General features: G+C 41.5%; 1 protein-coding gene and 1 pseudogene across 1 annotated transcript; both read right to left on the reverse strand.

The window, feature by feature from the left end:
- Positions 1-27,280: 27,280 nt before the first annotated feature.
- On the reverse strand, positions 27,281-27,984 carry LOC115628650. The gene is made up of 2 exons (XM_030524819.1): positions 27,927-27,984; positions 27,281-27,792 (listed from the first exon to the last, which is right to left on the reverse strand). Exons 1-2 carry the CDS (start codon positions 27,982-27,984, stop codon positions 27,281-27,283), a joined length of 570 nt encoding a protein of 189 aa, XP_030380679.1.
- Positions 27,985-29,568: 1,584 nt separating this feature from the next.
- LOC115628651 lies at positions 29,569-30,087 on the reverse strand (annotated as a pseudogene).
- Positions 30,088-72,089: the final 42,002 nt, after the last annotated feature.

Raw genomic sequence — 72,089 nt, forward strand, 5'->3', positions numbered from 1 at the left:
GACGGTCCGTGAAGAAACGAAGGCAACGATCATGGTGGGCGACAGTCGCGTAGTACTGCCGCTGCTCACACTCCCCGGATGCATAGATAAGCTCACATTGGGATTAGATTACGTCCAAATGGCCAACGGGGCGGTGACTGTGGGCGGCCAAACTGTAGAAATGCGAACGGACGATCAACTGCCACGCAGGCGGCGGAGGCGAAATCGCAGAGCCCGACATGCAGCCTTGGTGACAAGCGAGCAGGCGGCGCTCACTATAACTAACGGAGCAGCAGACCCAGACGGCAGCCAGGTTCCTCGAGGGGGAACTGGCAAGCTTCGAGAGCATCACAGGAGTCTCGTCGGCAGCGGTGCACACAATCCGGATGAAGGACGAGCGTCCCATCAAACAGCGGTACTACCCCCGGAATCCGGCCATGCAAGCAGTGATCAATCAAGAAGTCGACGAATTGCTGGCAAAGGGCTGCATCGAGCGCTCCGACAGTGCATACAGCGCGCCCATCGTGTTGGTGCGCAAGAAGACAGGCGCCTGGAGGATGTGCATCGACTATCGACAGCTGAACGAACGCTCAGAACCAGATGCGTACCCAATTCCGCGGATCCAGCACATTTTGGAGCAGCTGCGCCAGGCTAAATACATAAGCAGCATCGATTTGCGGAATGGGTACTGGCAGATTCCGATGGAGCGCGAAAGCCAGCGATATACAGCGTTCACGGTGCCAGGACGCGGGCTGTTCCAGTGGCGTGTGATGCCGTTTGGCCTGCACTCTGCGCCCGCGACATTCCAGAGGGCGTTGGACAGCGGCATCGGCCCGGACATGGCACGCGTTTGCATACCTCGACGAAATAGTGGTGGTCGGCAGGACTTTCGAGGAACACTTGAGCAACTTGCGCGAGGTGTTCCGGCGACTGCGGCCGGCCAATCTGCGAATAAATCGAGCTAAGTGCGAATTCTTTCGTAAATCCATTAGGTACCTGGGGCATCTGGTGACGGAGGCGGGCATCCAAACGGATCCGGAGAAGGTAGCAGCCATCCACGAGCTGAAGCCGCCATCAAATCTAAAGCAATTGCGGCAGTACATTGGAATGGCCTCGTGGTATCCACAACGGTTGGGCCCCTCACCGAACTGTTGAAGAAAGGCCACAAGTGGAGTTGGGGAATGCCGCAGCAGGAGACATTCGAGTGTATCCAGAGACAGTTGATGGAAGCTCCGGTGTTGGCGTGCCCCGATTTCTCTCGACGCTTCTGCCTACAGACGGACGCCAGCGAGTGTGGGCAACTACAGCGCCACGGAGAAGGAGTGCCTCGCAATTGTTTGGGGAATCCGAAAGCTGCGGTGTTGGAGAGTCCCAGCAAGTACCCAGATTACGCCATGCAGAACGACGGCCACGCCTCTACGACAGGAGGTGTTGAAAGAATGCCACGACGACGCAACGGCGGGCCATATGGGAGTACGCCGAACCTGTGCGCGCGTTGCAGACCGATACCACTGGCCTGGTCTGTATCACGACGTAGCGAAGTATGTGCACCAGTGCCTGGTGTGCCAACGCTATAAAGCCCAACAGCAACTGACGGCAGGCAAGATGCATTTTAAACCAGCGGAGGCAGCGTGGGACGTCGTATGCGCCGATTTTGTGGGGCCGCTGCCGAGGTCCAAACGGGGCAACGTGTATCTACTGGTCCTGGTGGATAAGTTCAGCAAATGGGCAGAATTGGTCCCCATCCGCAAGGCGACGGCAGCGGCAGTGAAGCTGGCCTTACGAGAACGGATTCTGGCGCGTTTTGGTACACCAAAAAAGCTCATTACGGACAACGGAGCCCAGTTTACGAGTCGCGCGTTGAAGCAGTTCCTCGCCGAAGCGGGCATACAACAACAGTTGACGGCACCATATACGCCGCAGGAGAATCCCACGGAGCGGACCAATAGAACCTTCACAACGCTGATCGCGTAGCTGGCAAACGGGCAACACAACATGTAGGACGAGCAGCTGCCGGAAGCACAATTGGCCATTAATACAGCACGGTCAGACGCGACAGGCTACTCACCTGCTTTCGTCCTATTTGGGAGAGAACCAAGGCGGCCACGCACACTGTACGGCGAACACCCGGACGGCCCCGAGGCAACACCAGGTTGCCCAGATTCACACGCGACGCTGCTACAGTTCGTTGTCCGAGTCGCAAAAAGGAACCAAGCGATGGCCAGCGAGGATCAGGCACGCCAGTACAACCTGCGAAGACGCGAGTGGCGACCCAAACTGGGCGACGAAGTGCTCGTGCGGCAACACCACCTGTCCAACGCAGCCGAGCAGATTGCGGCCAAGCTGGCGCCTCGCTTCGATGGACCATTCACGGTGCGAGCATTCATATCCCCAGTCATAGTGCGTGTGCGACCAGTAGCGGGTGGCAGAGGTAGAACAGCACACGTGCGGGGCTTGAAAGCGGTGAATGCAGAGGACAGCGAGGCCGACGAAGGCAGCAACGACGGAAGCCACGTTAGTATGGCCACCAGGGCCATGCCACCGACAACTGCACAGCGGCCACACAATGCCACTCCTCAGAGACAACAAAAGCAGCCACAGCGGCAGTCCGGGCAACAAAATCGGCCATATCAACGAGCACGACGACAGCAGCCACGTTCGCAGCAGCCGCACGACAGCCACGACAGCAGCAACAGCAACCAGGGCCCTAGCGGCCACACCGACAGCAGCAACAGCAATCCAACCGGCGTCCACCCAAGCGGGAACAGCAAAGCTGCCGTTCTGGCCGAAGAAGATGCCCATGTAAGCCTACAAACATAATTAGACGAAGTTTGTTGTTACGTTTCAGGCCTGATAAAGCGACGTAAATTACCACACCAGCCGAGATACACAAACAGCGCCAAATATGCCAGGGGCGCAGCGGATGGGCAAGTGCCGGGCGGGCAGCTGGACGAACACAACAAGAAGGAGGTTGGGCACAACGCGGGAAAATAGCCCAGGACCGGAAGCCAATCACAACATAAACATGTGGGCGGTGATGACGAGTTGCCAGAGCGGCGGGCGGCCGTCGATAGTGTGTTATCGAGGGGATTCGATAAATGGCAACACCGGCCACTATCGCATAAGTATGCGAGTGGTAACACCTACCATAGATCGCCAGGCATGGGTAGCACTGGCGGACCGCGAAAGTAAGATGTGGCAGCGCTACCAAAACAGCTGGCACAACATTAGTACACGTGGCGGGGAAACGGCGCGTCGCAAGAGGATTTTCAATAAATTAAAAGTGAGAAACATGGACGCGGATAGGGGCTATGTTGACCTGGAGGAGTGGCGCCGGACACAAAGGCAGATCGAGTTCGATCGTGACCCCCGGAACTGCCAGATCCGGGCGCCTGCCCGAGTAAGGTCACCGACGCCGGCAGGCAACCGACGTCGCCGCCGTGGGCACCGCGGGGGGCGTCGAGCGCAACAGGAGCGGCTGGAGGAGCAGCAGCGATGCGAGAGGCTGCGGCCACAGGAGCAGCGGCAACACGAGCGGCAGGAGAAGGATTGGGAGCGGGGCGAAAGGCGGCAGCGGCTGAGTGGGGCCCTCCGGAGCGCGGAGGCGCGCCTGGCGTACGCCAGATGCCTACAGGAGCTGCAGGCGCGGCATAGGAGGCCGCAAGTGGCACAGCCGCGAGTCCCCTGGCCGGTGTTTGTGGCGTGGGGCAGAGAGCCTGATGGCATGGCTAGTGAGCAGCCGATGGTCATGCTGGAGAGGTGCGGCGGCCCCACAAAGCCCCTCTCCTGGACGATGTTCTCACAGGCGGAGGCGCATGGCTTGCGGCAGATGGCGGACGAGGGAAGGCTCCCGATGGTGGCGTTGGCGGACACCCCCGCCAACCGAATCGTGCTCCGCTCAGGGAGGGGGGACGTGTAACGACGCGTTAGCGGGCAGCCGTGCGTCGTCACGATGCCGAGAGTAGTTAAGTAGTAATAAGTATTTGTAAGTAGTTGTAACCCATGAAGGCAAAGTAGTTTTTAAGTTCTTTGAATATTGAGTAGTGTTAGTTCTTTCTTTGGTTTTGCCCAACGCGCACTGAAGCGCGGGTTGTACATTTTTAGTTTAATAATAAAAAACGTGGAACAGATTTCGGCATACCGCCCTCTTTTATTTCAGCGGACGCCTCGGCACTTTGGGGTGCCTAATATTTATTAAATTTAACGAACTCTGGCCGGCGAGCATACCCGCGGCAGAGTAAGAACATTACAACATTCACTCGCATTACTGAAGTCACTCACGCCAAAGAAAATACATATATGTATGTATGTACATACACACAAACCAAACTTACCGAACCTTAATTAGTGGAAAGGTACAGCTGTTAGCCCCGCGGCGAAAGACTTTAGGAAGAAGGGGAGAGACTAGGAGCCCAACGATGGATTGTGACGCGCAAGAAGATAAAAGCCAGAGCGGAAAAAATAGGAGATACCAACCCGAAAGAAAAATGATAAATTAGTCAACCTCCCAGAGCGAATAACTGCGCTGCCAACAAGAAAAGGAAAGACAATATATGCAAATTCTTCAGGCAAATCTACACAGGTGCCGAACAACAGATACCCTTCTTTCCCATATAGTGTCAAAACAGCAAGCCGATCTGGTGATTATCAGCAAACGGTACCGGAGGAATTAAACGGTTTCTGGATTGAAGGAACATCTACACTATGGATCCCAGACACAAGCTCCGTCAGTCATTCAAGCCATGGGGATGGCAACGGCTTTGTTTTTGCAAGAGTCAAGGACTGCAATATATTTAGCTGCTATTTAACACCAAGCGATGACATCCAAGCCTTCCAGGACAAACTTGGTAGCATAGAGGACAAAGCCCGCCAAATATATGGAGGTATTATAGTGGCGGGGGACTTAAACTAGAGAGCTGTCGTGTGGGGCATCCCAACCACTAATTCTAGAGGCAGGGTCCTGGACATGGTCGCAAGGTAAGGACTTGTGGCTGCAAACATCAAATTAGCTAGGTCATTCAGTAGAATAGCACTACACCGGATAGAACCCTAGTAACGGAGAACTTGGTACACAGGATAGCAGATTGAAAAGCCTTGAACACATATAAGGGGAGCGAATATATAACTTCCGGGATAAAAGAGAACAGGTCGAATGGTGCTGCAGATAACACATCACGGGACAAACGCAGATGGAACGTGAAACAGGACCCTCCTAATCAACACAATTGACGAGGACGACCGACACACAGGACAAGAGGAGCACCGAGGCCAACGTCGACAACAACATGTCACTCTTAAAAAAGGCCTGCGATGCGGCAATGCCAAAGACGGGCCACGAACACAGATTTGGTAAAGAAATCTTGAAGTAAAACGTAAACCTTTGCAAGCTGTCCCACCACAGCGCATATCGCACGGGTCCTGTGAGCCGCTGCCGTCAGCAGCAAAAAGTCGTACGAGCCGGCCTGCAGAAACCGAGCGCTCGTTCGTTCCAGGCAGGCATATGTACATATGTGTGCAATTTTTATGCTGGTATGCTTGTGTGTATATATTCCAAGGCGAAATGTGCGCGATCCCTTTCACTCTGTACTTTCTGCCTACTCCGTTTTAGCACGTGACCTATTCAGAATTCTTCGCCGGTCCGAATGAGTCGTGCCCATAGGAATACAATAGGAAAAAGCACAGAAGCTATCTTTCTATACGAGGGCGCCGACATGGATAACGTGGAGCACGCAATATTCCAATGTGAACAATTTACTGGTTAACGAAGCCGCGTAATAAAAGAAATTGGAAACGTCACACTGGAGAACATAATTGGACAATTTGTCACCAGCGAAGCGAACTAGAGATTAGTAGCTGCCTTTGTAGGTGACCTTCTTCGATATTGCATCGGGCTGGACACAAAAAAAAACATCCATTTGGCAAAATTTCTAAAAAGTTGTAGCAGCGCCACCTGGCGGTACCACGCAGGGGGCCGGGGTGACAGCTGCGGCTTCACAGGCGCAGAATTGGGGTCCCATATCCCCCAAAACAGGGAAATGTCAAGACCGCGACAAACGGATGCAAAAGGTCACAAAAAGAGCGCAGGCGCATGGCATCTGGCATATAAATTATAAGAAGAGTGTATTTGCTAGGAGATATATTCATTTTATTTAATTCTCTTTGTTTCCTCCTTTTACATCTCTTTATTATTTAATTAGTTACTATTATTCACTATTATTATTTGATCACTTCAGGAACTGGCACTTGAGTGCCCTTGTTAGGATAGCTTAAACGAACTGTGAATTACTATGCAATTCTATTGTAAATTCGGGTCGCTGCCGCGCCGGTGTAACGCCGCTGCAGCGCCAGTGGCAGAAGCCGTGTCAGCGCCGATGTGACGTCAATGCAGTGCCGGTGTGACGTCACTGCAACGCCAGTAGTAGCGCCGATGCCTCGCTCACAGCAGAGGCAGCGGTACGCCGTTCTAGACGTTTCTTTGCTGGTGATAACTTCTCCTCTGGCTAAGTGAAGGCCGTCCTCGGTCTTCGTTAAGGCCGTTTCTGCATCTGCTATCTGCTTGGTGTGGTCCTCCACAGAAGTACTACCTTCACTACCATGTCACATTCACTAATGGCAGAGATTCTTGTGCCACAGTCGGCTACCATGTTACTGTTTTTTTTTCTTACAGACTAGTTTTGTTTTGGATTTAATTAAGAGGTCCTTATGGACCACCCTCCCTTTAATAATAACTGTCGTGCCCAAATCCGCTTCTACAATACCCTCTATGCATAACGGTGTTAACTTATTACCCAGGCGCTTATTTTAGCTAACCCATACTCTATCTCTGACTTGATATTTTTTGTCTTTTCGATTTTTATTTTCTTGTTCCAACTTCCTGTTTTGCGTTTTCTCAATTCTTTCCTTAATTTCTAATTCTATGTCTGTCGTAGTTGAATGAATTACCTCAATTGGTTTTTTATTCGTTATTGAATGAATTGTCCTATTATACTTTATTGTTGCTTCTAGGATAAGGTCGATAGTTTCGCTAAGTTGTCTTTCGAGTTTCATGCAACGCGCTATTTCTATTAAAGTGCTATGGAACCGCTCCACCTGCCCGTTGGAGAGACTATGCAAAGGGGGTGCGTTTGAAATTTGGATGTTGAAATTATTAGACAGAATGGATCTAATTGTTTCGGAATTTACCGACTCTTCATTGTCGCAATAAATATTCTTAATGCCAGGAAACAAGTTCACAATCTGCAGTATTGGGGCTTTTATGTCAACAATAGCACGCGAGCAGATCGGTTGAACAACTGCAAACTTGGAGAATTTATTAATACACGTCAGAAAGTATTTTCGATCCGTGGACATCGACATGTAGAATCTCTCCCGCATAAGACGGAGTGGGAGTTTCGCCCAATATTTGTTTCTTTGGATGACGGTCATATTTTGCCATTGATTAGACCCTACAGTTCGCAACAATTTCTGTTGCCAATCTACTCATATTTGGAAAAAAATAGTCACGCAAAATTTGTTTAACATTTTCCTGCGCTGCTCGGTGAGCCCTATTGTGCTCCGCTGTCACTATTTCTCTTTGTTCGGTTTTATCCGGAACATCCATTATGAGATATTTAGAATACCTGAATGTCGTTGTGGGAAATCGTTTGATCAAGTCATGTTGGATGAAGGCAAGAATGGGCAGCTCGCAATGTATCGCGTTGACGACTCCCACATTCACCACATCTTGCAATGTCTGTAAAAGCATATTCACCACATCCTGCAATGTCTGTAAAAGCATATTCCGATCTGAGATCCGAATAATATGCCTTGTTTTGCTCTAAAAGAGCATGAATGTTTTAACGGAGGGAAAATCATCCTGCAATGTCTGTAAAAGCATATTCCGATCTGAGATCCGAATAATATGCCTTGTTTTGCTCTAAAAGAGCATGAATGTTTTAACGGAGGGAAAATCTGCCTCTTCAATCACGATTTGGTTACGAAAACAGTTGATCGGTTTGTCAGTGGTGTCAATAGTGTATGTTAGAGATTCCTCGCTATGAATTGTAGCAAGGTCTGAACTTGGGGAATTATGAAAGGCGTTTATATTCTGGCGTGACAAAGCATCGACCACATAATTCTCCCTGCCGGGCTTGTAAATTAAGTTGGCGTTATGCTCATCAATAAAGATCTTCCAGCGCTTTATTTTAGCATTTGGATTTCGGTCAGAGACCGCAAAAGTTAATGGTTGGTGGTGGGTGAAAATATTCAGGTCCCTGACTCCGTACAGGTCGTTCCGGAGGCTTTTTAGGGCCCAAACTATTGCCAAGACTTCTCGCTCGTTTGTAGCGAAATTGGCCTCCCTGTCCCGTAATGTTCTAGAGATCATTGTAACAGGACGACCACTCTGAGATAATACCGCCCCAGACCATGTGCTGACGCGTATGTCATCAAGTCGAAAGGTTTCGTAAAGTCAGGGTATCTCAACATCACATCCTCGGACGCTAATATATTTTTTAGCCTTTCGAATGCTTCTAGCTGTTTAGCTGTAAGCTCGATCTGGACTTTCCTCGACTGGTTGGCACTAACTTTGCCATTGTCACCTTTCAGTATCTCTGTTAGGGGCTGTGCAATAGCGGCATAACTTTTTATGAAGCATCTATAATAGCTGGACAATCACAGAAACGACCTTAAGCCGAACAGGGTTGCAGGTGGCTTAAAATCTTGTATAGCCTGCACCTTTTCGCGAGAAGTTTTTATTCCCCCTCTGGTCATGACAAATCACAAATACTCTACGCTTTCTTTAAAAAACATGGATTTTTCTTGGGACACTCTCATGCCAGCGTCCCAAAGGCTCTTTAGAACCCAGTCAATGTGTTTGACATGATCTTCCTTTGTTTCGGAAAAAATGATCACGTCATCAACATAGACGTAACATGTTTTCCCAAGTTGTTCCCTGAGAACGTCAGCTATTGCTCTCTGAAATATGTGTATGGGCATTTCATGCCTTTATACTTAAGTATAGATTTAAGTTTGTTGAAATAATCTGAATTGTAGATATAAGTTGTTTGAATTATCATTGAATTGTAGACTTAAGCCGTTTGTAAGTAATTAGTTGTAAGCCCTCATAAATGTTAATTTGTAATAACAGCTGTTTATGTTAGTCTCTTGGTCGCTGTTAAGTTAATGTCCACATTATGTTATGCGTATGCTAAGCCTTGCATGGCTAGCAATAAAGCACTTGAAAATTGGAAGTCGACTTGTGCAGTTTGTTTATTTTTTCATTCGCTTGTTTTGCTGCACTGTAGTGCAAGTTAACGCGTTCGCTGTATATAAGTACATAGGGTACACGTACCAATCACGCCGGAACTAACGAAGAAAGAAGAGTTCAACAGAATCCAAGAGAACATTCTATGAGCGAAGCGGGTGTTACAACTTTGTACAGGATGCGCCATCTTTTATGTCGGTATGTAAATATTGAACAATGCGGGAGTTAGAGAAAATCTCGATTTGCATGGGAGAGGGGGGAGGGAAGGAAATTGCAAAATACACATTCACATAAGGCATCTGGGACTTTAATTTGGTGTCCCTAGCTTAAGAGCTATAAGTAGTGTCAGAGAGTCTCTATCTCTTATAGTCTCTGAGATCCAGGTGTTCATACGGACGGACAGACGGACAGACAGGGCTAGATCGACTCGTCTCGTCATGCTGATCAAGAATATATATACTTTGTGGGGTCTGCCACGCCTCCTTCTGCCTGTTACATTTTTCAGCTTCCGCAAACCTTGTACATATCATGTACAGAGTATAAATAGTATTTCCACCATAATTTTATTGCATATAACAAGAAAGGAATGCTAAAGTCGAACGGGCTCAACTCTTAAATACCCTGTACCCACCCAAAAAAAAATGAATGTAATTAAATATAAAATATTTAACACATGCATACAGACATGTTGTATGGGCATTTCATGCCTATATACTTAAGTATAGATTTAAGTTTGTTGAAATAATCTGAATTGTAGATATAAGTTGTTTGAATTATCATTGAATTGTAGACTTAAGCCGTTTGTAAGTAATTAGTTGTAAGCGCTCATAAATGTTAATTTGTAATAACAGCTGTTTATGTTAGTCTCTTGGTCGCTGTTAAGTTAATGTCCACATTATGTTATGCGTATGCTAAGCCTTGCATGGCTAGCAATAAGGCACTTGAAAATTGGAAGTCGATTTGTGCAGTTTACTTTCTTTCGTTTCGGTGCTCTTCAGTGCATACAGAAGCCAGTGCGTTCGTGCATATAAGTACAAGGGTACTTATATACATACATCTTTGATTGGATCGTCGCGACGAGAGACCCCTTCACTTTGGCAACTTTGGATGATCTGAGCGATCAATATGCTTGGGGCATTTTTTAAACCAAACGGAAGCCTACAAAATTCGTACTTTCCATAGTTAATGGAGAACGCGGTCTTTTCCCTATCTTTCTCTGCTAGCTCAATCTGATGAAATCCTGATTTTAAATCCAGTGGTGTATAGAATTGGGCTTTCCCCATATTTGACAATATTGTGGAAATAGAAGGTATGGGGTATTTATCGCATATGGTTTTTTGATTTAATTTTCTAAAATCTATAACCATTCTTTTTTTTATGGCCAAGCTCATCGACACCTTTCTTATCAACAACCCAGATGGGATTGTTGTACGGTGACTTCGACGGCCGAATAATGTTATTTTCAAGAAGTTGTTTAACCTCAAAGTTGACAAAATCTGCTACTCCCATTAGGTATGGGTACAGCTTTGAGTACACGGGCTCACCATCAGTGCGAATGGTAGCGACCGTATTTATATTATACGGAAGGGACTTGTTAGGGTCCGCAAACGCTTTTGATCTTTTTTTGATCATGCGATTGAATGATTCTTTTATAAAAGGTGGTACATCCGAGTCATTAATTTTAATAAAATTGACATTGGTGCATCCTTGAAATTGAATCTGCTCTGAGCCACCGTTATACCTAATATTATCGATTGTAAAATTGATACCTGCGTTAATTTGTTTTAAAAGATCGAGGCCAACTATGCCATCAAAATCGCTTAAAGTTGGCAAAATGAAAAAGAAAAGAAAGATACATTAACAAAATGTATTAAACATTTATGGCTAATTGTTGTACTGCCATGGATAGACTCAACATTAAATGGTTTTTCAATCGGCACTACATGTGTTAATTCGGACAATGGTTTTATGTAGCTTTTAGAGGCGCCTGTATCTAACAGTAACCTAATAGTACGTCCCGCTATTTCTCGTGTGATATACGGGAGCAGGGACTTACTCCTAAAAAATTGCAAGTGTCGTCAACTAGTAAATCATCCTCTAATGCAGCAACCCCCTCTTCTGCCGCGGACCGATAGTTTTGATTGTCCGTGTTTTGCCCCTGAACGGTGTAATTCACTTTTTGACGGTTTTGTGCCGAATAATAATTTTGCTTCCTATTCGATTGAAAACCCGTCTGCTGCCTGAAGCCTGAAGTTGATGGATCGACATCCATTGGCTCAAGTCCCCGGGTCGGCTGTTTTTTTTTACTCGCTCAACACAGTGGTGGAGTTTTACTGTTAATTGTTCGTGGAAAAATTGTTTCCAATTTTCTCCTTTTTGTCAGAAATCTTGCACTTTTTTATTTTTACAAATTTTCACTTTTTTTATTTTTTTAATATTTTTTTTTTTTTACAAATCTTTCACAATTTTTTTTGTAGTCGCGGCACAAACTAAGACGATCTGTCAGCTTATGTTGCCAGTTGGGCGCCAATTATAAGAAGAGTGTATTTGGTAAGAGATATATTCGGTGACATGACATAACGCCCGAGGACTTATCGCCCGAAAATAATTTGGGCGTTATGTCCGTTTTTTTTTTCGGACATAAAGCCCGAAAATATTGAGGAGTTAGGTTGTGTGGCTCTGGTCTCTGATCTTAGCTGGATACCAACAACGCACGGGACAGACTGTAGTTCCATTTCCAGTCGGCACCCTCTTGGATGGTTCAGCTAAAGGATTTTTGCCAACCCCGAAAGTGGTAAAATCGATCCAGAATTTGTTTAATATTTTTTAAGTTTTTAATTTTCTGTAGTTATTTTACGCATGACGTCACATCCGCGCTGGCACGGCTTCTGCCACGAATTTACAATAGAATTGCATAGTAATTCACAACTGGTTTAAGCTATCCTAATTAGACTAGAACACTCAAGTGCTTGGTTAAACCAGTTCCTGAAGTGATCAAATAATAATAGTGAATAATAGTAACTAATTAAATAATAAAGAGATGTAAAAGGAGGAAACAAAGAGAATTAAATAAAATGAATATATGGTGACATGACATAACGCCCGAGGACTTATCGCCCAAAAATAATTTGGGCGTTATGTCCGTTTTTTTTTTCGGACATAACGCCCGAACTATTTTGGGCGTTATGTTCGAAAATAATTTCGGACATAACGCCCAAATTTGTTTTCGGTCTTAAGGCCCAAATTTTACTTGAACAAGTGTAAATATCATGAAATCCATTAATTATTATATTTATAATAATAGTAACAATATCAATAAGTTATTACCCATAATTTATGAAGTTGTGTTTAAGTTTTAATTTAATATGAGATCAAACATGTGACGCAGTACATATTCTCGCCTTGGAGGTCTGTAACAACTATTATGCCTTGAGCCAAAATTTTAATACCATTTAAAATACCATTTAACCTCTAGTTAAAAGGGGATTTTATATATTAGCAATAAATGACCTTAAACATTACAAAACAAAAAATACCGCATATTTTTATGTCACTGCTTATTTTATGCAGTCATTTTTATTTGATATAGTACTTCAATGTTGCGTTAATTATATGTACTTTATAATTTTATGCCTTTGATCTGCTTTTACAAGCATTTCATTTTGATTTGGTAACTTTGAAGGTCCATTTTTAATTTTTTTTTTTTTTAAATGGGACCAGAGCAGCAATCAAGCCAGGAGAATTTGTTAATAAACCACATTTAAAACGGCCACCCGCTAAGAAAAATTTCAGTGGTGAAGATTAAACGATAAACAAATATTCACACATTGTATGGAAAAAAGGGCCAGACCTCGACTATCATTGAAAGTGACCAGCGGTAGAACTATGGCAAAACCGTACTTTTTAGCTTCGAAACTTGCATCTCAGGAAGCCCTAGCGAAGCAATGTGGGGCAATACTTTAACTACTCAGTTTAAAATATATAAATTAACATAACATAGTATTGGTTACTCCTACTTATTTTCCTTTTAGTTTAGTGTTGAAATCATATGTATTTGTAGCTGCAACAGAATAAATTCAAAACATTTTTTGTGTATAATATTGTATGATATATTACACATTTTCAAATACAATACGCTCTATTAGCACAATATTGTTTCCATTCTGAATTGATCATTTTTGGATTTTCTGTTTATCGCGAAAACACAAGGACAACAAGCGCGCTTGAGGGATTCAATAGCTATTTATCGAAGCTTATTCCAAAAAATGGTTCTTTTTGGGAGTTCCTAAAAATAGTTAAACAGGACGAGTTTCAAAAGCTCAACGAATTAAAAAAAGTTTTCGGAAGCGATATTTATGGAGTCTACAAGCAACGAAATGCACAACAAAATAGAACTGCTTTAATCAATCGGTTGATAAGTGACCTGGACAGCAAAAAAATCACACTTGCAGAGTTCCTGAAGACAGTTTCCTGCAAAGACAACAAAATTCAAGAAGACAATCTGTTCATTAACTTAGAAAATGTGAATGAGTCGGAATCAGATGACGAACCAAATGATGAAGCCACAAAAACGTCGATTGATATAAAATGTGAGCTTTGCGTACAAAATATTAAAAATAAACTTCTCCAGCCATGCAACCACGCCAAGCTCTGCCAACACTGTTTGGAAAATTTAAAAGCGTTCCATGATCAAGCAGGGACCTCTATGTTATGTCCTTTTTGTAGGTGTACTGTTGAAAAAACACATAAAATATATATATAATATGTATAACTTTCTATTTAAATACAAAAAAAATCTATAAATTATAATTCAAAAACAATAAAACAAACTTGCGCAGCGTGCACACATAAGGCATGTACAGAGTATAATAAAAAAACGGACTTAAGGCCCGAACAACTTTTTGGGCGTTATGTCCGTTTTTTTTTTCGGACATAAAGCCCGAAAATATTTTTGGGCGTTAAGTCCAAAAGTTTTTTCAACAGTACACCTACAAAAAGGACATAACATAGAGGTCCCTGCTTGATCATGGAACGCTTTTAAATTTTCCAAACAGTGTTGGCAGAGCTTGGCGTGGTTGCATGGCTGGAGAAGTTTATTTTTAATATTTTGTACGCAAAGCTCACATTTTATATCAATCGACGTTTTTGTGGCTTCATCATTTGGTTCGTCATCTGATTCCGACTCATTCACATTTTCTAAGTTAATGAACAGATTGTCTTCTTGAATTTTGTTGTCTTTGCAGGAAACTGTCTTCAGGAACTCTGCAAGTGTGATTTTTTTGCTGTCCAGGTCACTTATCAACCGATTGATTAAAGCAGTTCTATTTTGTTGTGCATTTCGTTGCTTGTAGACTCCATAAATATCGCTTCCGAAAACTTTTTTTAATTCGTTGAGCTTTTGAAACTCGTCCTGTTTAACTATTTTTAGGAACTCCCAAAAAGAACCATTTTTTGGAATAAGCTTCGATAAATAGCTATTGAATCCCTCAAGCGCGCTTGTTGTCCTTGTGTTTTCGCGATAAACAGAAAATCCAAAAATGATCAATTCAGAATGGAAACAATATTGTGCTAATAGAGCGTATTGTATTTGAAAATGTGTAATATATCATACAATATTATACACAAAAAATGTTTTGAATTTATTCTGTTGCAGCTACAAATACATATGATTTCAACACTAAACTAAAAGGAAAATAAGTAGGAGTAACCAATACTATGTTATGTTAATTTATATATTTTAAACTGAGTAGTTAAAGTATTGCCCCACATTGCTTCGCTAGGGCTTCCTGAGATGCAAGTTTCGAAGCTAAAAAGTACGGTTTTGCCATAGTTCTACCGCTGGTCACTTTCAATGATAGTCGAGGTCTGGCCCTTTTTTCCATACAATGTGTGAATATTTGTTTATCGTTTAATCTTCACCACTGAAATTTTTCTTAGCGGGTGGCCGTTTTAAATGTGGTTTATTAACAAATTCTCCTGGCTTGATTGCTGCTCTGGTCCCATTTAAAAAAAAAAAAAATTAAAAATGGACCTTCAAAGTTACCAAATCAAAATGAAATGCTTGTAAAAGCAGATCAAAGGCATAAAATTATAAAGTACATATAATTAACGCAACATTGAAGTACTATATCAAATAAAAATGACTGCATAAAATAAGCAGTGACATAAAAATATGCGGTATTTTTTGTTTTGTAATGTTTAAGGTCATTTATTGCTAATATATAAAATCCCCTTTTAACTAGAGGTTAAATGGTATTTTAAATGGTATTAAAATTTTGGCTCAAGGCATAATAGTTGTTACAGACCTCCAAGGCGAGAATATGTACTGCGTCACATGTTTGATCTCATATTAAATTAAAACTTAAACACAACTTCATAAATTATGGGTAATAACTTATTGATATTGTTACTATTATTATAAATATAATAATTAATGGATTTCATGATATTTACACTTGTTCAAGTAAAATTTGGGCCTTAAGACCGAAAACAAATTTGGGCGTTATGTCCGAAATTATTTTCGAACATAACGCCCAAAATAGTTCGGGCGTTATGTCCGAAAAAAAAAACGGACATAACGCCCAAATTATTTTTGGGCGATAAGTCCTCGGGCGTTATGTCATGTCACCATATATTCATTTTATTTAATTCTCTTTGTTTCCTCCTTTTACATCTCTTTATTATTTAATTAGTTACTATTATTCACTATTATTATTTGATCACTTCAGGAACTGGTTTAACCAAGCACTTGAGTGTTCTAGTCTAATTAGGATAGCTTAAACCAGTTGTGAATTACTATGCAATTCTATTGTAAATTCGTGGCAGAAGCCGTGCCAGCGCGGATGTGACGTCATGCGTAAAATAACTACAGAAAATTAAAAACTTAAAAAATATTAAACAAATTCTGGATCGATTTTACCACTTTCGGGGTTGGCAAAAATCCTTTAGCTGAACCATCCAAGAGGGTGCCGACTGGAAATGGAACTACAGTCTGTCCCGTGCGTTGTTGGTATCCAGCTAAGATCAGAGACCAGAGCCACACAACCTAACTCCTCAATAGTTACGTTGTCTGGCTATGGTTCCCGATCATGGCTTCGAAGTGAGGGCTGTCATGCGACCCGTGCCGAAGATCAGCCTGGCTGGGGGCCCTCTTAAAGACCGGTCACTCACGGAGCATCCGGGGTAACTGGCGACACGGATCTCTGCAAGGGTGGTCGAACCCTTTCCCCCTCACTCGTGGGGATCACAATTGAATTTTTTATAATGAACACCTCAACGCCAAAACAGCAACAACAACAGAGAAGCAAAAGCTGGAGACCGTCCCTCCACAAAGTCCGGAAGGAACTGAAAGTTCCGCAACGAGAGGAGCCGTGTCTCAACCACGCTCTGATGTTACAAAGACGAAGTAGAGCCAAAACGGCAAGCCCAGTCACCGTGCTTAAACCTCCACCGCCAACCCGAAGGCCGTTCCGAGCATATGATCTACCATTGAACCCTCGGCTGCCGGTGCGCTTGCAACGGACGTATCCGAGGGGAAAGCGAGCAGCAAAGATGCCAAAAGTAGATCCGGAGAAGGCTGATACAGCGTGTGACGCGCACAGCTCGGATCCTTTGTCGTCAAGCCGACGTACCAATCACGCCGGAACTAACGAAGAAAGAAGAGTTCAACAGAATCCAAGAGAACATTCTATGAGCGAAGCGGGTGTTACAACTTTGTACAGGATGCGCCATCTTTTATGTCGGTATGTAAATATTGAACAATGCGGGAGTTAGAGAAAATCTCGATTTGCATGGGAGAGGGGGGAGGGAAGGAAATTGCAAAATACACATTCACATAAGGCATCTGGGACTTTAATTTGGTGTCCCTAGCTTAAGAGCTATAAGTAGTGTCAGAGATATGGGCGATTATACGAATGGAAAATCGGAAAAATAAAACAAACTTGCACAGCGTACACACATAACGCATCTTTGTGTCTTGGTGTCTCTATCTCTTATAGTCTCTGAGATCCAGGTGTTCATACGGACGGACAGACAGGGCTAGATCGACTCGTCTCGTCATGCTGATCAAGAATATATATACTTTGTGGGGTCTGCCACGCCTCCTTCTGCCTGTTACATTTTTCAGCTCCCGATAACTTAATATACTCTTGTACTGTTTATGTACAGAGTATAATTATTTTATTTAATTATTTTATTTAATTAAATACAAAGAATGCAATACATTCATAGAAAAGTGGAGACATGTTCATGTACAGTTTCAACAGCATATATTTACATCAGAATCGTCTCTCCGTGTTTATATGCGTGTATGTATGCAGCACAAAGTTGAACCAAAGCAACAGCTGCGGGCAGATCTGCAGGCAGAGCATGGACAGCGATTTTATTTATGGTTATAGCTCTTCTCAGAAGTGATCTATCATGATGAAACTTGGCTCGGGATGGTGCAATATGCATTTTATGTTGTTTATTCTGCCTGCATTTGTAAAGCAAAACCCGTATTTACATATTTTGAAAATCCTTGAATGCAACGTTGCAGATTTAGTTACGTTACGTTTTCTCCTACTTGGAGCTTAGACAATTTACCAAAATCCCTTCTTAGTCCTCACCTACACTATGATAGGATACTCGAGCTAAAATTTTAGCTTCCTAGCTCTTACCTTTTGGGCTGTAGGGTGTTGATTGTCTTTCAATTTTTCCACGGAAAAACCCCCTTTTTCCCCTTTGGCGTTCGAATTTTCCAAAATTTCTTCTTAATGTTCACCTACACCATAAAAGACAACTTTTGTCAAAATGTCAGCTTCTTAGCTCTTACCGTTTGGGCTGTACATTGATTGTACAGAGCTTTTCGTGTCGCGATGTTTCCACCGGAAAATCCCTATAATTCTGGCTTCAGGACTAACTAACTAACTAAGGCCTGTAAATGCTCACATCGAGCCGCCCAAAAAATCAGCTGCCCTAGAAGTGCGACATTGTCGAACGGGCCGCTGCATCTGTTGTTGGTGCGGTCGGCACAGCTGACCCGGTCACAGAAACCACCGCTGGTGTAGCGAGGGTCGTCACCACCGCCGTGGACAGTGCAGTGTGGGTGGTGGCAACGGTACTGGCGCAGCCCCGGCTGATGCTGTCGTAACACCGTTTGTGTTGAGGCCACCGTTTGGGTTGGCCTCTTTACCGCCGCGGGGGAGGTTGCACCCACCAGCCCGGTCGCGGCCATGACATGTACTGCCGCCGCTGGTTCTATTTCCAGCGGTGCGCCTGTGTGCTCCGGCGACGCTGTTTCCTCTGGTGATGACTGCGGATCTGCTAAATCTCATAGTGTGCCGCCAGCTTCTCCAGGTGGGCCTGCTGCTGCGGGCCTGTGGTCTTCACTAACGTGGTGCAGCGCATCATCATCAGTTCCACAGTGCCATTGGTGTCGAGCTCGCACCATCCCGAGCCGCGTGGTCGCGGTCGTGTTTAACGTCATTTTGTCTGGAGGTCCCTTTTTGTATTCTTTCTTCTCTCTTATTTATTCTGCCGTCCTTCTCTAGTAACGACACCCTGTGACGCCAGGTCGTCGTTACAAGGTTGATGGCTTGCCATCTTTTTGACCCATTCCTAAGTAGTATTTTTTTTTTTTTTGTTTTTTTTTTTTGTTTTAAAGCATTTGAACAGTCAAATAGGGGTTTTAGTTTGTTATCCTAGGTACACGTACATAAATGGTATATATTGTAATGTTGTTTACTCTGCCGCGGGTATACTCGCCGACCAGAGTCGATGTTTTAATGTTTATTAGGCACCCCAAAGTGCTAAGGCGACCCAATAAGAAAGGGGCGGCGGTATGCCGTGAATATAGTTCAAGCAATGTGCTTTTATTTCTAAACTCAAAAGTCGTTGCGCTTCAATGCGCGTTCAACCAACTCCTTAAACCGAACTAAAACTCTTCTCTCCAATTCCCATTTCAAACTCCTTATTATTGTGCTTCCGGCAGTTGTTCGTCCCACGTGTTGTGCTGCCCGTCCGCCAGCTGAGCAATCAATGTTTTGATCGTTCTATTGGTCCGCTCCGTGGGATTCTCCTAAGGTGTATATGGTGCCGTCAGTTGTTGCTGTATGCCTGCCTCAGCGAGGAACTGCTTCAGCGCGCGGCTCGTAAACTGGGCTCCATTGTCTGTAATGAGATTTCTTGGTGCGCCAAACCGCGCCAGGATCCGCTCTCGTAGGGCCAGCTTAACTGCCGTCGCTGTTGCCTTGCGGATGGGGATCAGTTCTGCCCACTTGTAACGACGCACAGCTGCCAGCTACGCAAGTAGTTTTTAAGTAGGTGTAAGTAGTTGTAAGTTGAAGAGAGTTTTTGGGAGTTAGTTCGGTTGGAGAGGGAAACGAACGCGCATTGAAGCGCACCCTCCTATTTGTGACATTTGGGAAATAAAAGACAAATTGTATACACGGCGAGCATCATATTTGAATGGTAACTGCGGGCTTGCTTTATTTCTGGGGGACCAAACCAAGAATTTTGCAGCGACTCTGGCCGACGAGTATACCCGGGCCAGAGCAACGTTACAAGTGGCGCCCGAGCAGGGATCCCAAAATAAAGTGAGGTTAAACACGACCGCGACCACGCGGCGAGTTGGAAAACGTAAGGCGAGAATTGTTGACTCGTGATGGTGCGAACGAGCTGGGTGCGAGCGTTGAGGAAGGAGGAGCTGATCGAGCTGCTGCAGGAGTTTGGGATCGACGACGCGGGCACCTTGGAAACGCTGAGAACACGCTTCGCCACGTTTGTGAAAGCGGCGGGGCCGGAACACCAGTCACGCCTAGAACTGCTAGCGGCCCGCTATGAGTCACGTCCGGTAAGTCCTGTACCGCCGAAGGCACAACTGGAGGTCCCCAAGCGAGAGGAAGGTTCGCCCGGCATGCACCTGCCGCCTACGGAAGCTGCGGCCTCGCCAAGAACACCGACCGAGCATCCCGAGACACCATCAACGGGGCCATTAGCGGCAACAGCACCAGCTGGGGCTGCACCAGTCACCGTGACCGGCACCACCACCTATACGACAGAAGCGCCAGCGGCGCCATGCGTGACCACGAACCAGATCGTGGCCACGACGGTGGTAACGACCCTCGCCACAATGTCGATGGTCTCGACGGCCGGGCCGGCCGTGTCAACCGCATCCGCGGCTGGTTCGGCCCACTCGACAATGTCACGAGCGGAGCGGAGAGCCCTGAGCACGGTGGTGGCACAGTGGGGAGTGCACTTCGACGGCAGCGGGGACCCACGAGCATTCTTGCACAGGCTAGAAGAAAAAGCGGAAGTGAGTGGGGAGCCGGTAGATAATTTGGTGCCGATGTTACCAAACATTCTGGAGGGCGCGGCACTGACATGGGACCGCACAAGGCGAAACCCGACCCAGTCGTGGGCAGAGTTCCGCGCGGAACTGCTAGAAGCGTACCCGGCCGCTCCTCACGTTGAGCGGTGGCGACAAAATGCGCAACGACGCTTTCAGGGCGAGTCGGAGTCCACTGCGGCATACGTCCAAGCGATGCTGGAATTGATGCTCGATGCAGACATGCCCGGAGAGGAGCAGCTGAGGCTCATCTACCGCAACAGCCGACCAGCGATCAACATCAGGATACGACATCAGGATGTCCATACTGTGGCAGAATTCAAACGGCAAGCAGCAGAGCTGGAGGAGTTGGGCCTGGTTCCGGCCTGTACCATTGGGGCAGGGCCATCCCAGCCAGCGTTCATGGGCCCACGGTTTCCGATCCGACGTCCGGAGCCAACGGATACGCAGCCCATATCTGCTGGTTAGTTAAACAGGCGAGACTTTGTCCCTTTACAGACTGCACCCGCGCGAACAACAGCAACCGGGCCCGAGATGCAGAGCTCGTCGGCACACCAGGGGCGGTCTTGCAAACGCTGTGGTATGGCGGGGCACGACAACGAATGCTGCCCAAACCAACAACAACTATACTGCTGGGATTGCGGTAGGCTGGGCATACGAGCGAACGAATGCTGTCGCCGCAGAGCGGGAAACGCCAGGGGGGCTCGCCACATATAGCCAATAGGCGAGCCCACGCAGGAAAACTAGTGGCAGAACGCTCGCGAGTGATGGTGTTGAGGGTGGATTGCGGTGGTCTTGCCCTCGACGCGGTGGTGGATACGGGAGCCACTCGCAGCTTCGTGAGCCCGGCGCTGGCACGACGCTTGAGAAAGCCAGGTGGGGAGAATGTACGGAGTGTAGAGGTGTCGATGTCGATGGCCAACGGCTCGCGACAAACTGTTTGCGAGGAGACGATGACGGCGACAACAAAGTGGACGACAAATGCATCTCGATACCACTGTTAACACTGCCGGGCTGCGAGGACGAGCTCTCACTAGGGCTGGATTTCATCAGGAAGGCCTATGGTACGCTCACCGCCGGCAGCCACAAGCTGGAGATGCGAGATGTGCGTGAGCGACGACGGCGGAGAAGGCGTCAGGCGCGCCGCAGAGTACGATGTGCGGCATTGGTGACCACAGAGCCAACTGCTCCATCGGCGGCTACGCTGACAGATGAACAGGCTGCTCAGGCTGCCACGTTCCTTCAGGAGGAATTACCGCGCTTTGAGAACATTGTGGGCGTGTCGTCGGTGGCGACACACACGATCCGCGTGAAAGACGACAGGCCCATTAAACAGCGCTACTATCCGAGGAATCCGGCGATGCAAGCGGTAATTGACAACGAGGTTGACGAGTTGCTGGCGAAGGGCTGCATTGAGCGGTCCGATAGCGCGTACAGCGCGCCCATAGTCCTGGTACGCAAGAAGAATGGGGCGTGGCGAATGTGCATCGACTACCGCCAGCTGAACGAACGCTCGGAGCCAGACGCATACCCCATTCCGAGGATCCAACATATTCTCGAACAGTTACGACAGGCAAAGTACATCAGCAGCATCGACTTGCGAAACGGTTATTGGCAGATCCCCATGGAGCCCGACAGCCGTAAATACACCGCCTTCACAGTGCCCGGACGGGGCCTTTTCCAATGGCGAGTGATGCCATTTGGCCTGCACTCCGCCCCAGCCACCTTCCAGCGGGCGCTAGATAGCGTCATCGGCCCGGATATGGCTCCACACGCGTTTGCCTATCTGGACGACATAGTTGTGGTTGGGAAGACATTCGAAGAACACCTATGTAACCTGAGGGAGGTGTTTCGAAGACTGAGAGCGGCAAACCTACGGGTAAATCAAGATAAGTGTGAGTTTTTTCGCAGGTCCATACGCTACCTGGGGCACCTGGTGACAGAAGACGGGATACAGACGGATCCAGAAAAGGTGGCAGCCATACGTGAACTGAAGCCCCCGGCCAACCTAAAACAGCTGCGGCAGTACATCGGGATGGCCTCGTGGTACCGCCGCTTTGTACCCAATTTCGCCACAACGGTAGGCCCACTCACCGAGCTGTTAAAGAAAGGCCACAAGTGGAGTTGGGGAACACCGCAGCAGGAGGCATTTGATTGTATCCAAAGACAGCTCATGGAAGCGCCGGTGTTAGCGTGCCCCGATTTCACACAACGCTTCTGCCTACAGACTGACGCCAGCGAGTATGGGCTGGGCGCGGTTTTGACACAGAACGTAGACGGCCAGGAGCATGTGATTTCCTACGCCAGTAGGAAACTGCAGAAAGCAGAGGTCAACTACAGCGCCACGGAGAAGGAGTGACTGGCCATTGTTTGGGGAATCCGAAAGCTGCGACACTATCTGGAGGGCTATCACTTTACCGTCGTGACCGACCACTTGGCGTTGCGATGGCTTAACTCAATTGAGAGCCCCACCGGCCGCATCGCACGCTGGGCTTTGGAGCTGCAGCAGTACACCTTCGATGTCCAGTACCGAAAAGGAGCCTTGAACGTGGTGGCCGACGCACTGTCACGACAACCACGCGAGGTGATCGGCCGTGCACACGTGGAGTCAGAGGCAGCACCAACTTGTAAATGATTACAGCGGCTGACGGCAGCGGTGTTGGAGAGTCCCAACAAGTTCCCAGATTACGCCATACAGAACGACAGGCTGTACCGCCGCATCGCTCACGTGCTAGGAGAAGATGAGGTGTCACCATGGAGGCTATGCGTTGCCGCGCCTTTAAGACAGGAGGTGTTTAGAGAATGCCACGACGACGCAACGGCGGGCCATATGGGAGTACGCCGAACCTGTGCACGGGTTGCAGACCGATACCACTGGCCTAGTCTGTATCGCGACGTAGCGAAGTATGTGCACCAGTGCCTGTTGTGTCAACGCTATAAAGCCCAGCAACAGCTGACGGCAGGCAAGATGCACTTCAAACCAGCGGAGGCAGCGTGGGACGTCGTCTGCGCCGATTTTGTGGGGCCGCTGCCGCGGTCCAAACGAGGCAACGCGTATCTACTGGTCCTGGTCGATAAGTTCAGTAAATGGGCAGAACTGGTCCCCATCCGCAAGGCGACGGCAGCGGCAGTGAAGCTGGCCTTGCGAGAGCGGATTCTGGCACGGTTTGGCACACCAAGAAAGCTCATTACAGACAAGGGAGCCCAGTTTACGAGCCGCGCGCTGAAGCAGTTCCTCGCTGAGGCAGGCATACAGCAACAACTGACGGCACCATATACACCTCAGGAGAATCCCACGGAGCGGACCAATAGAACGGTCAAAACATTGATTGCTCAGCTGGCGGACGGGCAGCACAACACGTGGGACGAACAACTGCCGGAAGCACAATTGGCCATTAATACAGCAATTTCAGACGCAACGGGCTACTCACCGGCTTTCATCCTATTTGGGAGAGAACCAAGGCATCCACGCACACTGTACGGCAGGGATCTAGACGCCCCTGAGGCAGTACCAGGTAGCTCAGAAACACACGCGACACTGGTACAGTGCATTGCCCGTATATCAAGAAGAAACCAAGGGGTGGCCAGCGAGGATCAGGCACGCCAGTACAATCTGCGGAGACGCGAGTGGCGACCCAAACTGGGCGACGAGGTGCTCGTGCGACAACATCACCTGTCCAACGCAGCCGAGCAGTTTGCGGCCTCGCTTCGATGGGCCATTCACGGTGCGTGCATTTATATCCCCAGTCATAGTGCGCTTACGACCAGTAGCAGGCGGCAGAGGTAGAACAGCACATGTGCGAGATCTGAAGGCGCTGAATGCAGACGTCAGCATCGCCGACGAGTGCAGCGACAGCGGCAGTTGCGCTGGTATGACGACCATGCCACTGACAATGTCTCAACTGCCACAACAGCAGCCATCACAACAGCCACGACAACAGCCGCAACAGCGTAAGCGGCAGCGGCACGATAGTAGCGGCCGCAGCAACGGCAGCAGTAGCAACTTCAACAGCAGCGGCACCAATGCAGCAGCGGCTGCGGCTACGTTGATGAAGGCAGTAGTGGCGACGCCGGCAGCCGCGGCAACAGGTGACGACAACAGCGGAGGCAGCGGCAGCCATGGCGGCAACGCCAACACAGCCAGGCCAGCGGTCAAGCGTCGGGGCAACCAAAGCAGGCGCTTCTAGCTAAAGAATAACGTCCACGTAATCCTGCAGACATAATCGAATTTTATTACGTTTCAGCCACATATAGCACAAATGATACCTCAACGGCACCGATGGGAGGCCCGGTGCACTGGTTGCAGTCGACGCAGTTTAAGATGTACACCGTGCATGCCGCTGGCACATAATTAGCCGTTGCGTGCTACAGGTAGTCCATCAGCGGCAGGCCATGCAGGCTGGAAAGTATAGGTAGTACTTTTGCGAGATGCAGCTCGTTGCCCAGCAATCACCAACAGATTCCGCACCCCAGAATTTGAAATTGAAACACGTGGCGGAAATGGAGAGCGAAGACAACGATGCGACAGAATGACAGCGCGAGCAGCTGACTGTGAAGTTACAGGTGGCGTCGACAGGTGGTCAAAGGCGAGGGGTGGCAGCGCTGCCACCCAGCTGCTACACATCTGCCTTTCGATTATGGCGCGATGCTAACAAAATTTGAAAACACCATCGATCGGGCCGTTCGACCCTTTGGGGAAAGGGGGAGGTGTAACGACGCACAGCTGCCAGCTACGCAACGCGTCGTCACGATGCCGATGAGTAGTTTTTAAGTAGGTGTAAGTAGTTGTAAGTTGAAGAGAGTTTTTGGGAGTTAGTTCGGTTGGAGAGGGAAACGAACGCGCATTGAAGCGCACCCTCCTATTTGTGACATTTGGGAAATAAAAGACAAATTGTATACACGGCGAGCATCATATTTGAATGGTAACTGCGGGCTTGCTTTATTCCTGGGGAACCAAACCAAGAATTTTGCAGCGACTCTGGCCGGCGAGTATACCCGGGCCAGAGCAACGTTACACACTTGCTGAACTTATCCACAGGGACCAGTAGGTACGCGTTGCCCCGTTTGGACCGCGGCAGCGGCCCTACGAAATCGGCGCAGACGACGTCCCACGCCACCTCCGCTGGTTTGAAGTGCATCTTGCCGGCTGGCAGTTGTTGCTGCGCTTTGTAACGTTGCCACAGCAAGCATTGGCGCACATACTTTGCGACATCACGATACATCCCAGGCCAGTGGTAACGGTCTGCGACTCGCGCTAATGTTCGACGTACTCCCATATGGCCCGCCGTAGCGTCGTCGTTCTCTCAGCACCTCCTGACGTAAAGGCGTGGCCACGCATAGTCTCCATGGCGACACCTCATCTTCTCCCAGCACGTGGGCGATGCGTCTGTATAGCCTTTCATTCTGCATGGCGTAATCGGGACAGCCGATTAACCATTTGCAGGTTGGCGTCGCCTCTGGCTCCACGCGTGCGCGACCTGCCACCACGTTCAAGGATCCTTTTCGGTACTGGACATCGAAGGTGTACTGCTGTAGCTCCAAGGCCCAGCGTGCGATGCGGCCGGTGCGGCTCTCGATCGAGTTGAGCCAACGCAAGGCCAAGTGGTCGGTCACGACGGTAAAACGATAGCCCTCCAGATAGTGTCGCAGCTTTCGGATTCCCCAAACAATGGCCAGACACTCCTTCTCCGTGGCGCTGTAGTTGACCTCTGCTTTCTGCAGTTTCCTACTGGCGTAGGAAATCACGTGCTCCTGGCCGTCTACGTTCTGTGTCAAAACCGCGCCCAGCCCATACTCGCTGGCGTCAGTCTGTAGGCAGAAGCGTTGTGTGAAATCGGCGCACGCTAACACCGGCGCTTCCATGAGCTGTCTTTGGATGCATTCAAATGCCTCCTGCTGCATTGTTCCCCAACTCCACTTGCAGCCCTTTTTCAACAGTTCGGTGAGTGGCCCGACCGTTGTGGCGAAATTTGGCACAAAGCGTCGGTACCACGATGCCATCCCGATGTACTGCCGCAGTTGCTTTAGATTTGATGGCGGCTTCAGCTCGTGGATGGCTGCCACCTTTTCCGGATCCGTTTGGATGCACGCCTCCGTCATTAGATGCCCCAGGTATCTAATGGATTTACGAAAGAATTCGCACTTATCCCGATTTATTCGCAGTATGGCCGCCCGCAGTCGCCGGAACACCTCGCGCAAGTTGTTCAAGTGTTCCTCGAACGTCCTGCCAACCACCACTATGTCGCCGAGGTACGCAAACGCGTCCGGTGCCATGTCCGGGTCGATGACGCTATCCAACGTCCTCTGGAAGGTCGCGGGAGCCGAGTGCAGGCCAAACGGCATCACTCGCCACTGGAACAGCCCGCGTTCTGGCACCGTGAATGCTGTGTATCGCTGGCTTTGGCGCTCCATTGGAATCTGCCAGTATCCATTCCGCAAATCAGCTGTCGATAGTCGATGCACATCCTCCAGGCGCCGCTGCTTGATGGGACGCTCGTCTTTCATCCGAACCTGATTACCGTCTGGGGCTGCTGCTCCGTTAGGTGGGCAGCTATAGTGGGCCCAGCCTGCGCGTTGGTCCCCAAAGCTGCATGCCGGGCCCTGCGGTTCTGCCTCCGCCGCAGGCGTTGCGCCAGCCTCGGACTCGCCCGTTGGCGTGGACGAGCCTCAGCTGCTCCTGTACGGTCATCTCCGCGCTGCGCATCAGCCGTCGCATCGCTCGGACATACTCTCTAGGTGTCTCTGATGCACCCTGGACCCGGCATTCGCGAGTGGCGGCGCTGGAGTCGGTGCTGTTGGGTTATCATCGTCAGGTGCACCACCAGCAGGAGCAGCAGACGTGGTGGGAGCGCAGTCTGGGAGGCGGTCTGGCTCGACAGTTTCTGGAAACCTTCCTCCACGGTCTGGGCCAATCGGTGGGTGTACCGCGCCAGCGATGCCAATGAATCAGCAATGGTCTGGGACAGGTCTGCCGTGGAGGGCCCTGGAGTCGCTGGGGGTGCCGCTGCGGTTGCAGTGGGCTTGGCTGCGGACGCTGCAATCGAGGCCGCGACCGCTACCGATATGGTCGGCACTGACGCTGGAGTTGGCGATGTCGCCCGCGCTGGAGTCGGCGACGCGGCTCGCACCGGGACCACGGTTGGTGTCGTATTTGCCTCTATCGCGACGAGTAGACCTTCCCGTACGTCCTCTTGTTTCAGGACTCCCAGCTGTGCGCCAGGCACCGGGCTCAACTGGTCTGTTGCTGCGGTACGCGATGACGTGTTTTCATGATACGCCGCCAGCTCTTCCAGGCGGGGTCGGTACTCTTCCTTGGCCGACTTCACGACCGCGACCGCAACGCCTCCACGTTGCCGGTCTCTTCAATTTCGAACTCACGCAACACCGCACTGAGCTCTTCCTTCCGCAGCGCACGTATCCAGCTCATTCGTAGCATCGTAAATCCACGCGTTTCTCTCTCTCTACTTGGTGGGATAAAACCTCAATCTTTGGGGTCCCTGCTCGGGCGCCACTTGTAATGTTGTTTACTCTGCCGCGGGTATACTCGCCGGCCAGAGTCGATGTTTTAATGTTTATTAGGCACCGCAAAGTGCTAAAGCGACCCAATAAGAAAGAGGCGGCGGTATGCCGTGAATATAGTTCAAACAATGTGCTTTTATTTCTAAACTCAAAAGTCGTTGCGCTTCCCCCATAGGGGGGAAGTGGGGGGGGGGGGGGGGGGGTGGGTAATCAAAAAAATAAAATAAACTCGTATAGAATACACACATAAGGCATCTTTGTGCAAAATTTGGTGTCTCTATCTCTTATAGTTTCTGAGATCTAGGTGATCATACGGACGGACGGACAGACGGACGGACAGGGCTAAATCGACTCGCCTTGTCATGCTGATCAAGAATATATATACTTTGTGGGGTCTGCCACGCCTCCTTCTGCCTGTTACATTTTTCAGCTCGCGCAAACCTAATATACTCGTGTACATTTCATGTACAGAGTATAAACAAGAGAGAACGCTACAGTCGAGCAAGCCCGACTGTAAAATAGCCTGTACTCTCCACAAAAAGGAAAAATTAAAAAAAAAAAAAATTAAAAAAAAAAATTTTAAAAAAATTAAATTATTAAAAAAATGAATGAATTAATTAATTAAAATAATTAATTAAATTAAATTAGAATACATGTTTATGTTCAGTTTAAACAGCATACATTTACATCACGTACCTATGCGTGTTTATATGCGTGTATGTATGCAGCACAAAGTTAAACCAAAGCAGCAACAACAACAACAGCTGCGGGCAGCGCTGCCGACAGAGGCAGCGCATGAGCAGCGATTTTACTTATGGCTATAACTTTCTTCAGAATTGACCTATCATTTGGCACACGGACACATTAGTACTACCTAGATGTACCTACCAAAATTGATTTTAAAATTCCTAGAATTACGGAAGTTATAAGAAAAAATACGAATTGCGGGGGATTGGGGGGTGTATCAGAAAAAATAAACAAACTCGATCTGCCTAGGGCTTATAGGAACCTTGATACCAATTTTGGTTATCCTAGCTCTTGTACTTACTGAGATCCTTGCGCTCATACAGACAGACGGACAGACAGACAGACGGACATGGCTATATCGACTCGTCTTCTCATCCTGATCAAGAATATATATACTTTGTGGGGTCTGCCACGCCTCCTTCTGTGTGTTACATACATGCGCACAAAACTAGTATAGCCTTTCACCCTTTGGGTACAGGCTATAAAAATGATGCTCCGTTAGCGTGAAGAGTTCGAAGTAATCAACCATAATTTACATCTCGGCAAATATGATTTACACTATAGAAAGCTAAATTTACATCTGCTGTATAGTATATAGCTAAAAATAACACGGTTAAAATTTGAATGATTAAACATAGTCCTAAAAGTGAACCAAAATGTCATCATCTTGAAATATTAATAGGAGCTGGTAAATCTACTAATGCATTATTAGCAATTTTAAATAAAGGGTGGGAAGTTCGTAAGGGCTTATTCATTAATTTATTATTCGTAAAGGTCCTTTAAATATTTTTGTAATTTTTACTACAACAATTAATGTAATTAGTAGGGAATTTATTAATAAAAAAGGAATTAAATTTGTTGGGAAATTATATAATTTATTTAATGATAAAGAGTTTTCTGAAAAATAAGATTTAATATTAATAATTGATAATATTTTGTTATTTATAAATATATTTGAAATCGATGTTTTATCAATAATTAGTGAAATTATTATTATTAAAATAATTGAAATTAAAGAAAATATTGTTAATTTAATTGATAAATTAAATATTTCATTTGATGTAAGTGATGTTACATAAATAAATAAAACTAATATTCCTCCTAAAAATACTAAAAATAAAATATAAGAGTATCAAAAAGTTATTAATCCACATATTAAACAAATTAATACCGTTTGGATTAATAATGTTAATCCTATGGCTAGCGGGTGAATTATATTTATGAAAATAATTGATGTAATAAAAATTATAGAAATTAATAATAGTTGCAGAATGTCAAGAGGTAGTTTATATAAAATATTAATTTTAGGGATTAATGAAAAAGAAATTTCTTTTCTCTTGAAGTTTTAAAAGAATTAATCTTATTTTTGATTTACAAGACCAATGTTTTTATTAAACTATTAAAACTAATGATTATGATTTTATATTTTGGTTTACCTATAATTTTATTTATTATAGCTTTATAGTATTTTGTTTTGCTTCTAATCGAAAACATTTACTTTCTATATTATTGAGTTTAGAATTTATTGTATTAATATTATTTTTTTTATTATTTATTTATTTATTTATTTATTCCTAGTGCTACAAGAATGATTCTTATAAATTAATGCACTAGTCACATTAATTAAATTTCCTTAGATATTATTAAAATTCAAGTGATTTCATTAGCGTACTTAACCTATTTATATTAGATACATTTTAATTATACATAAATTTAAAGTGTATTTGGTTCTTATTTTTAATATTATTATTATTTTATAATCAGAACAAAAATGTTGCCTACTGAGTGTAAATGTATTAATATTGTGCTCTTACTTTATTTCATTTAGGTATTTTCTTGATAGTGCGCATGAATTCTATTTCTAAAATGCGTTTCATTGCTGATTGTTTTTAAGCCATGCGGTAACTCGTTCCACAGACGAACAGCAAATATAAAAAAGCAAATATAAAAAAGTGTAAAAAAGTGTTTTTCGGAACAAGATAATCTATATCTTATGCAGACTATATTATTTGTTCTTCTTGATGAGGTAAATGAAATTTTGTCATACAAATAATTCGGCTCTTTTCGAGTAATGGTTCTGTGTATAAAAATTAGGGTCCTAAGTTTAATCCAGGAGTTAAGAGTCAAGTTAAAAATTAGTTTTGCGTATTCCGTTATGGATTCTCTTCTTTTAATATCAAAGACATAACGTGCAATGCTGTTAAAGGCTACTTTTAGTTTGTTCTGGCTTACGGCGTCACAGTTTCCGAATAATTCTACTCCATAAAATAGTGAGGGTATCAAGTATGTCTTAGCAATAAGGAGCTTGAGTTTGGCTGGGAGGAAATTCTGTGTCAAAGAGAGAAACCTAAGTGCACTATACGTTCTTCCTACAGCATTATTAACATGATTGTGCCATGATAGTGTCTCATTTATGATTATCCCTAAATTTTTTGCCTGCCTTACGTATTCAATATGTTTGTCTTTCAGTTGTAATTTCTCTAGATTAAGTAAGTTAATTTTCTTTTTATAAATTACCAGGCATTTAGATTTTTCCGGATTGACTTCCAGACCATTTATTCTCGCCCATTCACTGATTTTCAACAGATCGTCATTACAAGCACGTACACATTCTTTTAATCTATCTAACGGACGACTAACATACAACTGAACATCATCTGCATACAAGTGAATATCGCAGTTTGACACAGAACATGGAAGGTCATTAACATAAATAGAAAATAGCAGGGGCCCTAGCACTGAACCCTGTGGGAGTCCACGTTTTATTAACAGAAAAGACGAAACACTACACGAGGTGACGGCTGCTTGATGGCGACAGGACAGGTATGATTGGACTAGATGTATAGCGGAGTCAGAGAAGTTATAGAGTCTTTCAAGTTTGGTGCAGAGTATGGTAAGATTTACCGTGTCAAAAGCTTTTGAGTAGTCAAGAAGGGTCAAAAAAGTTACCATACTGTTGTCCATTTGCTCACGAATGTCCTCTGTAATTTTTAATATTGAAGTTATACAACTTCTATTTTTCCTGAAGCCCGATTGTTTGTCGCTTAATAGTGAGTTTGTTACCATGAAGTTAGTAATTTGGTTTGTCATCAGGTGTTCAAATGCTTTTGAGAGGAACGGTAGTATGGAAATAGGCCGAAAATCATTGCCTCCCTTAGGTATTGGCATTATTTTCCCGAATTTCCATTTATACGGAAAGCACGAGGTTGTAAACACTGAGTTGAAGATATATGTTATATGCGTTAAAAGTTTGGGGAGTAGCAATTTTAAAAATTTATATATTTAAGTTTATTGGGGTTTGAAAATTATTTCAGAATAATATTTTTAACTTTTAGTGTAACTATAAGGCTATAAAAATAATTTTTTTGTATAGCCTGTACCCAAAGGGTGAAAGGCTATACTAATTTTGTGCGCATGTATGTAACACACAGAAGGAGGCGTGGCAGACCCCACAAAGTATATATATTCTTGATCAGGATGAGAAGACGAGTCGATATAGCCATGTCCGTCTGTCTGTCTGTCCGTCTGTCTGTATGAGCGCAAGGATCTCAGTAAGTACAAGAGCTAGGATAACCAAAATTGGTATCAAGGTTCCTATAAGCCCTAGGCAGATCGAGTTTGTTTATTTTTTCTGATACACCCCCCAATCCCCCGCAATTCGTATTTTTTCTTATAACTTCCGTAATTCTAGGAATTTTAAAATCAATTTTGGTAGGTACATCTAGGTAGTACTAATGTGTCCGTGTGCCAAATGATAGGTCAATTCTGAAGAAAGTTATAGCCATAAGTAAAATCGCTGCTCATGCAGCAGCGCTGCCCGCAGCTGTTGTTGTTGTTGTTGCTGCTTTGGTTCAACTTTGTGCTGCATACATACACGCATATAAACACGCATAGGTACGTGATGTAAATGTATGCTGTTAAAACTGAACATAAACATGTATTCTAATTTAATTTAATTAATTCATTCATTCATTCATTTTTTTTAATAATTTAATTTTTTTTTAAATTTTTTTTTTTAATTTTTCTTTTTTGTGGAGAGTACAGGCTATTTTATTGTCGGGCTTGCTCGACTGTAGCGTTCTATCTTGTTAAATTTTTTTTATTTCCAGTATGTTTTATAAAATTTATATTTTTAACGGTACAGGTTTTATTATTTTTTATTGGATTTATTTTTTTATTAATAAATAATTTTATAAATTATTGATCAAATATTTCTTATTTTTTAGGTTGTGATATACTTTCTTATGGGCTGATTATTTTAAGTTTGTGGATTTGTTCTTTAATATTATTAGCTAGTGAAAGAGTTGTTAAATATAATAATTATAAAAATTTATTTTTATTAAATATTGTTATATTACTATTATTAGTAGTATTAACGTTTAGTAGAAGAAATTTATTTATATTTTATTTTATTTTTTGAAAGTAGATTAATTCCTACATTATATAGTATCATTACCTATATTAATTGGCATTTTTTATTTGATAAATTTTATGGGGACTATAAATTTTTATTTAATTAATAATTATTTTTTTAATTATGATTTATTATATTTTTGTATAATTCTTGCATTTTTAGTAAAAATACCTATATTTTTGGTTCATTTATGATTACCTAAGGCTCATGTAGAAGCTCCTGTTTCAGGTTCTATAATTTTAGCTGGAATTATATTGAAATTAGGGGGATATGGTTTATTACGAGTTATTTCTTTTTTACAATTATTAAATTTAAAATATAGATTTATTTGAATTAGTATTAGATTAATAGGGGGGGCTTTAGTAAGTTTAGTTTGTTTACGTCAAACCGATTTAAAGGCTTTAATTGCTTATTCTTCTGTTGCTCATACTATATAGGAATTGTTTTAGCTGGGCTATTAACAATAAGATATTGAGGAATTTGTGGTTCTTATACTTTAATAATTGCTCATGGTTTATGTTCTTCTGGGTTATTTTGTTTAGCTAATATTTCTTATGAGCGTTTAGGGAGTCGTAGATTATTAATTAATAAGGGGTTATTAAATTTTATACCTTCAATAGCTTTATGATGATTTTTGTTGAGATCTTCTAATATAGCTGCTCCTCCTACTTTAAATTTGTTAGGTGAAATTTCATTATTAAATAGAATTGTAAGATGGTCATGTTTCATTTTTCAATAATTATTTTATCTTTTTATACTCTGTACATGAAATGTACAAGAGTATATTAGGTTTGCGGGAGCTGAAAAATGTAACAGGCAGAAGGAGGCATGGCAGACCCCACAAAGTATATATATTCTTGATCAGCATGACGAGACGAGTCGATCTAGCCCTGTCTGTCTGTCTGTCTGTCTGTCTGTCTGTCTGTCTGTCTGTCTGTCCGTCTGTCCGTCTGTCCGTCCGTATGAACACCTGGATCTCAGAGACTATAAGAGATATAGACACCAAATTTTGCACAAAGATGCGTTATGTGTGTATTCTATACGAGTTTGTTTTATTTTTTTGATTTTCCCCCCCACTTCCCCCCTATGGGGGTTTTCCCGATTTTCCATTCGTATAATCGCCTATATCTCGGAGACTATAAGACCTAGGAACACCAAATTTTAGTCCCAGATGCCTTATGTGAATACGCAGAAAATGTATATTTTGGAATTCCCCTCCCTCCCCCCTCTACCCCGCAAATCGTAACTCCCGTAATTCTTGGAATTTCGAACTAAAATTTTGGAAATACCCCCAGTTGGTTATTATGTGTCCGTATGCCAAATTTCATTATGATAGACCGATTTAACAAGAAGTTATAGCCATAAATATATTTGCTGATGCAGCGCTGCTGCAGCGCTGCTCAAGCGCTGCCCGCGGCTGTTGTTGATGTTGCTGTTTGGTTGACTGCGAAAATGCTTACACAGACACGAATAGATGCGCATAGGCATACATACACTCACACAGACGCAATTGCTATGTAAATGTTCAATTATACACCCTTTACGTGAGTTCGAATACCGAGAGAGGTAAAATCGATCAATTTTTGTTTGTTTATTTTCTTAATTTTTTTTAATTTCTATATTTATTCTAAACATATGTACAGAGTATTTCAAAGTCGGGACACCCGACTTTAGCTTTTTTACTTGTTTAGAGCTGCATATACCTTATATTTATATTCTTTTAGACAACATGGGAAACATTTTTCTGGGGCTTATTCATTTAGAGGGGGTAAAATTCGAGAATATTTATTAGTTTTATTACATTGATTGCCTTTAAATTTATTAATTATGAGAAAAGATTTTTGTACTTTATGATTATATTTAAATAGTTTAACAAAAATACTAATTTGAGGTGTTAGTGATATGAAATAATTCATTTTAGATCGTGAAATATTTATCAATTTGTAGAATTAGATTTGTTAATTTAATTTGTATTAGATTTTCATGTTTTTTTTGGCAATAAATTTTTTATTAAATGATTTAGTTTATTTTATTGAATGAGAAGTTGTTTCTTTAAATTCAATAAATATTGTTATAACTTTTTTATTTGATTTGATAAGTTTATTGTTTATATCTTTTGTTTTAATAATTGCTTCATTAGTAATTTTTTATAGAAAAGAATATATAAGAAGAGATGAAAACATTAATCGTTTTATTATATTGGTTTTAATATTTGTTATATCAATAATATTATTAATTATTAGTCCTAATTTAATTAGTATTTTTTTAGGATGAGACGGGTTAGGTTTAGTTTCTTATTATACTCTGTACATGAAATGTACAAGAGTATATTAGGTTTGCGGGAGCTGAAAAATGTAACAGGCAGAAGGAGGCGTGGCAGACCCCACAAAGTATATATATTCTTGATCAGCATGACGAGACGAGTCGATCTAGCCCTGTCTGTCTGTCTGTCCGTCTGTCCGTCTGTCCGTCCGTATGAACACCTGGATCTCAGAGACTATAAGAGATAGAGACACCAAATTTTGCACGAAGATGCGTTATGTGTGTATTCTATACGAGTTTGTTTTATTTTTTTGATTTTCCCCCCCACTTCCCCCCTATGGGGGTTTTCCCGATTTTCCATTCGTATAATCGCCTATATCTCGGAGACTATAAGACCTAGGAACACCAAATTTTAGTCCCAGATGCCTTATGTGAATACGCAGAAAATGTATATTTTGGAATTCCCCTCCCTCCCCCCTCTACCCCGCAAATCGTAACTCCCGTAATTCTTGGAATTTCGAACTAAAATTTTGGAAATACCCCCAGTTAGTTATTATGTGTCCGTATGCCAAATTTCATTATGATAGACCGATTTAACAAGAAGTTATAGCCATAAATATATTTGCTGATGCAGCGCTGCTGCAGCGCTGCTCAAGCGCTGCCCGCGGCTGTTGTTGATGTTGCTGTTTGGTTGACTGCGAAAATGCTTACACAGACACGAATTGATGCGCATAGGCATACATACACTCACACAGACGCAATTGCTATGTAAATGTGCAATTATACACCCTTTACGTGAGTTCGAATACCGAGAGAGGTAAAATCGATCAAATTTTTTTTTTTATTTTCTTAATTTTTTTTATTTTCTATAATTATTGTAAACATATGTACAGAGTATTTCAAAGTCGGGACACCCGACTTTAGCTTTTTTACTTGTTGTTTAGTAATTTATTTTCAAAATATTAAGTCTTATAACGCCGGGATATTGACTGCTTTATCTAATCGTATTGGTGATGTTGCTTTATTGTTGGCAATCGCATGAATATTAAATTATGGGAGTTGAAATTATATTTATACTCTGTACATGAAATGTACAGAAGTATATTAGGTTTGCGGGAGCTGAAAAATGTAACAGGCAGCAGGAGGCGTGGAAGACCCCACAAAGTATATATATTCTTGATCAGCATGGAGAGACGAGTCGATCTAGCCCTGTCTGTCTGTCTGTCCGTCTGTCAGTCTGTCCGTCCGTATGAACACCTGGATCTCAGAGACTATAAGAGATAGAGACACCAAATTTTGCACAAAGATGCGTTATGTGTGTATTCTATACAAGTTTGTTTTATTTTTTTGATTTTCCCCCCACTTTCCCCCTATGGGGGTTTTCCCGATTTTCCATTCGTATAATCGTCTATATCTCAGAGACCATAAGACCTAGGCACACCAAATTTTAGTCCAAGATGCCTTGTGTGAATACGCAGAAAATGTATATTTTGGAATTTCCCTCCCTCCCTCCTCTACCCCGCAAATGCGATTTTCTCTAACTCCCGTAATTCTTGGAATTTCGAACTAAAATTTTGCAAATACCCCCAGTTAGTAATTATGTGTCCGTTTCACTATGATAGACCGATTTACCAAGAAGTTATAGCCATAAATATATTTGCTGCTGCAGCGCTGCTCAAGCGCTGCCCGCGGCTGTTGTTGATGTTGCTGTTTGGTTGACTGCGAAAATGCTTACACAGACACGAATTGATGCGCATAGGCATACATACACTCACACAGACGCAATTGCTATGTAAATGTGCAATTATACACCCTTTACGTGAGTTCGAATACCGAGAAAGGTAAAATCGATCATTGAATTTTTTTTATTTTCTTAATTTTTTTTATTTTCTATAATTATTGTAAAGATATGTACAGAGTATTTCAAAGTCGGGACACCCGACTTTAGCTTTTTTACTTGTTTTTATTTAGAAATTATGCAAAATGATTTTGAAATAATAGTAATTGGTAGATTAGTTATATTGGCTGCTATAACTAAAAGAGCTCAAATTCCATTTTGTTCTTGATTACCTGCTGCGATAGCTGCTCCAACTCCTGTATCTGCTTTGGTTCATTCTTCTACTTTAGTAACGGCTGGGATTTATTTATTAATTCGGTTTAATATTTTATTAAGAAATTCATTTTTGGGTCAGTTATTGTTGTTATTATCAGGGTTAACAATATTTATGGCTGGGTTAGGAGCTAATTTTGAATTTGATTTAAAGAAAATTATTGCTCTATCAACTTTAAGACAGTTAGGGTTAATAATAAGTACTTGTATTTTATCAATAGGATTTTACAAGTTAGCTTTTTTTCATTTATTAACTCATGCTTTGTTTAAGGCACTATTATTTATATGTGCTGGAGCTATTATTCATAATATAAATAATTCTCAGGATATCCGTATAATAGGGGGGCTAAGAATTCACATGCCTTTAACTTCTGCGTGTTTTAATGTTTCTAATTTAACTTTATGTGGTATACCCTTTTTAGCTGTGTTTTATTCAAAAGATATAATTTTAGAAATTGTTATAATTAATAATATTAATTTGTTTTCTTTCTTTTTATATTTTTTTTTCTACTGGGTTGACAGTATGTTATTCTTTTCGGTTAGTATTTTATACAATAAGAGGAGATTTAAATTGTGGGAGATTGAATACTATATATTGAATGATGAAGGTTGTTACGAGGGATATTAGGCTTATTATTTATAAGAATTATGGGGGGAGAATATTAAATTGATTAATTTTTCCTTCTCCCTATATAATTTGTGTACCATTTTATACAAAATTATTAACTTTATTTGTTTGTATTATTGGGGGGCATTAGGTTATTTAATTTCTGTAAGAAATTTATATACATTAAAAATCTTTTTTAAATTATAAAATTTTTATATACATTAAAAATCTTTTTTAAATTATAAAATTTTTTTGTTTTTAGGTTCAATATGATTTATGCCTTATATTTCTACTTATGGGTTAATTTTTTTATATCTAAATAGCTTATAATCTTTGGATATAGATAATTATTATTAGTAATTTATAAAAATTAAGAATTTTATTTTTACAATGAAAATGTAAAGTTTTATTATAAACTATATAAATAGAAGTAGAAATGGAATTTAACCATTAAAAGATAAAAGTTAGCAGCTTTTTCTTGATCAACATACTTCTTTAATTGGAGTTTAATTCTCAATTTTATCATTAACAGTGATAGACCTCTATTTTGGTTTCAATTAAAATAAGAATAAGGGTAAAATTACCTAATTCATATTCTTGTATATATGTAAGGTAGATTGAATAATCAATACTTTTTGAATGCAAATCAAATGTCATAATTGACTACAACCCTTTAAGTTGATCAATTTAGTATTCCTTGATTTCATTCATGATAAAGTAAAATTAATAAAATAAAATAAAAATTAAAGAAGTAATTGACCAGATTATTAAATTAGAATATTTTATAATTATAATTATTGGTAAGATTAGGGCAATTTCTGATGATTTGGGGTCAAATCTACACTCGAATGGGGATCTTTTTTCACGGTCAACTAAAGATTTTTTTGATAAAATAGAGGCTAAAATTATTACAATTGAAAAAATAATAAGTGATATAGTAATAATTAAATAATTTTCTATAGTATTAAATTATAATTGGAAGTCAAATATACTTTTATACTATATAGATATATTAATAAATATTTACCCTCCTCATCAGTAAATTGAAATATATAGAAATAATCAAACAATATCAACAAAATGTCAATATCAAGCGGCAGATTCAAATCCAAAATAATGATTTTTTTAAAAATGATTATTTAAATGGCGAATTAAACAAATTAATAAAAATGTGGTACCGATTGATACATGAAGTCCATGGAATCCTGTAGCTATATAGAATGTAGATCCAGAGAGAACAGAGTCAGCGATAGTGAATGGGGCTTCAATATATTCATAGGCTTGTAAAATTGTAAAATAAATTCCTAAAATTACAGTAAGAAATAAACCTTGAGTAGCTTGTGAGTGGTTATTTTCTATTAATCTATGATGGGCTCAGGTTACAGTAACTCCTGAAGCTAATAAAATTGCTGTATTTAATAGAGGAATTTGAAAGGGGTTAAATGCTGTAATTTCTGCTGGAGGTCATGATGCTCCTAATTCAATAGCTGGTGATAGTCTTCTGTGAAAGAATGCTCAAAAAAATCTTACAAATAAAACTTCTGATAAAATAAATTGTCACTGCGTATGAAGTCCTTGGAATGTCCCTTCTCGTGATACATCTCGTCATCATTGATAAACAGTTAAAATTGTAATAATATTTCCTAGTAAAAATAAAGAAGAATCATATTGATGGAATCATTTTACCTGAAACTGTTGTTATAGCTCCAATTGCTCCTGTTAAAGGTCATGGGCTGTAATCAACTAAATGAAAGGGGTGATTGATGGAATTATTAATAATCCTAAAAATGTTCTTAATCAATTTAATGACAAATTAAAACATGCCGATGGGTCAATTAGTTATCATTTTCAATTTATTGAATTTAAATTAATATTTTTTAATTCGTTTGATTTAGGCGAAGTTGGTATTTATGAGTAAAAATTAATTGAGCAAAATAAAATAAATACAATAGAAAAAATTAAGAATAATAATAATCAGCTAATTGGGGCTATTTGTGGAATTAAAAAATATTAATAATATTTAATAATTTTAGTTTGACATACTAATGTTATATTTTAACTAATTTTTTTCATTAGAAGTGCTAATTTAGTATAGAGTGGTTTAAGAGACCAGTACTTGCTTTCAGTCATCTAATGAAGAATTTAAATTCTTAGAAATTCATTTAATAAAATAATTTACAGGTACTCTTTCAATTACAATTGGTATAAAGCTATGATTAGCCCCACAAATTTCTGAACATAATAAAATAGCCCTGGGCGGTTTAGAAAAAAGTTAGTTTGATTTAATCGTCCTGGGGTTCCATCAACTTTTACTCCAAGAGTTGGGATTGTTCAAGAGTCAATAACATCTGCAGCTGTGACTAAAATTCGGATTTGTGAATTTATAGGGAGAATAATACGATTATCAACGTCTAATAGACGAAATCCATCATTTGATAATTCATTTGTTGGGATTATATAGGAATAAAATTCAATATTGTTAAAATCTATAACGAGAAGTTATAGCCATAAAAATATTTGCTGCTGCAGCGCTGCTCACGCGCTGCCCAAGCGCTGCCCGCGGCTGTTGTTGATGTTGCTGTTTGGTTGACTGCTAACATGTTTACACAGACACGAATAGATGCGAATAGGCATACATACACTCACGTAGACGCAATTGCTTTGTATATGTGCAATTATACACCCTTTACGTGAGTTCGAACACCAAAAGAGGTAAAATCAATCAATTTTTTTTAAATTCTCTTACTTTTTTAATTTCTATAATTATTCTAAACATATGTACAGAGTATTTCAAAGTCGGGACACCAGACTTTAGCTTTTTTACTTGTTTTGAATATTATTCACGGTTATTATTTTAAAAACCTAAAGAGTGATTTTTAATGAAAATGGCTCTGCATAATGCAAAATGTAATAATAAAATTAAAATAAAATATTAACTTAAATTGTTTTTTAATTTTAAAAATAGTTTTTTTTTATTTTTTAATTATTGAAAAACTAAAAATATAACATTATTGAAAATAAATGTACCATTAAATGTTTTTTATGTTAAAAACTTGGCAGTTTGGTTAGTCAAATATTGCACCGGTAACAAAACCCAACTTTAGCACATATTATGCAGCTCCTAAAAATCGTGGCACAATGTTTAATAATTTGTTTTAAAGCTTAAGAATTTGTGTGAATAGTAACTTGCTACACAGCTCACAACTATTCTTTAACCAAATGTCGCAACCAACTTGCGAAACGTCTCTGGGAGAACAAAAAGGAAACAAACTACTGCTTCAATTTCCAATTTTATTCTAATATTATTTCTGAAATTACTTAAGTATTTATAAAATTTTTGTCTTATTTACTAGTTTTTTCTTATGTACTAGTAATTTAATATTTGACTCTTTCTTATTCTCTAATCATTGCACTTACTCTAATTTTACGTTTTTTGTCTTATTCTATCCTAACGGTGTCAAGTGGATTTTCCCCTCCATATGTACTTATTCGAAGCCTTTCTTATCTAGTGCATTGCGCACCCACCCTTAAACGCTGTCGATTCATATGCATGTGCCTACGATGCGTTGATCTGTAGCACTGTTGCATGCGGCTATTTTTAGGCCGAGATTCTGTTAAGCCTATCTACTGCTTGTGTTGCCTATAATTCCTGAGCTCTTGTTCACTTTTGTGAACATCTTGCACAGGGCAAGCCTTATAGTCGCTGGCGACTAAGAATATGTTTACCTTTGTGAACAGAATTTTTCTTTTGAACTGAATTTGTTTCACGAAAATATCTTTATCCGTTCAAAAGATACGATTTTTGCAACAAAAAAAAAGTCGGAAGGCCCCATTGTGCGTCGTTTTTTGTCCCTTGAGAAGAAGTTGTCAGAAGACCCTCAACTGAAAAGCATTTGTCTGCAATCTATGGACGAATATGTTTCGCTGGGTTACATGTTCTCAACGTACAACAAAATTCCAGATACTCCACACTATTTTATCAGTGTGTCCTGCGGCCTTAAAGCACGTCGACCAAGTTGCGTGACGTTTTCGATGCCTCTTGCAGCACGTCCACTCAGATTGCGTTGAATGACACGTTAATAGTCGGTCCAAAAATTCAGGAGGAGCTTTATTCTACGCCGCTTCGTTTTCGTCTGCGAAAGTTCGCCTTAGCGGTAGATATAAAAAAATGTACTGTTAGGTGGTGGTGTACGAAGCAGATAGAAACAATTAGCTCATAGTGTTTCGAAGAGATCCGGTGAACTGTCCGCAATTGATAGCACAATTATTCCATTATCCACAGTCGACTCAGAACCAACCAAACCGCTCGGCGATATGTGGTTGCCAACGGAAGATGTATTTCATTTTCAGTTGGAAAATTCCTTCCTAGATCTCCGCTCAACAAAACGGAACATATCATCTGATTCGTCCATACAGATACGCAGTCACCTATTCAAATACATGCGTTCGCCGATGCCCAAATGCGAGCTGTTGCCGCCTGTATTTATGTTCGTTTTTCGCCTGCAAATTGTTGGAAAGTGTCACTTTCAAAATCCGAAGTAGCTCCACCCGAGTTGCGTACCTCCATTTAGTTTACAGAGCCAGCCTTCCTCATGGAATCGGAAGAAAATTGGACTGTAAATGCTCACTTCGAGCCGCCTAAAAATTCAGCTTCCCTAGAAGTTCGTAAGTCTGCTGTAGTTTTACTCGCAGACCGGCAAGCCAATTACATTATCGAAGTTATCGAAAGCTACATTCAAAGTTACTGAGGGTGTTCGTTTGGGTTTTTCGATTTATACAAAGATGCAGAAAAGTCTCGAAGCCCTTTGATCCTATAGCCAAGCAAGCGAACTCAATTTTGTATTCAACAGAATTTTTCAAGTCATCCAAGACAACGAGTTCGGTGACGAAATCGACATGGTTCGAAAAAAGACAACACAACGCTAACTTACAGCGTCTGAGTCCATTCTTGCATGAGTTTGAAGAAGACGGTTTCTTGTTTTCCTTGCTGAGAGTGGGGGAAGAATTTTGAATGCTCCTATCCAAGTGTCCGTTGTTGCTTTCGAAGAAGTCGCAATTCATAATATTACACGTATTTTATTTGCATGTATCAAATTGCACAGAACGTGTGTCGCCGTTCGTTCATTCGTGCATCCTTAGCTTTAAATGGAAGCCCTGGTTGGCCTCCCAAGTTATTGGAAATATTCCGGCAGACAGGATCCAGCCATTCCACCCATTCGAACTATGTGTTGATATACCTCAGACAGTCTATTAACCCGGTACTGCTGTCGAACTCTAAGCACGCATATAGCAACGGCGGTCCACTGACACTGCCCTCCACTCCCTGGTCTCTTGGATAGAGAACTGGTAGCCTTTCTCGACATAGAGGGCGCCTTCAACAATATTTTACCGTCGGCAATCACCAGTCGTTTACGGATCTTGGGGTGGATGACTCCCTGGTAGGCTTCATTAGCCAGCTGCTCATTAGCAGGGCTGTGAATGCCGAACTAGTGGGACAATCTTGCCGCAAGTTCGTGAGCAGAGGCACCCCACAGGGCGGAGTTCCGTATCCGCTACTGTGGGTGCTACGGCGCATGGAGATTGAAGGACACGCGGTTATAGCTTACGCTGATGATGTGGCCATAATCTGCAGTGGTAAATACCCACAGACACTTTTCCACCTCATGAGGACAGCATTATCAACACTCTCGCAGTGGGCGTCCCCCTGCGGCCTAGGAGTAAGCCCTACAAAAACAGAGCTAGAACTTTTCACAAGGAAGTACAAGATTCCGGAACTCCAGCCACCCACTGTAAAAGGAGTTCCCCGGAAATTCAGCTGCAGTGCAAAGTACCTGGGAGTCATCCTGGACAGCAAAATTCACTGGAAAGAAAACACAAATGAGCGGGTGAAGAAAGCCACTAATGCACTTTACATCTGCAAGAGGGCCTTAAGATTCAGATGGAGATTCTCACCAAGCATCGGACAATAGATATATACGGCTATCATTCGACCGATCCTCTTCTATGGAATCGTAGTATGGTGGCCTGCGCTGGAAAAATCTACCATCCTCACTCTGCTCAGCAAGGTGCAGAGATTGGCGGAATTAGGCGTAAGAGGGCCCTTCGCACAGCACCAACGGAGGCCCTTAATATAATGTTCCACCTCCTCAAACATAGTCCGTCTTCACCCCGGGGTTCCTACCCACACAGACTACTCTATACCGAGACTTATCTTTGAAAAGAATTATGTTGTCAGGATTCCCACTCGAACAGAATGGGATAGCCTGCCACATTACCAGAACAACGCCATCAACTTCTTTACGGATTGGTCAAGACTTGATCGGAGAGTCGGCGGTGGCATCTTCTCTCCGGACTTGGTGATACAGCTGTCATTTCGTCTCCCCGATCATTGCAGTGTCTATCAGGCAGAAGTAGCTGCGATACATGAGGTCACAAGGCGCCTAGCCCCCGACGTAGCAGGCGGCAGACAGATTTTTATTTTTTCAGACAGCCAAACTGCATTGCAGACGAGCTGACAAGGGAGGGAACAGACGCAAGCATTCTTTCTGACAGGGAATGCCGGGAATGGGAATGCCGTTAGCGTCCTTTTGGCTTCTGACGCGCAACCATGCACATTCTATGGTACAGCAGCGCTGGAAGACCACAAGCCCGAGTGTTCGAGTAAGGCTCACCTGGCCATCCATTGATATAAAAAGGACTTTAAAGCTTGTAAAGCTGAGTAGGTCAGAAATCTCCATGGTGGTGGGGGCCTTCATGGGCCACTGTCCGATTAACAGACACGCATCGAGACTGAACATTCCGTACAATTCCGTACTTGTGCAAAAGCTGCAGAGACGTGGAGGAGGAGAAAAATGTGGTGCACCTCCTCTGCCAATGCCCGGCGCTCGGTAGGCGCAGACTACGCACCCCAAGTGAACCTTTCTTAAACGACAATCAAAGAACTCGTGGACTTAGTGAAATTTTTAAATACCACCGGATGGCTGAAGGCTGACAAACAAAACTAGTGATTATATGGTATCACAACGGGCTTTCTAGGCCTAACCTAACCCACTAACCATACAACATATAGATGCGTCATTTCATACAACGAAAACGTCCCATCAAAATTGTTAGCGACAGCTCCCATAGCTGTTCGGATATTTGCCGAATGGGAGCTGTCGCACTTCGGCTATGAGCCGACTTGGAGCTGTCGCATTCGTGCTCTCTGTGAGCGAATTTCATTTCATTCGCAGAGAGGCAGTCAACAGAGACGGTCGGTTCACGCCGCTTATGCTCTTTGTATGTGTGCGTGCACATATATACATGTATATGTTTATTTGTGCATTTGGTCTTTTGCTGTTTGCGAGCAGCAGCTTCAATTTCGTTTTCAGATTTTACCTGCTACATGGGCATGAGAATTTCATACACTGTTGCCATATTTCTGTCGCATTGTATTTTGGGATGCGTATGCAAGTGAAGTTTGTCAATAGTGTATGGGTTTCTCATAATGCATATAAAAGCACACATACATACAATTACATACATATGTATGTGTGCAAATGTTGTGTTCATATGCAGACACTTCATATATGAACGCGTGGCAGTAGCCTTGACATTGTCATGACCTGCCTCAACTTATATTTATGCACAAGCAATTTTGTTGATAGACTATTTCTTATTTTTGTTTGACTTGCATATTAATTACAAAATATTTGGTAAAAATGTCAGTTGGCATTTAAATCAAATTAATTCAAAAATATTAGTTTAAAAATATTTTATTTTATTTATGTTCTTGGTAAAAATGTCGGTTGGCAAATTAGCCGATATTTAATATGAAAATAAGTACATTTAAGGGTCGCAAAATGTGGTAAAATTTGTAAAACAAGTGTAATTAAATAAATAAAAATACATATATGTTTATATGTATGTAGGTACATCTTTTAATAATTTAATATATATTGTTTTTTTTTTTTAATTCGCCGCTCAAATTTGTTACCGATTTAATATTGTATATGAGCAAACATATTACATCGGTATCCAGGGAACACCACGTGGAGGCCATCAACATTTGAATGGGATCGTAAATTAATAGGACCTTTGAGTCGACTTGAAATGACTTAATTTCAAAAATGCATAACATTTTAATTACTATTTATAAGTGTTTGAAATTAAGTCAAATCCATGTTCCTGTGGGTCAAATCAATCATCATCAGAGCTTCTGAAGATGATGATTTGATTTTCAGTGATGACGAATTAGAATTGGCTATAGAAGCTACAGATTTGAATATTCAAGACGCTTTCAATGAGAATGCTTTGCGTTATTTTGCAGGGCATCTCTTGCATAAGCTCTTGAAGAAACACGACTGCAAAGTGTGTTCAAATCTGTTGAAACCGTCCGATGAAGTCCAATGCACTTCCAAGTATTTAATACTAAATAAAAACTTCGGTTACGTTAATAGTAACCTTAAACTTAAAGCTCCATCCGATGATTTTTTGTAGTTTAATTAAAATACACTTTGATGTTTTTAAACGGTATTTCGACACAAAGTCTCACAGATTCCAATTGAAAAAAACCAGAGTTCAAAAATGTGTATTCATTACATCAAAGTTAGATAAATACGCATGCTGGTTTACCGAGTCTGGTCCGTGCTATAATCACAGAACTCAATTACTTAATGATTTCATTTTGATTTTAATTCGAAAAAATTGTAAGTGGATAACAGATGGGATTGCTGGTAGTAAGAACTCCAAGGTAGCTTTAAATAAATTAAAAATAATTAAGCATAATAATTTTTTCTTACTTTATGTTTAAATAGTTGCAAATATTTACTTGTACGTTAAACAACTAAATAAGGTAATATTAAGTGGGGAACATGGATTTGACTTAATTTCAAATACTTATAGTAATTAAAATGTTATGCATTTTTGAAATTAAGTCATTTCAAGTCGTATGATGACTTGCCAGCTTTGGGAATGAACACCACTTTTACTTCTCTCCAGCTTGCTGGAAGGTGGTTGATTCCTAGGCAGCTTCCGAGCATTGTCAGGAGCCACGGCATGATGCAAAACAGAGAATGTTGGAGTTGGGCCGGGACGATGCCGTTTGGTCCAGGAGACTTATAGTGCTGGAATGTTTTGATAGACCAGCATATGCATTGTTCTGGGACAATCTTATCTATCATATGCCCAGGTGCTCCCCCTGTTCTGGGGGCAAAGGATGTAGTGATACCATCAGTACATCTTGAGAAATGTGTGTTAATAAGCAGATCGAGCGAATCCCTGCATGAGTTCATCCAGAGCTCACCACATCTCTGCTTAGTTGATATTGCGTTATTGAATTTTAACAGCACCCTAATACCAGCCGGCTACCTGGACCAACCGCCATTGCTGTCTGGGGATCCTTCCTTCATCGTTGCTGCGATCGATGACTCCTACAACCTTACGGTCCTTGGCCACCTCCGCAAATGACTAAGACCAGGACTTGCCCTGCGCCTTGTGTCTTTTTGTAGATCAATACTGGTCTTCATCTATAGAGCGCTGTCGTTTGTCAGCAAGCTGACGAAGAATCCGAGCCGCCATGCGTCTCTCACTATATCCGGCTTTTTCTGGGTCTGTCCTAGTGAAGTCGGTGGCTCTCTTGACAACCACCGCTTTCCGTTCGGGTGCATCCTTTGCATGCACGGCAGCAGCCGAGGACTTACTGGTGGATAGATTACTGGGGACGACCGTTGGATTGGCGATGGAGCTTTGAGTATGACGACTAGCTTGCCGAATTGGCTCTGCTCCGTCGTTTTTTCTCCGGAGCTGGGGTTCACAGCTGTTCATTTTTTTTTAATTTTGATTCGCACGAGTGGCGGAGTTGCTCCGTGAGCAACTGTGCTATTTAAGAGGGCTCCCTGCGAGGCTGATCTTCGGCACGGGTCGCATGACTCCTTGATCCAGCCCTCACTTCGAAGCCATGATCAGGGGTCATAGCCAGACAACGTGACTGTTGATAAGATAGGTTGCGTGGCTCTGGCATCTGATCTTAGCTGAACACCGTCTACCGACAACGCACGGGACATACTGTAGTGCCATTACCAGTGCCATCTTGGAGGGTTCAGCTCGAGGAATTTTTGCCGATCCGAATCAGATAAGCTTAAGCGATTAAAAGTCTGGTAAAAATTGCTTAGTCCACCAAAGTTGTCATAGTAAGCCATACGTTTTTATAGCAGTGCTTGTAAAATTAAAGAATTTTTGTAACTTGGTACATAGGATATTGTAATCATGTGACCATGTCCAAAGCTTTGCTAAACTCTTGAAGCATTAACAAGATAGAACGCTACAGTCGAGCAAGCCCGACAGTAAAATAGCCTGTACTCTCCACAAAAAAGAAAAATTAAAAAAAAAAAAAATTAAAAAAAAATTAAATTATTAAAAAAAATGAATGAATGAATTAATTAATTAAATTAAATGAGAATACATGTTTATGTTCAGTTTTAACAGCATACATTTACATCACGTACCTATGCGTGTTTATATGCGTGTATGTATGCAGCACAAAGTTGAACCAAAGCAGCAACAACAACAACAGCTGCGGGCAGCGCTGCCGACAGAGGCAGCGCATGAGCAGCGATTTTACTTATGGCTATAACTTTCTTCAGAATTGACCTATCATGATGAAATTTGGCATACGGACACATTAGTACTAACTGGATGTACCTACCAAAATTGATTTCAAAATTCCGAGAATTACGGAAGTTATAAGAAAAAACACGAATTGCGGGGGAGTGGGGGGGTGCATCGAAAAAAAAACTCAAACTCGTACTTTCTCGGTCTTAGGAGAATATGGAAACCAAGTTTGGTTATTCTAGCTCTTATACTTTCTGAGATCCTTGCGTTCATACGGACAGACAGACGGACAGACGGACGGACGGACAAGGCTATATCGACTCGGCTTCTCATCCTGATCAAGAATATATATACTTTGTGGGGTCTGCCACGCCTCCTTCTGTGTGTTACATACATGCGCACAAAACTAGTATAGCCTTTCACCCTTTGGGTACAGGCTATAAAAATGTAACATCTATAACATCTGTAACATATTATATATATACTATCGGTAAGTTGCTCTCTAATATTTTCTGTAACATCTAGAATGGCAATAGATTGTTTATTGCACAGTAGGCTAGGAATTTATTAATTTGATTCGCCATAACATTTTCGAATACCTTTGATAGAAATGGCAGAATAGATATTGGCCTGTATTCATCCTTTGCCTTAAGAACAGGAACCATCAGTACATCCTGAAAAATGTATGTTAATAAGCAGATCAAGCGAATCCCTGCATGAGTTCATCCAGAGCTCACCACATCTCTGCTTAGTTGATATTGCGTTATTGAATTTTACAGAGTAATAGTGACACTTTTCTGTACTGATCATTTTATTTACTGACCGTCTTAAGATTTTAAATTGCTGGTAAAATTCAGGACTTTTATATCGTTTCCACCTAGGGTACTCAGTATCACGTTCCCTAATTTTACTAGCAATACCTTGGTTAAACCAAGGTTTTTGATAGCTTTGATAATATTCTTTTTTATAGGTACATGCCTATCATATAGTGCGTCAATGTGAATGGACAGTTGTCCTAATTGAGAATTTACGTCCGTCAGTGAATATATTGTGTCCCAGTTAGAAGAGTCAATTGGGCTACATAGTAGTCCAAGATTAATGTTCATAAAACCCCTTAAGTATACGATTTGTGGGTGTGGGTTAAATTCATACGTCATACTGGTACGACAATTTGGTCATATAAAATAATTTTCTTAGTATCACTAACAAAAAAAAACATCAAGGAACGTATTAATCGTGTTGGAAAAGTGAGTTGGCATAGACGAATTGACCACACTTAAACCAAGAGAAGTCATGTCATCAACAAGGTGTCGTTCCATTAACATATAACTGTAAAGGTCACCAGTTATGACTATGTCTTCGTAATTTAAAGACAATGTCATAATAATATCAATTGCTTCTGATTAGCCGATGGAACGATTTGGTTTATAAGAGCAGTCAATTAGCATACCAGTTGGCCTCCCACTTCCAGTGACTTCGAGAAACAAATACTCTATCGCACTCTCAGAGTGTTGTTTTCTTATTGCTTTAGATTTTAGTTTTTTGTTTATGTATATAGCAACCCCACCTGCATGGCCATCAGCTCGATATAGGTCATCACATGCAATTAAAACATCATTCAGTTGGGGGACAAACCACGTTTCCGGCACACTTATTACATCAACATTAGACTTTACAAGCAGATACCTAAACTATTCAATTTTGTTGCAAAGACTTTGTTCATTTATGTGGCATATATGTAAACCTTTCATTGTCTTTTCAAGAACCCTAATTAGTCTTTTGCTATTCACTGTGGATCTGCTTATATTATTTGTGTGCATAATGGGATTTTCTTACCTATTAGTATCTTACTCTCTCTATAAATTTAATAACCTAACAATAGTATTGCAATAGATAATTCTAATAGAACTAGCAAATAACATAGTACGTAAAACAGCAGAAGAGAATATAAAACTAACGAAAGCTATCATTATTATTTCTAATATTGTTTAACGGCTGTTTATTAATCTCTTGGCTGTGCTCAGCATTAGCTACACATAAGGGAGGATGGACGTTAAATGAATGTAGTTGCTTACCATATATTTCAAAAGCCTCCGCTCCCGCAGTTGGCGTAACATGCACGACACCTCATCATGTAAAAGCCGAAAAGTTACACATTCGCTTTTTTAATCGCATTGCCTCATTAATATAGAAAACCACATCGGAGTTGATGCCCAAAAGCAGCAGCGTTAGCGGTTTCTTAAACTCCCGTCGATATTTGCCAACTGCACGCAGCAGTGCAGCTTTATCTAGCGCATGTTCCAGATTTATAATTATTGTTGGATCAATGGCAGCGTTTTTATTATTCTACTTGATCCGGAAATTTTCTCTAAGTCTAAGTGGTGGTGTGAGTTTTAGAGCAAAACACAGTATATGAAACAAAGTTTTAAGATTTTCTTCATGACTAAATGGAACACAGTGAATTCGCAGATGACAGTCAATGCTTTGATTTGCTTGCGCAGCATGTTTCGCTGCTATCTCTTCACCTGACCACGCAGAGCGTGCACTACACCGGCTTCAGCTTCTAGCTCAATAATTCGATCCTTGGGTTGTTGAAACTCACCAACTTCTGACTCCAGATGCTGTACACGTTGGGTGAGTTTTTGGAATTCAGCGGACATCACGATCAGCCTATCCTGGAGGTCATGCAGTATACGCTCCTCCGATTAACGAATGCTGTCCGTGATGTGCTTGGCCAAGCTGGACCAAGAGGGGCGAAGGAGCACCCGAAGATCGGGTGATTTTAAGGTCTTCAGAAGTTTTTTCCCGCTGGCGTTTCGGTGCTAGTGCCATTTGGATGATGCTTATTTTTGAAGGCTGCACTAGATATTTTGAGTGATTTTTTTGTGTATTTATTTATTTTTCTTAACATTTGTAACTTAGCATTAATCTTGAATCACAAAATTTGATACATATAAAAGTATATGTATAACCAGAGCAACGAAGGCCTTCAGCCTGTTTTTTTTTAAATCTATTTATTATATGTTGTATAGTATTTATAAGTAGTTTAGAAATGAGCTTTATGAAGTTATTAGTATTTACATTATTTGTCTCTGCGAGTAGTTGATTTAGCGTCGGAAATTTCAAGAAAGTGCATTGGTTGAGGATAAATTGGCTGTAGTTGGTGAAATGTTTCATAGTAAGAGTGCCTTTGTTGCAGTTGATGATTTGGCGGTGGTGATTTGGTGAGCAGGTATTCGTGTGTAAGTTTTGTGTGTCCAAGTCGGAATCTTGTGTATATAGTTGTGTTTTCTATTTATTGTTATTGGTATATATATTGGCTTTCGAGACGGATTTATTGTCGTGTAATGTTGAGTGAATTCATCCCAGATACTGTTATTTTTCTTGTTGTGTTAATGAGATTGTTGATGTCTCTTTTATTGGAGATGTTGTGGAGAATTGATAGGGCTGTTGTGGCGGCTTTCAATGCCGTATCCGCCCATTCATTTCCTCTTATACCTGCGTGTCCTGGTGTCCACATAAGTTTGAATTTAGTTTTTTTGCGGAGATCATGTCCCTAATTTTGCTCATGGTTGGTTCGTTGTTGAACAGCAAGGAGTGTTGAGGATCGGTGCATATTATATATTTGGCTCGTTTATTTGCGGTTACCAGCTCAACTGTAGCAAAAAATTGATTCTGCTTCGGCTGTGAAGATGGACGTATAGGAAGATTTTATTGCGGATCTGAGAATTTTATTCTCCTCAGTGACCGCGCTAAAAGCTGTCGCGTTGTCCATCGGTGAAGAGAAATGTCCATGCTGGGAAGTTTGATCGTATCCTATTGAAGTTTGTTGTGTATATCTCCTTAGGGGTGGTGTCCTTTTTATACAAGTAATGTGAGAGTTGGAAAATGATTAAGTTTGTGTCAAAAATCCAGGGAGGAAACTTTTGTTTGTATTTTCGCTGGGAGGATATTATTATGTTGAGTTGCGAAGCTTTTTTGATGATGAGTTGAAGGCTTGATGGGATTCGTTGTTCTTTTTTGCGTTTCAGTTGGTTTGTCAGTGTTGGGTGCAGCGACGAACCAGATGTGTTGTACAGTCTGTTAATTTGCCTGCCGATGCTCCATTCGAATCTGGTGCTCAGATCTGGCAGTCCAGCTTCTGCGAGAATGTTGGTGATGGGAGTGGTTCGGAAAGCACCCAGGGAAAGTGTTCACAAAAGTGAACAAGAGCTCAGGAGTTAGCATAGGGATAGTAGTAGGTAGGCTTAACAGAATCTCGGCCTAAAAATGGCCGACCAATGCATCGTAGGCATATGCATATGAATCGACAGCATTTAAGGGTGGGTGCGCAATGCACTAGATAAGAAAGAGTCTTCGAACAAGTACATATGGAGGAAAAATCCACTTGACACCGTTAGTATCGAATAAGACAAAAAATGTAAAATTAGAGTAAGTGCAATGTTTAGAGAATAAGAAAGAGTCAAATATTAAATTATTAGTACACAAGAAAAACCTAGTAAATAAGACAAACATTTTATAAATACTTAAGTAATTTCAGAAATAAAATTATGATGAAATTGGAAATTTGGTTTATTTCCTTTTTGTTCTCCCAGAGATGCGTTTACACAGAAATTAAGTGTAGCCTCAGGTAGTAAATAGTTTCTAGCTGTATAGCAAGGAACTATTTACAGATAGTCTTATGGAGGAATGGTAGGGGGTGGATAGTTTGTTTTTATTTTTTTTGGTTGTTTTGCAGAGCACGCAGAAACGGTAATCTATTTTTGATAATACAAGGTGTGTTCCAAAGTAAACAGGACTTTTAAAAAAAAAACGGAACAAATGGTTTTTTCGGCAAAATTAATTTATTTTATTCAAAATAGTGTGTTTTAGCTCGTTGGCCGGTATGGCCGCCAGTATGCCGATGCAAGCCTTTTGAATTTACATAACGCTTTCCTTTCATGGGCAAATACATTTTTCCGAAAAGGTAGAAGTCGCACGGTGCCATATCAGGTGAATACGGCGAGTGGTTAATGGTTAAAATGTGATTTTTGGTCAAATAATCGGTCACAAGCGTCGATCGATGAGATCAAGCGTCACCAGGGGGCGTTAGATTCAAAAAGTCCTGTTTACTTTGGAACGCACCTTGTATTACAGCTTTTGAGAGAGGTTGTGTTACATTTAAGCTTTTGGCTATGTTCAGCTAAAGCTGGAAACTTGCCGGTATGGCAAAAGCTAAGGTCCAATGATTTGTTTGATTTCCTTCCAAATGAGGTAAATCTCACGAAAATGGCAGACTGCTTTTGGCTCGCACTGGATATTAAGAAATTGCAAAGGAAAGCGAACTGCACAGTCTGAACTCGATTTGCTAAGTGATTTTATTTTATCGTTTATGCTCGCTCTCATGCGCGTGTGGAACGCATTGAGAGACAGCGCGAGAGAGCAACATATGTGCATAGAACTTATAGCTGTAAACAGACAGCGCCTAACAATTACATATATATGTGTGCAAACAATTCATTTCTTTTTACATAAATCTAAACTTCAATATTCTTAATAGCTAATGCAATTCTTAAAACTATGAAATGGCCAAACAGGCTACTTAAACATTTTAGTATATTAAATCTATTGTTTAGTGACTCTATTAAAGTATGTATGTGTATGCTCAGTGTCAAAAATTAGTCCTAATATTTGAAGGTGTTGTGTTTTAAGCACCTCATCCACAGGCAAGCATTTTGCCTGAACTTGTTGTGCTCAACTAAATGTTCGACGTTAGTGGGGATGCTCGGGTGAATTTAAATGCTCGACGTTTTGCTGGCATACTATAGAATAGAAATGTTTCTATCTTGCTATTGTTCGTACGAACATATTTGACAGTTGATGGCAGTCTTGCCCGAGCATCATTTAAAAAAATATTTGTGAAGCACAGACGTTTGAAAGCAATTATTGGTCGATTTTATAGAATGTACATTGGGCGGAATCGGCTTTTTTGGTAAAAACTCTAATTCTAAAACTTGAAGCTTGGAGATTTTACGGCTTATATTATTTGTGAATTTTGAATTAATTTTTTTTGCGCTGCAACCACGCCTTACATTTTTTTGGGTTTTAAAAAAAAAAAAAACGATTCCGCCCAATGTGGAATGCGTCCACAATGAGTCGTCTTTGTAAAAAAAAGAAAAGCGAGGAATATAAGCATAAACATTTGCGCAATAAAGCGTGGGATGTACTATAAAAAAATATCTAGAAGTTGGTAGAGACGCTTCATGTACCTCTTTTTCATCCATACTGTGCTTCCTTTTTTGCCTTCCATTTTTGTATACCCTGTACCCAAAGGGTGAAAGGGTATACTAGTTTTGTGCGAATGTATGTAACAAGCAGAAGGAGGCGTGGCAGAGTGTATATATTCTTGATCAGGATGAGAATTCCCGTAATTCTTGGAATATTAAACTAAAATTTGGTAGACACATCCAGTTAGTAATTATATATCCGTATACCAAGTTTCATTACGATAGGTTGATTAGAAAGTTATAGCCATATAACCATGCCCAATGCACACATACATACATATGTACAAGTACACAAACACGCATAGACACGATTCTGATGTAAATGTATGTATGCATGTATGGAATATTTTATATTTAATTTAGTTAATTAATTAAATTAATTAAATTAAATTAAATTAATTAATTAAATTAAATTAATTTATTTTTTTGTGGGGTGGTACAGGGTATTTAAGAGTTGAGCCTGCTCGACTTTAGCATTCCTTTCTTGTTTTCTTTTTGTTTCTCAATTCTTCAATTATTCTAATAGCAATTCATATTAAGGCCAAAATTGTATTTTCGTCCGTATCCATTTATCCATTCAGCACTTGTCAAAATTTTATCTCAAATGATAGTGGGAAAATGTATTTCTGCTGCCGAACAAGTTCCGGCAACATGATCGCCTGTGAATGGGGTGCTTTAGGTATAATTGTATTGTTTAATCTAATATCTATTTTTGTACATGTATATTTTTTGCATATATGTAGGTGTGATGACTGGGAGGATGAGGTTGAGTATACAAGGCAAAGTGACTGATTGCATTCAACTTGGTGAATGCCAGCATGATCCTTGTCAATACTCTCTCTAAGTTGACGCACTACCTCAACGTGGTTCCTCCTGGATTGCCACGTAACACCCGTTGGGTGGCAAACTAAAGTGCGCGGCGGGTTCCCTAGAACCGAAATCTAGGTTGTGGCGTAGGACTTGAGATCCACCCACATAAAAACCCTAATTCAATGAAAGATGCAAGAGGAGCCTCGGATAGGATTCAAAACAAAGTTGACGACCATGGCAAACGTAAAAAGGACAATGATTTGAGAGTATGCACCTGGAATGTACGAACATTGTACAGGCCTGGTGCCGCTCAACAACTATCGGATGCTCTCGAAAAATGTAAGGCTGACATTACTGCTATCCAGGAAATGCGATGGATAGGCCAGGGCTGCATAAAGAAAAACAAATGTGACATATACTACAGCTGCCACCCGCAACGGCATGAGTTTGGTTGTGGCTTCGTTGTTGGCGCTCAGTTACGGCGCCGTGTCTCTCACTTTCAGCCAATAAACGAGAGACTGGCAACAATCCGAAGTACTGCCAAATTCTTTAACATCAGCCTTATCTGTGCGCACGCCCCCACTGAAGAAAAGGACGACGGGACCAAAGATGCCTTCTATGCGGAGCTCGACCGGGCCTACGGCCGCTGTCCAGCTCATGACATTAAAATCCTTCTTTGGGATTTCAATGCCAAGGTTGGGCGAGAAGGTGTCTTTGGAGCAACAGTCGGCCGATTTAGTCTCCACGGGACCACCTCGAGCAATGGCCTGAGGTTAATCGGCTTTGCTGCAGCGCATAACATGGTAGTTAGTAGTACCAGATTTTGTCATCCTGACATCCACAAGGCTTCCTGGCTGTCTCCTGATCGATTAACACGGAACCAGATTGATCACGTTGTGACCGATGCAAGGCATGCATCCACCATACTCGACGTTCGTTCATGTCGGGGTCCTAACATTGACTCGGACCACTATCTTGTTGCAGCCCAAAACGCCACGTCGAGGTATGATGAATAAGATGAACATCGGGGAGCTGCAATCACTACAGACAGAGGACGCATACTCCACTCAACTATCTGGCATGCTCAGCCAGCGCTCTCCCACGCCTGCAAACATCAGTGATATGTGGGCGCACATATCCTACTCCGTACGTGCTACAGCAGAAGACGTACTTGGGTTCCAGCGCCCCCCACCACAAAATCCATGGTACGACCAGGAGTGTCGTGAAGCTACAGCAGCAAAAGACGTCGCATACCGAAGAACATTGCAGGCTGGTGCTACTCGAGCTGTAGTAGAGGCTTATACAATAAAAAGAAGAGAAGCGACTTTTCAGACGGAAAAAACAGGAGCTTGAAAAGCGTGAGTGTGAGATTGTGGAGCGAAGCAGAGACAGGAATGAAGCCCAAAACTTCTACCAGAGGGTTAAGTGTCTGACCCAGGGCTTTAGGAAGGGCGCATTTGCCTGCAAAGACGATGACGGAAACCTGGTCACGGATGCAGAGAATGTGCTAAGGCTATGGAGGGATCACTTCTCAAGTCTACTTGCAGACGGAAATGACGATCCACGAACCCCAATCGACGACGATGGTATAGAAGTACCGGTTCCAAGCCATATGGAGGTTAAGGTTGCAATACAGCGGCTTAAGAACAACAAAGCCCCAGGTGCTGATGGACTGCCTGCTGAGTTGTTTAAATCTGGTGGTGATGAGTTAGTAAGGTCTATGCACCAACTCATCTGCGAGATATAGCTTGTGGAGAATATGCCCGAAGATTGGAGCCTTAGTACGATCTGCCCTACTCTGAAGAAGGGCGATGCCACGCTACGTACCAACTATCGTGGTATTAGCCTTCTTCCAATCGCATATAAGATATTTTCGAGCGTACTGTGTGAGAGATTGAAGCCACATGCAAAGACACTGATTGGACCTTATCAGTGCGGTTTCAGACCGGGCAAGTCCACCATTGACCAGATCTTTACACTGCGCCAGATCCTGGAAAAGACCTACGAAAGTCAAATCGACACCTACCACCTTTTTATTGACTACAAGGCTACCTTTGATAGCCCATTGCGAGATCGCCTATATGCTGCCATGTCTGAGCTTGGTATCCCTGCTAAGCTAACTCGGCTCTGCAGAATGCCGTTGAGCAATACCATCAGCTCCGTTAAGGTAGGAAACGACCTCTCTGAAACCTTCACTACCAAGCGAGGTCTCAGAGGTGACTCGCTCTCATGTATGCTCTTCAACCTTCTTATGGAGAGCATTATAAAGAAAGCCGGAGTACATCGGACGGGTACAATATTGACAAACAGATGTGTCCAGCTCCTTGGATATGCCGATGATATTGACATCATTGGTCGGACCAAGCGTGATGTCACTGGTGCTTTTGGAGCGATCGAAAGGGAATCGGCCAAAGTAGGTCTGGCGGTAAACATGAGCAAAACAAAGTTTATAGTGTGCTCTAGCAGAGAATCGCGGCGTCTTGATTCTCATCTGATAGCAGGGAACTATAACTTTGAATCTGTCAAGGAATTCATATACCTTGGCTCTGCTCTTGACAACAGCAACTATATCAGCCCGGAGATTAAGCGGCGAATAATCCTTGCCAACAGGTGCTACTATGGGCTCAGTAGACAATTGAACAGTAGAGCTCTCTCTTGGCAGACGAAAATAACGCTCTACAAGACGCTCATCCTTCCGGTGCTCTTATATGGGGCTGAGACCTGGACAACCACACAATCAGATGCAGCTGCTCTTGGCGTGTTCGAGAGGAAAATTCTCCGCAAGATCTTCGGTCCTATTTGCGTTGGCGATACATACCGTATCAGATGGAACGATGAGCTGTATGAGCTGTACGGTGACACTGACGTAGTCAGGCGAATAAATACGATGAGACTTCGCTGGCTAAGTCATGTCGTACGTATGGAAGAAGAAGCTCCAGCTCGAAAAGTATTTGATGCGGTAGTTGGAGGACAACGGAGGAGAGGAAGACCCCGAATACGTTGGAAGGACCAAGTGACTGAAGCCCTAACATCACTTGGTGTTACCAATTGGAGGAGACGCGCGCAAAGCAGAGGCGCGTGGAGGCAAATTGTGCATCAGGCAGAGACCCAATAGGGTTGTTTATGCCAAATAATAATAAAAGGTGTGATGACTTTTCGCTTCTTATTTTTATGCGTTTCCATTCATATAGTTTTTGTATGATGAATTACTACTCTGTCAAAAGCTTTTTCCATGTCAATGGAAAGGAGTGAGACATGGGTTTTGTGGATAGACATTGCAAATATGATTATCAAAAAGAGGGTCTGAGGTACATCTATTTGGTTTATATGCGTATTGGTTTTGGGAGAGATTGTTTCCTTGTGATTGCTTCCTGAGATTACCAGTATGTTTTCTTTTTCGTAGGTCTTTTAGGGTTTGTAGTTGGTATGGGTTCGTTTGCAGATGCCTTAATAATTTTGAGAAATTTGGCAGCGGCTTGATTTGTGTTGTTTGTGATATTAATACTGTCTGACCATCGGTTGATGTTATGTTGAAATTTTTCCCAGTTCGATAGGTGTAATTTGTATCTATGTGTTTTGAGACCTATGTTGCGCGGTTCTTTGGGAAAAAAATGTATATGCATATCGGGTAGTGATCGCTTCCATATAGATCTTCACAAATAGACCAGTATGCATTAAGGTTAAGTGGTGGCGAGCACATGGAGATATCTACATTCGTGAAGGTGTTGTAAGAAGTGTAATGCGTGCGATTTCCACTGGTGAGAAGCAGGCCGCTATTTTGTATAAAGTTTGCAACTACATTGCCCCGTTGGTTGTTAGAGGAAGATCCCCAGAACGGATGCCAGGCATTAAAGTCGCCTAGCATAAGTATTGGCTTGTTGAAGTTGTTGTGTAGATCATGAGGATCGTGCTCGAAAAAATTTGTCAGTTAGTGAAATTGTTGGTGGAGTCGCGCCAATATGTTCAGATATAAAGTCATAAGTATACTATAAAGTGTATAATGTTTTATTACTGCGCGATGCGCGTCTGTTTAGCTTAGTGCTATTGAGACCCTTCGTTAGGACGCCTGCTGCCATCAGTTCCGTCTGCAGGTATTCAACATTGATGTCGCCGCTCTTATGCTTCTCCTGTATGAAGTGGTGACGCACATCAATATGCTTAGTGCGAGGATGAAAGCCGAACCCGTTGACCAATTTCTGTGCGCTCTGATTGTCGTTTAAGATCATCATCTGCTCACATTTTCGTCCGATCCTATTAAGAAGCGCCTTTAAATATAAGGCCTCCTTAACTGTGTCAGACATTGCCAAATATTCTGCCTCTGTACTTGACAATGCCACCATGCGCTGCTTTCGCGCCTCCCATCTTATAGCTCCACCAGCCAGGTCGAATGCTAGACCTGAATAGGAACGCCTGTCGGTAAGGTTTGCGCCCCAGTCTGCATCTACCATGCCATATAAGTCGTCGCCTGTCTTCTTGTATAACAGGCCGTGCTGCTTTGTACCGTTTAGGTACCGTAGTACTCGTTTCGCTGCCTTCCAATGTTCACCGTTGTAACATGAATTAAACTGTCTGATCTCGTCAGCCGTTGGAGTTAATGCCGATTTGCATACTGCCATTTCAAATCTTCTCAAAATTGCTTCAGTGTACTGCTCCTGACAAATGAAGATTTGTTGCTTGCCCAAGTTTTGTTGAAACTCTACGCCGAGACAAGTTTTTACTGGACCTCTTCCGAGGGATGCCTTGGTTTGATGTAGTCATTCTGCATGATTTGATGCCAATAACAAATCATCGACGTAAATCGTGACCAGAAGAATTTTCTTCCCCTGTCGCTTCACAAACATGCATGGATCTTGCTTGGTCTCCTCAAGACCCATTTCTTGTAACTTTTCGGTTAATTTGCAGTACCATTGTATGCCAGATTGACGTAATCCATACAACGCCTTCTCAAGTAGACAAACTGGATTCTTTATCCCGTTCAATAATTTTCGCCATGCCTTTGCTGCTTCGATGTGTTTCTCCTTACATGAAGACTCTTTTGCGCCTACTGCTGCCCTCGATTCCAACTTTTTCATGAAATCGGTAAATCCCTCTGGTATGTCTATGTATACCTTTTCTTCCAGCTCTCCGTTTAGGTATGCTGTTACTACATTTATTTGGTGGACTTCCATATCAAGCTCTGCTGCTAAAGCTACTAACATTCTCCTCGATGTGAAACGCACTACTGGTGAGTACGCCTCATGAAAATCTTCGCCAGGTTTTGCCGAGAAGCCCTTTACGACTAATCGCGCTTTCTTCTTTCCAGTAGTGCTGCCGTCGTCCTTAGTACGGAATACCATTTTGTTTCCAATCACTTTTCGATCTTTAGGACGTTCTACTATTTTCCATGTGTTGCTTCGAACATGTGCAATGAACTCGTCTTCAATTCAACGAGTATAAAAGGCATTGGTGAAATACGTGTAGCAGCAAAGAAAAAGAAAGTTAAAGAAAACAAAACTCTAAAAGATGTGTTGTAATGTATCCGATTTACGCAACAATTTATTGTCAGTATCAAAAATTACAGACAACTGCTACGAGGTGCATTTTCGTAAAAATGATGCGGTTATTATGAAAATTAATAATGCAAAAAGATATGGCCACCTGTATTATTTGGAATGCGAAGAACATCAAATAATGTAAATGATGAAGCGAATGATATAGACACGTGGCATTATCGTATGGGACACGTAAATGAAAATGACCTTAAGAAATTGGCGTCGGATGGAAAAACTTACGGATTGGAAATTTATAAAAATGCGAAATTATCAGAGTGTGTGAGCGAGCTACTAGAAATTATACACAGCGACGTGTGCGGACCAATGAGAACGAGTTCATTGAGTGGTTCTAAGCATTTTGTAACGTTTTTAGATGACCACTCCCGATATTGTGAAGTTTATTTTCTTAAACAGACATCGCAAGTATTTGAAGCATTTAGAACATATAAAACTAAAGTAGAAAACTTTACAGGTAAAAAGATAAAGGCTTTCCAATTAGACAATTGCACAGAGTATCGCAACAAAGAGTTCGATGATTATATGAGAAAGCAAAGGATTCTGCGTAGATTTTCGGCACCGCATACACCTCAGCAGAATGGAACAGCACAGAGGCAGAATCGTACCCTGATTGAGATGGCTAGGTGCATGATGAAATAGTCTGGCGGACCACCATCGTTTTGGGCATCCGAAATCGATGTATCACGAAGGGGCTATCTGGAGAGATACCGCACACATACTGGACGAAGAAAATTCTAACAGTGGCACATCTACGCATATTTGGCACAAAAGCATACGCTCTCGTCAAAGGAAGTAATCGTGGAAAATTCGAATCAAAATTAGAGGAATGCATACTTGTTGGCTACTCGTCAGAATCCAAAGCATATAGATTATAAGTGCCGAAAAGGCGCACAGAAGAGCTCGCAGAGAATGGCATCAGCACTAATTTATCCAACCAGCCGCAAGTAAGTGAAAGCTCATTCAGCGAAGAAGATTCCGAAGAGGTGCAGCAGCGGCATGGTAGAGGACGACCAAAGCTAGTGAGAAGTGGTCAACGTGGAAGACCTCGAAAGGTCTATCAGCCAGCAGCCGAAAAGGCTAACGACGGCAACGACGATGAGATGCATTCAGACTCATCACAATGTGATATGTACGAAGATTGCGAAATGGCATTTGCAGCAGGGGGAGATCCAATTTCAATAGAGGAAGCGAAAAGCTCCAGCGAAGCGGAAAATTGGACCAAAGCAATTGAAGACGCGTTCATTGCACATGTTCGAAGCAACACATGGAAAATAGTAGAACGTCCTAAAGATTTTTTTGATACTGACAATAAATTGTTGCGTAAATCGGATACATAAAACACATCTTTTAGAGTTTTGTTTTCTTTAACTTTCTTTTTCTTTGCTGCTACACGTATTTCACCAATGCCTTTTATACTCGTTGTGTTATTGTTCGCAAAATGCAAAGTCTTTTCCACTGCTGCCATTTTACTAAACGCACTTTTATTCGAACTCAAATATGCTGAACAACCACTGTCTAGGCACCATAAGCCGTTATTCGATTCCGCGGCGAAATCATTTTCTATTGCGCTTAGCATGCTGTTTCTTCACTCGCTCTTACCGCTTATTTACCATTTACTTCATTTTTTGCGTAATTCTTCGCCTTACTTTTACAGTATCGAGCAATGTGTCCCATTTTGCCACACGCGAAACATTTTCTGTCTCCTTTTTGCACATTGCTGCTTCTCTCTGCTTTGCTATTGTCTTTCCGACGGTTAGCGTACATTACGTTCATAAATTGCGATGCTAATTTCCTTTAGTTTTTTCACTGCATCAAAAAAATCGTTTAAGTGCTTGCGCACGTCATCTCCTGCATTCATTCGTGATAATGCGACTCGTTTCAATATGCTTGCTTTTCGCACGGCCCGTTTCGATTGAAATGTTTCTATTAATTTCGACCAACATTCACTTGCTGTTGCACAATTTTCTATAATAGCCAACTCTGATGAGCTCATCGAAAACAAAATATGTGCACGTGCCTTTTCGACACGTGTTTCCCACATGCTCCGTTCGTCTCCAGTCGCTGGGCAACTTTTCGTTCCATCGACATATTTCCACAGTTCGTCCTTCACGAGTACTGCACGCATCTATAGTTTCCACGTATCATAGTTCTCCGCGTTTAGCGGTTCTATTTTAATGAAAGCACTAGCCATTTTTCACAGCAGACAGCTTTCGACTTTTCACTTTTTATAGCCTGTACCCAAAGGGTGAAAGGCTATACTAGCTTTGTGCGCATGTATGTAACACACAGAAGGAGGCGTGGCAGACCCCACAAAGTATATATATTCTTGATCAGGATGAGAAGCCGAGTGGATATAGCCTTGTCCGTCCGTCCGTCTGTCCGTCTGTCTGTCCGTATGAACGCAAGGATCTCAGAAAGTATAAGAGCTAGAATAACTAATCTTGGTTTCCATATTCTCCTAAGACCGAGAAAGTACGAGCTTGAGTTTTTTTTCGATGCACCCCCCCACTCCCCCGCAATTCGTGTTTTTTCTTATAACTTCCGTAATTCTCGGAATTTTGAAACTAATTTTGGTAGGTACATCCAGTTAGTACTAATGTGTCCGTGTGCCAAATTTCATCATGATAGGTCAATTCTGAAGAAAGTTATAGCTATAAGTAAAATCGCTGATCATGCGCTGCCTGCAGCTCTGTCGGCAGCGCTGCCCGCAGCTGTTGTTGTTGTTGCTGCTTTGGTTCAACTTTGTGCTGCATACATACACGCATAGGTACGTGATGTAAATGTATGCTGTTAAAACTGAACATAAACATGTATTCTAATTTAATTAAATTAATTAATTCATTTTTTTTTTAAATTTTTTTTTTTTAATTTTTCTTTTTTGTAATTCATTAGTAATTCACTTTATGCGTTATCTGGGCCCATAACCTGTTGACGGAGTCGCGCCAATATGTTCATAAGTGAGTATACTATAAAGTGAATAATGTTTTAATACTGCGCGATGCGCGTCTGTTTAGGTCTAACTTTACAAGACGAAGGTGTAAGACGAACTACACTAAGAATGAGGCAACTCATAGACGTAGAAAGTAAGTTGATGTATAAACATATGTCGTGTATGGCCATATTTCAACAGAAATATAAACGCTTAAAACTATAAAAGGAATTTCAGATTGTTTCTGCAGCGATAGCAAGGATGATAGAATTGAAGCTTATTATTTTGTGATGGATGGAATTTGATATGAGAAGAACAACTCCTCTGCTTGCTTTTGTGTGTAGAGGGTCTACGTCGATTTTTTGGTATAATGAGAATTGTTTTCGAGTTTGGAATTATGCGTTGTCGTTGACGAGATGGGTTTCTTGTTGCGCTATTATCTTTGGTTTGTATCAGAGACCTGTAGCGGTGCACCGCAACAATGAGTACACCGCATACGTACTTAGAATATTTCACGATCATGCAAAACACCGCATAAAAAATTATGCGGTGTTGATTATACTCATGGCCTTCTTATACTTAGATCAATGCAATCACAACAAGACCTTTTGCTGTCCTCTTCACTCATTTTTGTACTTATGCGGTTGGTGAACGCAAAGAAATTTGTGAGAGTAAAAACCACCACCAAATGTTAGCGATCAATTGAGTATTGGGTTCTCTCGCACTCGGCAATTTTTTTACTCAGTCGTTTTGAGTGTTCGCTCTGCACGAGTGTTCAGCTGCGTTGCCTGCAGTACTTGTAATTAAGTATGATTTGCGGTGTTGACCTCGCACATTCAGTGCATGTGTGTATGTATGTTGGTACTATGAATGTACATATGTACTAATATGTACATATGTACTAATATGTACATATGTACTAATATGTACATATGTACTAATATGTACATATGTCCTAATATGTACATATGTCCTAATATGTATGTACATACGTACTAATATGTATGTACATATCTACTAATATGTAAGTACATATGCATGTACTAATATTTTCATTTGTCTGTACATATTGTTAAACATAAACAATGCAAAGTAAAATAAGATTTTCACACAATTAAAAGGAATTATTTACTTCGTAATTTGCCGTACATAATGAGCAAAAATAAGAAAAACGCCGTTATACACATGCGTTGTACTTGATCTTTGCTTCGTTTCGGTTTTCCTATGTGGTGTTTGCAGTACTTGGTCTTTGCTTCACTAATCATCACATTGATTTTGTCAACTCTTCTCTCATCGTTTCTTGCGCACGCAATATTTGTATTGTGCGCGTATGAGTATAAGTACGATTGCAGAAAACAACAACAAGAACGTGCGATGAAAAAGTAAAGCATGCACCGTATACCCCCATGATAGAGTATAAAAGTGATCCAGTCATAGCAATACAAAAATGCCTTTTAAGTCAGTGACTGAATAGACAAAAAGTATGCGGTGGCGATCACACCGCAACCACTTTTTCAGTAAGTATACTTAGTCACAAAAATAGGCACTCATGCAGTTCTCTGGTTTGTATCTAGATAGTAAGAGAGACTGTAATAATTGTTTTTATATCCGTTAATGTTCCAGTGAACTATATTGAGTGTCATGGTGATAGGGAGACAACAATTTGTTCAATTTGAATTGATTCTGATTGCTTTTTTACATGCTCTCTCTCTTTGCTTCCTCTCCGAACGTCGCGAAAACGTTCTGATTATGCATCAGGTCATAATGAGCGTTCGCGTGCATTGAGAGTGAGAGCGTAGAGGGCATGATAATTATCTTCTCTGATATCAGCATCTGAATCAGAGAGAATTGAGTCATATTGGTAACATTTTTTCCTTAGTTGTTTTTCGTATGCTGTGTAATCGTATGTGTCGATTTGTGAGTCGTGTGTTGTTATCATTTGTTCGTGTGTTGGGTGAGTTGCTGCTTTTGAGGTGAACGGTTTTGTTTCCGTTAAGTTTTTTCCTTGAGTTGTTTTTGAGTAGTTTGTCATTGTGAAGTCGAATGGTTTTTGTAGTTTGTTCTTCGTGCTTGTTTTTTGAGTGATCTATTGGTATTGAGATGTTTTCTTTTGTGGAGGTTGTTAGTTGTGTAGCTCTAATTTTTGGTAGGTTTCACTATTATTAGAGAGTGCTTGAGGGGTCGAGTCGTGGCGGGGAAGACCACATGGGTCGCAAATGCTTTTGAGTGGGTTATCTGGGTTTAGAGATGACATTATAATAAATTTCGGATTTGGTAAGCTGACCGTTGGTAGCTTTTTTATTTTATTTTATTTATTTATTGTTAATTACTTCCTAGCGCAACAAGTAGAGTTACTTATATGTTATAGCACTAGTCACATAAAGAGTTTTACATATGTACTAAACTAGTTAGTTTATAATGAGTTTATATTAAAATTTGAGACAGAGAATTAAAATAAGTTTAATAAAATTTATATTTGTCTTAAAACTAAATTACATTGTAAAATGATTGTATATGTCATGCTTGTTATCGTGACAGTTTATTAATGCTAATTTTGAAGATATTTTTTTAGATTACTTCGAAATTGAGTAGCGTTTCTGATGTTTTTTATGTGTGTTGGTAGTCCATTCCAAATGCGAACAGCATATATGAAAAATTGTCTGTCGGATAAAAGAAGCTTGTGGCGCTGACATACTAAGTTATGAGTTCTTAGAGATGTGGAAAATTTAATTCTTTGATACAGGTATGCTGGTTCCTTAGTATTTACCGATTTTTGTAAACAAAATAAAACTCGAAAGTTTATCCAAGACATGATACTTAAGTTCAAAAGTTGGTATGCATAGCTGGTGACATGATCAGAGCGTCTTAAACCGAAAACATAACGAGCGACACTATTGTAAGCGACTTTTAGTTTTCGGAATGAAATTGCGTCACAATTTGCATATACCTCAACACCATAGGATAGTATTGGAAGTATGAATGTTTTCGCTATCATCATTCGCAGATTTACAGGTAGGAATTGCTGAGTCAAGTTCAGAAGTCTTAACGCACCATAAACCTTACCAACAGCCTTATTAATATGATTGTTCCATGTCAAGCTCCTGTTGAAGCAGAAGCCTAAGTTATTAGCTTGATCGACATATTCAATCGGAGTGTCTCCAATCACAAGGGAGTTGAAGTTTGAAGTGTTTAATTGGTTTTTATAGATTACTAGGCATTTAGACTTAGTGGGATTGAGTTTTAACCCATTGTTTTTAGCCCAGTCAGAGATTTTCCATAGTTCACCATTACTAACACTTATACACTCATTTAATTTAGTAACAGGACGACTAACATACATTTGAACATCATCAGCATACAGGTGGACTTTACTGTTAGACAAGACATAAGGGAGGTCATTCACGTACAAGGTGAACAATAGTGGACCAAGAACAGATCCCTGTGGAACACCGCGACTAACAGGTAACAACGAAGAATGATCAGACAATATTACAACAGCTTGACGCCTATTGGACAAATAAGAATGTATGAAAGTTGTTGCCGTTTTTGAGAAGTAATACATTCTATTAAGTTTAGTGCACATTATTTCATGATTAACACAATCAAATGCCTAACTGAAGTCGAGTAAGCTTAAAAAAGTAACACAGCCAGTATCCATTTGACTGCGAATATCCTCAACCACATTTAGGACAGCTGTGGTAAAACTTCTGTGCTTTCTGAAACCAGATTGGTCATCGCATAAGAGAAGGTTTATGTTTAGAAAGTCACTAATCTGGTTTGCTATTAGATTCTCGAAAACTTTTGAGAGATAAGGAAGAATAGCAATAGGACGGTATTCATTGTTAGTCTTAGAAATAGGACAGATTTTTGACTTTTTCCACTTATCAGGAAAGCAGGAAGTCATAATTGATGTGTTAAAAATGTTTGTAATATGCGCTAAGACTTTAGGTAAAATCATTTTGATGAATTTTGGGTGTAGGTCATCAAATCCGACCGCGTTTGACTTAACTTTAAGAACAGATTCTAGGACATCACATTGACTGACACAACGAAAGCTAAAACTACTACCACAGGTTACATTAGGTACAGCGTTTACATATGTATTATGCGTAATGACAGGTACTTCAATTTGTACAAATTTATTATTTAATTCATTCACGTCAACATCGGAGGGAAGAAATGATTTCGTTTTACCAATACCCATTCTACGAAGTTTATTCCACGTCTGATTGCTTGAAATCGCATTGCTAAATTGTGAAGTATGATAAGCTCGTTTGGCAGCATTTATCAAGCAAGATGCTTGCTTTCGGAGGTATTTGAAATTAGAATAGTGATATTCAGATTTATATCTTTTCCACTTTCATATGCATCATTCCGTTTTTTAATGGCAAGTCTAATTGTGCCATTAAACCAAGGTTCTTGTGTGGGTCTAACGATTTTCGTTCGTAGTGGTACAAATTTGTGGTAGAGATAGCTTATTTTGTGTTCGAATTGTTGCAGTTGAGAATCGACCGTGGGTAACCGGTAAATATCGTCCCAATCAAGTAAAGAAAATTCGTCATTTAGCTGTGCAATGTCAATATTCTTAAAATCTCTATAATCTATTTTATGGTCAGTTTTATCAATAATAGTGTCAAGTGTCAAGAAGATGAGGTCATGTTTAGAGAACACAGGTACAGAAAGTTGGTCGTATAGTAAGATTTTCTTTAAATTATTAATAAAACAAGTAAAAAAGCTAAAGTCGGGTGTCCCGACTTTGAAATACTCTGTACATATGTTTACAATAATTATAGAAAATAAAAAAAATTAAGAAAATAAAAAAAAATTCAATGATCGATTTTACCTTTCTCGGTATTCGAACGCACATAAAGGGTGTATAATTGCACATTTACATAGCACAGAAAGTTGGTCGTATAGTAAGATTTTCTTTAAATTATTAATAAAACAAGTAAAAAAGCTAAAGTCGGGTGTCCCGACATTGAAATACTCTGTACATATGTTAACAATAATTATAGAAAATAAAAAAAATTAGGAAAATAAAAAAAAATTCAATGATCGATTTTACCTTTCTCGGTATTCGAACGCACGTAAAGGGTGTATAATTGCACATTTACATAGCAATTGCGTCTGTGTGAGTGTATGTATGCCTATGCGCATCTATTCGTGTCTGTGTAAGCATTTTCGCAGTCAACCAAACAGCAACATCAAGAACAGCCGCGGGCAGCGCTTGAGCAGCGCTGCAGCAGCAAATATATTTATAGCTATAACTTCTTGGTAAATCGGTCTATCATAGTGAAACTTGGCATACGGACACATAATAACTAACTGGGGGTATATCCGAAATTTTAGTTCGAAATTCCAAGAATTACGGGAGTTACGATTTGCGGGGTAGAGGGGGGAGGGAGGGAAATTTCAAAATATACATTTTCTGCGTATTCACACAAGGCACCTTGGACTAAAATTTGGTGTTCTTAGGTCTTATGGTCTCCGAGATATAGGCGATTATACGAATGGAAAATCGGGAAAACCCCCATAGGGGGGAAGTGGGGGGGGAAAATCAAAACAATAAAACAAACTCGTATAGAATACACACATAACGCATCTTGTGCAAAATTTGGTGCCTCTATCTCTTATAGTCTCTGAGATCCAGGTGTTCATACGGACGGACAGACGGACAGACAGACAGACAGACAGGGCTAGATCGACTCGTCTTGTCACGCTGATCAGAATATATATACTTTGTGGGGTCTGCCACGCCTCCTTCTGCCTGTTACATTTTTCAGCTCCCGCAAACCTAATATACTCTTGTACATTTCATGTACAGAGTATAAACAAGAGAGAACGCTACAGTCGAGCAAGCCCGACAGTGTAATACCCTGTACCCAGGTAAACTTCCGTCACTGAGTTATTTGCGCCCATAGCCGCAGCAAAAAGAGGAAGAAGAAGAGCGAACTTGTTGCTGCAGTTTGTGGGGGTTGTACTGGCGAGAATTTGTTTCGCTAATAACTTTTCTTAGAATTGACCGAATTGAATAAAATTGAACAACAGTAGACAATTATATATAAATTATGTGTGCAAAATTTGGTTTAGGTAGCATTTGAAATGTGGACGCTTTTGACGAAATTCTGCAGCGTGGGAAGGGAGGGGGAAATTAAAAAAAATAAAATAAACTCGTCCTTACTCGGACCTAGGAGAATCTGGATGCCAACTTTGGTTATTCTAGCTTTTATAGTTTCTGAGATCCTCGCGTTCATCCAGACGGACGGACGGACAGACGGACGGACATGTCTAGATCGATTTCTCTCGTCATGCTGATCAAGAATATATATACTTTATGGGGTCGGAGATGCTTCCTTCTGTATGTTACATACTTTGCACAAACCTAATATACCCTTTTTATACTCTGTACATGAAATGTACAGAAGTATATTAGGTTTGCGGGAGCTGAAAAATGTAACAGGCAGAAGGAGGCGTGGCAGACCCCACAAAGTATATATATTCTTGATCAGCATGATGAGACGAGTCGATCTAGCCCTGTCTGTCTGTCTGTCCGTCTGTCCGTCTGTCAGTCTGTCCGTCTGTCCGTCCGTATGAACACCTGGATCTCAGAGACTATAAGAGATAGAGACACCAAATTTTGCACAAAGATGCGTTATGTGTGTATTCTATACGAGTTTGTTTTATTTTTTTGATTTTCCCCCCCATTTCCCCCCTATGGGGGTTTTCCCGATTTTCCATTCGTATAATCGCCTATATCTCGGAGACTATAAGACCTAGGAACACCAAATTTTAGTCCCAGATGCCTTATGTGAATACGCAGAAAATGTATATTTTGGAATTTCCCTCCCTCCCCCCTCTACCCCGCAAATCGTAACTCCCGTAATTCTTGGAATTTCGAACTAAAATTTTGGAAATACCCCCCGTTAGTTATTATGTGTCCGTATGCCAAGTTTCACTATGATAGACCGATTTAACAAGAAGTTATAGCCATAAATATATTTGCTGCTGCAGCGCTGCTCAAGCGCTGCCCGCGGCTGTTGATGTTGCTGTTTGGTTGACTGCGAAAATGCTTACACAGACACGAATAGATGCGCATAGGCATACATACACTCACACAGACGCAATTGCTATGTAAATGTGCAATTATAAACCCTTTACGTGAGTTCGAATACCGAGAGAGGTAAAATCGATCAAATTTTTTTTTATTTTCTTAATTTTTTTTATTTTCTATAATTATTGTAAACATATGTACAGAGTATTTCAAAGTCGGGACACCCGACTTTAGCTTTTTTACTTGTTACCCTACGGGTACAGGGTATAAAAATGTCAAGTAATGTGTTAGAGGTTTGTGAGAAATGTGTTGGTTGTGTTGCATTAACAATTTTCATGCCTAATGCCTCCATATCATCAACTAGACGAGCGTCACACAGAGCATTGGAATTGAAATCACCCGTTAGAATTACGTCTTCATAGTTCATTGAGATGTCAGAAAATATACTGATCAGATCAGTGTAGTTTGTGTTGCGGTGAGGTCGATAAATGCAGCCAATTTCGGCAGTTTTTTAGGTGATATAGTGAGATAAAAAGGTATTCTATTGCACACCCCTCAGGTTGTTTGCATATAATTCTGGCTTTGATTTTCTTACTTACATATATTGCAACTCCACCCGCATGGCCTGCACGATCAGAGCGGAAAACATTAAATCCATCACAATTAATCAACGAACTACACATGTCA

Source organism: Scaptodrosophila lebanonensis, unplaced genomic scaffold (assembly GCF_003285725.1).
Source record: "Scaptodrosophila lebanonensis strain 11010-0011.00,11010-0021.00 unplaced genomic scaffold, SlebRS2 tig00000122-arrow-arrow-pilon, whole genome shotgun sequence".
In the NCBI taxonomy this organism is placed as follows: domain Eukaryota; kingdom Metazoa; phylum Arthropoda; class Insecta; order Diptera; family Drosophilidae; genus Scaptodrosophila; species Scaptodrosophila lebanonensis.

Excerpts from the sequence above, each read along its gene's own strand:
- LOC115628650 (XM_030524819.1), bottom strand. The coding sequence starts at position 27,984 with ATGCTACGAATGAGCTGGATACGTGCGCTGCGGAAGGAAGAGCTCAGT. Across the intron at positions 27,793-27,926 it reads AGAGCTCAGTGCGGTGTTGC|CAACAGACCAGTTGAGCCCG; the intron begins GTGAGTTCGAAA and ends CGCGTACCGCAG.